The sequence below is a fragment of the Stegodyphus dumicola genome, chromosome 11 (genome assembly GCF_044657685.1).
Source record: "Stegodyphus dumicola isolate Sdum_Otavi_A_Nest chromosome 11, ASM4465768v1".
Classification (NCBI taxonomy): Eukaryota; Metazoa; Arthropoda; class Arachnida; order Araneae; family Eresidae; genus Stegodyphus; species Stegodyphus dumicola.
The window spans coordinates 49,923,799-49,995,887 of NC_140778.1; the positions used below are offsets into that span (position 1 = coordinate 49,923,799).

Below are 72,089 nucleotides of genomic sequence, written 5' to 3' on the forward strand. Positions count from 1 at the left end.
ATTGCAAGCTACAGCATACATATGGTGATGAAATATTTAAGTATTCTTCAGCATTTCAGAGCAACAAGAATGGGAAGGTGGTAAGTGAAAAGCAACTTGATTTATCGGATAAAACTGTTACAGATAGGAACAATTACATGCGTAAATTATGTGTCTTGGGTATGGAGAATAAACCAAACAAAAAGGTAGGTAGACCAGATTGCATTGTGAAAATTGAAAGTTTCTTTACTAAGCGTAAAAATAATTGCGATCGAGTATTCCCCGAACAGTGTGTGTTTGGTGGCATATGCAGAGAAACAAGATTCGTTTGTTGTCACTGTTCCTAATAGAACTGGCTCTATTCATAATAAAATTATTGAAAACATTGCAGATGGTAGCACAATTTATTCTGACAGTTGGAAAGGTCACCAAACAAATAGAATAGAAAAAGGAAGATTCCTACATGCTAAAGTTAATCATAAATACAATTTTATTGATTCTGATACAGGAGTTCATACACAAACAATTGACAGAATGTGGGGCATCATCAGAATTTGAGGACAGCATCAGGTCACAGAAAATAGAAACTGTTTTGAATCTATGTTAAACTCTATATCGGTCCATTTTCTACTGAAATCCGATTGACTACTTTGATTTTAAATAAAGTGTTTTGATTTTTGAAAGTGTTTTAATTTATGATTTGTCGCAAAAATTTTAGGTGTAGATTGGCGGCACTTAAAAACCGCAAAGTCTGCAGGGTGGTGGCGTTAATATGCAAGTACCACACCTTCTTCAAATCTCTCTGTTATAAGTTTACACTTTTCTCTTTCTGAAATACAGAGCTATCTGTTTTTCCCAAAACAAATAGGAGAATTGGGTTCATTCAGCACTCTGTTAATCAGAAAAAGCATTTCCTCATTGTTCCATTTACAAAATTTTCATCAAAATTCTGTGATCTTGCAGAAATTTTATTGCAGAATTGTGGAAAAATTGCTTGCACATTCTACAAGGCCAAACAAATTTTACAACCAAGGCAAAAAATATCATATGTTTATAAAAACAGACTTTGAAATACAACAAAAAAGAATGCATATAAAATGGCAGAAGTACTTAATGGATTATTATAAGCATTATTATTCACAATGCTGCCAGAGTTTGGCATATACTGTAAATATGGCAACTTGTATTAAGCAGGCTGCATCAACACATAAATACCACAAAATGAAACCTTACTTAAGCATGAAATTTCGATTTCTTTCAGAGAAACTACAAGGTGCATAGTGGCATCAAGAAAATAGTTCACAAATCATTTTTTAAACATTTGACACTGAACACATAAGCTTGAAGAAAAACCTAAATTCTAAGCATACGCAATATTAAAAAAGCTAATGAGGAGAAAAATACTTAAATCCTACAGCACTAAAGCTACCACAAAGGAATATATTTCATATTTTGTATGTTTTTAGAAAAATGTATTGAAAAGTTGATTACAGAACAAGATATGAATGAAATTTCTATTCAAACGAAAATATTCAAGATTACAAGCTGTCAAACAATTCACCTGAAAGGGAGGAATGCGACATCAATAAAATTATCTTATTCAGAACAGTATAATCAGTGTCTAACTTTTCATTGTTCGAATATGCTGTTTTAAACTTTTATTACTCATGGATATAAGAAAATATTGCTTTAAATCAGGAGCAGTGTAAAATGACTTATCTAACATTCATCTGGTTTTCCTCTTGTAGGAACAAATAAATGATTTATTAAGAATTGAAATGAACTAACAAGCTGAACACACCTTATACAAAGACATTTCTTTATAGCATGGACAGGTCTTTATTGCACACATAAAAAAAGGTTCTTATTAATTTAACTTTTCCACAAAAAACATTAGCCTTCTTATTATATGTTGACATGAGATTTCCAATTTTCTATAAGCCACGTGATTTGTTACACATCTACCTTATGGAGTTTCTCTCCGGTGTAAATTTAGTAGATGTTTTTTTAAACTAGAATTTTGAGTAAATGACTTATTACATATCTCACAAACATGATGTTTCTCTCCTGTATGAAGAAGCATATGGCTGTTTAAATTACTTTTCAAAGAAAATGACTTTTTACATACCTCACACACATGAGTTTTCTCTCCTGTGTGAAGAAGCATATGCTTGTTTAAAGTACCAGTCTGAGTAAATGATTTATTGCAGAACTTGCACACATGAGGTCTCTCTCCCGTGTGAAGAAGCATATGCATGTTTAAATGAGTTTTCTGAGTAAATGACTTGTTACATACCTCACACACATGAGGTTTCTCTCCTGTGTGAAGAAGCATATGGTTGTTTAAATGATCTTTGCGAGTAAATGACTTGTTACATATCTCACACACATGAGGTTTCTCTCCTGTATGATAAAATATATGCTTCTTTAAATCAGATTTTTGAATAAATGACTTTGCACATACCTCACACACATAAGGTTTCTTTGCTGTGTGAATAAGTATATGTCTGTCTAAATCACATTTTTGAGCAAATAACTTGTTGCATACAGCACACACATGAGGTCTAACTCCTGTGTGAAGAAGTATATGCTCAGTTAAATGAGCTTTCCGAGTAAATGACTTCTTACATACCTCACACACATGAGGTTTCTCTAATGTGTGAAGAAGCATATGCCTGTTTAAATGACCTTTCACAGTAAATGACTTGTTACAGACCTCACAAACATGAGGTTTCTCTCCTGTATGATAAAGTATATGCTTTTTTAAATCAGAGTTTTGAGTAAATGACTTTGCACATATCTCACACACATAAGGTTTCTTTTCTGTATGAGTAAGTATATGTCTGTCTAAATCATATTTTTGAGTATATGCCTTGTTACATAACTCACACACATGAGGTCTCTTTCCTGTGTGAAGAAGCATATGCCTGTTTAAATTACTTTTCAAAGTAAATGACTTGTTACATACCTCACACACATGAGGTCTCTCTCTTGTGTGAAGTAGCATATGCTATGCTTGTTTAAAAGACTTTTTTGAGCAAATGACTTGTTACATACCTCTCACACATGAGGTCTCTCTCTTGTGTGAAGGAGCATGTGCTTCTTTAAATTACCTTTTAGAGCAAATGACTTATTACATACCACACACATAAGGTTTCTTTCCTGCATGTACATAGTCCAAATGAATTCTTACATGCCTTACACACACGTTTCTTCTCTTGTATGTATATGCAGATGTTTGTCTAAAAAACCATACTGTCTAAATGACTTCTTGCATACCTGACACACGAGGTTTGTTTTCTGTACCAATAACTATATGTAATTGTTTAAATAATTCTTTCGTCTAAATGACTTGTTACACACGGCATACAGAAGATAAATACACAGAATATTTGTCAAGCATATGGACTTTGAAACTGGAGTTGTAAGTAAATGATTTATTGCACACCTCACATTACGATTACATGACATCACGCAGTAAAAAGCAAATGCAGATTTATTTCATGCTTCTGTCTAAACGACGTTCACATACCTTGTAGCATGATTTCGAGAGTATCAGTACTAGAGCTGGAGCAAACCGCATGTATTCGTTACTGAGTAACGGGTACATCGGTTGACTCGAAGTACCGATTCGGTACTCACAAATTCATTTCGTTACTCGCATCTGTTCGTTACCTGCATCTGTCGTACGATGCGGTTTGTTCGAGTACGAATGATGCGGTTTCTATGCGAATACGAATGATGCGGTTTCTATGCGAATACGAATGCGGTTGCTGTTCGAATACGAATGATACGGTTGCGTCACAATGCGCTCATATTTTTCATAGATAATTTTGAATTTTTTTGGACATAGGGCAAACTCTTTTTTACATTATGTGTTTTAGTTGAAATACTATTTAGTTGTTGATATTTAAGAAAATGAGCAATTTGGATAGCGTGAAGCGTTATTTTGTAGTTGCTTTTTACTATTGCTATTTATGTTTGTAATTTAAAAATTTAGATGATTCATCTTTTTTTTTTTTTCCTTGAGCGTGCCATAGTCAGATTTTATTGATTTGAAATATTTATATACTGCACTTAGGTATTGTTTATATAAGAATATGTAGGTAATATAGGTTCTTTACTTCCTTGTATCAAATAAAATGGTAGTAATTATTGATTTCGAGAAAACTTTTGGGTATCATATTTTAACGGAAATATCCATTTTTGACGATTACGGAATCCATGTGAATTATTTCTTGGGGTGACGTCTGTACGTACGAACACACTGAAGGACTCTTTTTTTTTTTTTCAAAAAAACTTATTGTTAAATGTAATCCCATTTACTCTAAACTGAAACTTATGATTATGACTCTCTAAGTTGATACTTGAAAGGGATTTTTTTTCGTGATTTGTAAGTACGTATATATGCATTTTACATAACTCAAAAACGATTAGTTATAGAACGTTGAAATTTTGTATATGAGTCCGTTATAACATCTAGATGTGCACCTCCCTTTTTATTGCAATCGGTAATACTACCAAACGTATATATGTGTATATATATCAAATAAATTATAATTAAATGTAAAGTACATATATATATGTTCTTATAATTAAATGTAAAGTACACACACACACACACACACACACACCAACACACACACAATAAAAGCCAAGTAAGGCGAAAATAAAAGCTTTGGCTTTTATTTTATTTTATTATCACTAAATAAGTTACTTGACTTTTATTTTCGCAATCATTGGTTGTAGTCAGGACTTAATTTTTAAAATTAGAAGTGCTGGAGCTCTATGGAAGGCCATCAGGAAAGATGAATAAATAAATAAATAAATAAAAATAAATAAAATAACTATTACAATAATAAAATAATTAGCAACTAGTATATTAAAGGATTATTATTATAATTCAATAGTTCAATAAAAATTTAAAGACAAATGAAAATTTAATTCTTAAATTAAAGATGAATAACTAAGTAATGAAATAAAATACCAAACATCGTCTTGTTTGGGGGCTGTGGCTAAAATTGCAATTTAAGAACTAAGCCGAGCATTAGCTAAATTTAGGCTGTTGATGAGCAAATAATGTACTGTTTACCAGAGTATAGATAGAAATTTGGTTATGTAGCCCATTCTTCTAAAACGACGTTTCGTAGCTGCCTTCGTTCCACCACCAATTCCCATTTTTTTTTTCGGTTTATTCGGTTACAGCAAAGCACACTAGGGCTATTGCCTACGGGGAGGGAGGCCTTCGTGTAGGATTTTTTAAAGGGAACTGACTCATACGTAAGTTACATACGGGAATAACAATGAAAACGCCCGTGAAGCTAGCCGTTAGCCGGGAATTGAACCCCAGACCGAACTATTAGTGCTCAGCGACTTTACCGCTCGAGCTTTGGTGGGCTCTTTTTTTCTTTTCATTCGCTGTGTGAAAAACGGGTGTTCACTTTACGATAAAGTAATCACCTGTTTACTTCAATTAAAATGGGTTAGACGATGTGACTCTTCCTACTTTAATCTCACTTAGCTTTTGATTTCTAATATCGATTCAAAGTTTTCTGTAGACAAAGTATTCTGGTTAGAATAATAGATTTCAAACATGTTCAAAAGGTGTGTATCTGAATATAATTAGGTTTTTATAACATAGGGCCCATTTTATTAGTTTCACATAATTATAAAGCAATTGAACCACAGCATCGCTGTTTTGAAAGAAAGTAAAAATGTCAGAAATGTATAATGAACATTAATATACAAGCTTTATTAAAAGTAGTCAGCCTTTTAAAACGTGACCGTCTATGCTTTTAGAGGATTTTTGGAGCTCTGTGCATTTGCTCTGGCATCTTAAAAAAGTCATGTTCAATATCAACGTATGTTTATGTTCTAAAAATACAGGTTTCTTTCAGAAAGCGACCTCTTAGAAGTCGTCAATAAATGATTCAGTATAATTATTTTCTAATAGACCATAGAATAAATTTATTTTAACGTCAATTTAAAAATGGCTGCTTGTACAGTCGGTCACAAAAGTATTCGAACACCGGTACCCTATCAGAAAATGACAAGATGGCGTTTTTTTCCCTCTTTCTCTCTGTGTGTCGTGTTATTCCATCCTAGGTTTTCTTCTCCCCCCCATCTTGGAAAAAACTGGAAAAAATTGGTCACGATCTCTTTTTGAATGGGGAGATGCCATTTTGAGAAAAAGCTGACGACCCTATATTGGAGAATGAACATCACCGCTCTACACACCCTTTCTCTCTCTCTCTCTTTGAATTGGGAAGCCATTTTGGGAAAATGCAGACGACCCTATCTTGGAGAATGGAAATGAACGGCTCTCCCTCTGTCTTTGAAATGGGAAGCCATTTTGGGACCCTCTATTCTTGGGGAGGGAGAAAACTGAAGTCTGCACTTCGCTGTCTCTGAAAAGCGGACCCTCTTCTTCTGATCTTGAAGAACTGGAAATGAACGCTCTACACGATCTCTCTTTGAATTCAGAAGGTATTTTGGGACCTTCTAATGTTGGAAAACTGAAATGAACGCTCTACGCATTTTCTCTCTCTCTCTCTTTGACATGAGTAGCCATTTTGGAGGATTCTCCACCACCATCCTAACCTTGGAAAACTGAAATGAACGCTCTACACCTTCTCTCTCTCTGTGTCTCTCTCTCTTTCTCTGAAATGGGTAGTCATTTGAAAACTCCCTAACTTTGGAAAAAACAGAAATGAACGCTCTACACCATCTCTCTTTGAAAATGGGGGGGGGTGTCATTTTGAGACCTCCCTCCCCTAAACTTGGGAAAAAAAACTGAAATGAACGCTCTACACTTTCTCTCTTTGGACATGGGTAGCCCTTTGGGGACCCTCTCCTCTTGGTAGGAAAAAAAAAAAAAAACTGAAGTGAAGGCTCTACACAATCTCTCTTGGAATGGGATCCATATTTCGGGAAACGTGGATCACCTCATGCTGGAAAACTGAAGAGAACCACCAAGATTGGACTCTATATAATATCTTTTTTTAAAAAATTGACATCATGACTCTCCTCCAATTTGTTATTAAAATTTTTTTTTTGTTTTGGTTTTTATCCCATTTCCGATGTGATTTCAGAAATGCAATTCCATAACAGTTCAATTTCATTCGAGGTTAAATGATCTAAACAGTCTTTGACCCACCCATCCGTATGATTATTTTCTTCTCCTTCCTGTTGCACCAAATTTTGTAAGTCCATATAATCATTCCATACGGGAAGGGCTGGATCCTCACAAGGCTGTCTTGAAACACTTGGAGTCTCTTTGGGATGAGTGGAGGGATCTAGGATGTCTGGACCCGGCTGCAATTCTACCTCCATGATTTCTGGACCCGTTGGAACTTGTTTACCCGGCTGAAATTCTACCTCCATGATTTCTGGACCCGTTGGAACTTGTGAACCCGGCTGTGATTCTGCCTCCCTGATTTCTGGACCTGTTGGAACTTGTGGACCCGGCTGACATTCTACCTCTACGATGTCGGGACTTTTTGAAGCTTGTGGACCCGTCTGACATTCTACCTCTACGATGTCGGGACAGGTTGGAGAAGAAGAAGAAGAAGAACAAGAGGATACTGGAAGAGGTTCTGTCTGTGAGGAGTCCGAAAGAGGTTGCCTGTTTGAACAAGTCGGGGAAGAAGAAGAAGAAGAAGAAGAAGCTTCTGGATTCTGAAGCGGATCTTGCACGCCAGGTAGGTTCCGGTAAGTCGACCGTTTTTTAAGAGGTAATTTTTTTTCTTCCTCCTCATCTTCAATTGTGATGACTTCAATTTCATTCCGTTGCCGGGTCGATTTTGTTTCGGGAAATAACGGTTTGGTCCAGCTCCTCTTATCATCTAAGGAAGGGATGGGTAAAGGTGGCGGAGGGTTTTCTTCTTCTTTTTCTTGAAACATCATCGGCGATTGGAAAGAAATCTCCTCTTTCAATTGTTTCCAAAGCGAGTACGAGCACCGATCGACGAGAAAGAGACTCTTCTGGGTTGTGACGATGAGATATTGCGTTTTCGGGGGAACGACATAGTTTTGAAAAGGTCTTAGAATATATTTCTTATATTTCATCCTGTCGCTGACTTTAAAACTTCTTTCCTTCAGATTGGGGGACGATGATTCGTAATAGGCGAGAGGAGCGGCTGTGGTTTGAACAATATGAACTTCGTCCTCAGCCGTCGTTCTCACTCCAAACGTAAAATATCGTTTCGTGAGAAAAATATTGTTCCACCGAAAACTCGTGCGCGGATCTGTATATAGCCGGTCTGTTTGAATGGGCCGTCTCAAAGCTCGATCCATCCGATTCCAAGAGAAGGGAGATTCCTCTTTCGTTTGTTGCGATTCGAATAAATTTCTGTATATATTCTGAACGAGCAGGTTGGAGGATTCGACATCTTGGTTGAAAGAAACGATCGCTTGATGAGGTGGCAAATGCGGAATAAATGTCGCACAATGACACGCCAAAAAAATTTTCAAGTTGGAGATTTGCTTTAGCGTCTTCAAATCCTCCCCGTTCGAAATCCGTTGAGTTGGAAAAACGTCTAATAGCGACATGGCTCCCAATGGAAAAGAAATGATCTCGCCCAGTACTCTCGTCTTTTTATATATCTATATAGACACACACAGACACACATAGAGGCTCTATGACGTCCGTTTTATTTGTTTTTTTTTGTTTCTCTCTCTCTTCTTTCCAAGAAATTTTATCTCCATGACCTCTTTTTCTTTTCTTAAAAAGATGAATGTGTGTGGGAATGAGGAAGTGAAAGTAATAATTTAATAAACAAAAAATTATCCAACCATGACCTTCTTTTTTTTTTTCAAAGTCACCCTTTCCAATCGAAGGACGTCCAGAGATAGAGGAAGCAGGGAGAGAGGAGGAGGAGGGAAGGGAAGGTCACACTCTCTTTCTCTCTATAAATAAAAGGGGAGTGCCCCAAAGTCGTATTTTTGTCCAAGTGGATCATGAGGAGGCATCCCCAGCTCACTACGTGTATTCCTTTCAAATATAAATATGTTGATCTTTCCTTTTATATCATCCAAGGAGTCGTTTACCTGAAAGCCTCCGATTTTTCAAAATGTGCGGGTTATTATACCGTGGGGAGTTATCAAAAGATGCGGGACGAATTTTTGTCCGACGAAAACGTGTTGATGGCTCGTGACATTCCACCTTTGGATGCACAAATTTTGTTAATGAAACGAGCCAAATATTTTTACACGTCCCACTTTCTAACCGTCTCGCAAATGAATAGGATTATGGATCGTCTTGAGAAGACAAAAGGGATTCTCGTTCATTTTAGTGAATGGTTGCATAAATGTTTGCACGAACCTCTCTCGATCGAGAAGACTGGGAAGAATACCTATTATATTCTTCTCGAGGACTCTCCTCCTTCGTCTCATCATAGAGAGGCCACGACTTTTGAAAAAATCCTCGAGCAAGAAAAAATAGAATGGTGGAACAACTACCCCATCCCTCTCCCCGAGCATCAAGAGGAGCCTGTTCAGAAGAAAAAGAAAAAACCTTTCCAAAAGCCTATCCTCATCCTCCTCGATAATGATGGGGATGAGGAGAAGCCTGTTCAGATTCCTCTCCGTTTGTCAAAACCCGTCGAGGATGAAAAACCTCTCCCTTCCTCAAAACCCCTTGAGGAAGAGAGACCCCTCGAGAAGGAGAAATCTCTCCCATTGTCAAACCTCCTCGAAGATGAAAAACCTCTCCATTTATCAAGACCCCTCGAGAAGGAGGGACCTCTTCCTATATCAAACCCCCTCGAAGGTGAAAAACCTCTCCATTTATCAAGACCCCTCGAAAATGAGAGACCTCTCGATTTGTCAAAACCCCTCGAGGATAAGGGAACCAAAACTTCTCTCTCTTTCGAAGAGGAGGGACCTCTCAATTTGTCAAGACCCCTCAAGAATAAGGGAACCGAAAATCCTCTCCCTTTCTCAAGACTTCTCGAGGAGGAGGAGGAGGAGGAGAGACCGCTCCATGTCTCAAGACAGGACCCCCCTCTATCTCTTGAGGATCCGAGGGAAACGATTCCTATTGAAAAACCATCTATCGACGATCCCCAGAAAAGGTTTTCGGAGGAGATTAGACTTCCATGTAGAAAACGAATCTGCCACAATCATCATCATCATCATAATAATAATAATAATAATATACCCCCTTCTCAACAACAGAATCCTATAACATTTGCAGATAAATGCATTCAAACCAATCCCTTTATAGTAACCCTTTTGATTGGAGAACCCGTGCATTAGCCTCGAAAAATAAAATGAGATTCTAGACTGTTTCTATGACCAGAATGTTAAGCCAATAGATAGGTCTAGCTCAGAATTTTTCTTTTTAAAAGAAAATAAATAAATAATCCAAAGACTATTCGTAAATATAAATGGTAAAGTCTTGAGTCGGCTGGAAAAAAAGTTTCAGAGCTGAGAAAAATTCTACAACTCAAAAAAAAAAAAACTTTTTGTTAATTTTTATCATGTCTTAGACATGTTAATTTTTATCATTAATTTCGTTAATTTTTATCATGTCTTAGACATGATAAAAATTAACGACCCCCTTCCCTTTTCGTCTGGGAATGTTGTCTCACTCTTTTGAAAAACAAATCGTGATTCATTCATGGAATGATTGCCATTAGAGAAAGGATGAGTCATGGTCTATTTTTAGAAAGGGTGAGACATCCTTCCCAGACATAAAGGGAGGGTCATTAATTTTTATCATGTCTAAGACATGATAAAAATTAACCAAAAGTTTTTTTTTTTTTTTTTTCATTATCGAATTTTTATCTCACCTCTGAGAAATTTTTTTTCTCCCAGCCGATTCGAAACTTTACCATTTGCTTTTAACAATGATTTCTCTCTGATCTATTATTTCAAAATTCCAAGTTTCACTTCAGAACCATCTATGCTGTTGAAGAAGTAACGTGATATATGTATTTTTTTTTTAATGAGTTCTGTCAAGATTGAATTGTGCAGGATCGACCTTGCGAATTTCTTCTCTGTGTCTTTAAATAATAATGATACCGAACTGCTTTTTCTAGAGCGCAATGGAAAAAACCTTTTGTATGGTTAGGACAATTCATGTGTTCAATCCCATTGTATTTGAGAATCTCTTGCGTCGATCCCGAAATGCAATAAATGGATCTTTGCAACCATTTCTCTAAAAACCGCCGTTTCATTTCTCCTCGCACCCAAATCATGCAAAAAGTTTCCGTCAACATCGTTAACACCCATGGAAAATAACTGTACGGAATTTCTCCTTCGTAACACGACAAGCCGTGATAATAATCACTCGCCCACACAGCGGTTCGTCTTTCTTTCTCGGTGAGCATTTGCCATGGAAACGGGGGTTGAAAACAAATGCCCCTCGAGAAGTACCGTCCAATGTGACGTAAGCCAATTCTTTCACAATAAAGGCTCCTTGAGAATCGTAGGAACCTTCAAAGTCGAGCACGAGTTCCATGTTTTTTATTTCTTTTTCTTTCCAATGTGACCTTTATTATTATTATTATGATGGATGTGTATTGAGATACGCACGATATTATTCAAAAAACAAATATATATATACGAATGTGACCTTTCCCAGAATTCATACGACCTGTCACGTGCAACCCTCTCTCTCTATATATATAAAAGAGGAGACGGCGAGAGAACGCTATCCATTTTTTCCTTCAGGACACACAGCGAGAGAGAGAATTTTGTTTTCTTTTTTTCCTCAATTGAAGAAGATGGACATTTTGAGTGCCAAACCTCTCAAAGATTCCTACATTGTTCTGGACATGGAATACTTTCACTGTTATGATCCAAAGACGGGAGATATATGTTTCATCTTGAAAGAACTGGGCTACATCACTTGCGATTTAACCTTATGCGGATCCATGATTTTTCTCCCTCCTGTCTATTACGATGACTTATCGTCCCGCAATCAAGCTGTGGTCAACCAGACTACAAATAACCGACACGGCTGCAATGGACCGAGGGTCGTCTTTCCTACGAGCATCTTCCTACAATCCTGAAAATACTGACCGAAAATGTGGAGGTGATCTACGTCAATGGATACGATAAAGCCGAATTTTTCAGCAAGCTCAGCCAGCGATCCGTTTATGAGTTTTACATCCCAGGGAAAACCGAGTGGCGGAACAAGTCGAAATGCACGCGACACCAATATTTCCAAAAGATGATTCATTGTGCCGAGAACAAGGTGAGAAATTTTCGATACCATTTGATGGAGGGTAGTTACGTTTTCCGGAAATTACATTGTTACCCCTCCGAGAGCAAAGCTGTCGAAGACGAAGAGGAGGCGGAAGAATCTCCCCAGGAGAACTCGTGCGACGATGAGGAGGAGGAGGAGGAGGAGGAGGATGAACTTTCTAATAATAATAATAAATGTCTAAGTTGGGATGCTTTAGAGACCCAAGAATATTGGTCTCAACCCTTATCTCACCTAGACCTAAAAGAGGATCCTCAAGTGTACTCTTTGTGGTCCTCTTCTAAAATTTGGTCTTGGAGAGAACCCTTGAATGTTCATGAATGAAACGGTATGTAAATCCCTAGAGAAAAACAAAATAGAAAAAAAAAGTTCCTTTTTTTGTAATATGTTGATTTCTTTCCAATCCCATTTCTTTTCTATAACTCCACCCCAATCGACGAGAAGAAGACGAATTTTCCAAGTTACACAAGACGTAGAAATATTTCACAAGGATTTATAAATTACACGCTCCCACATGATATATGTATAGAGAGAAAAAAACCCTCTGTTCTCTAGCCAATACGTCAAGACTTCCCTAAACTAAGAGAGATCATGAGTACCGAGGAAACCTTAGCAGAGCAAGTGGAAAGACTTTCAAAGAGATTAGAAGAGTTAAGACGGGATAGATTTACAGTTCCGCCGACTAAAGAGGAAACTATCATCGATTTCAACAAACCGCTGTACTTTCATCCCCTACCCCAAAGAATGAGACGAATGGACTCGCCGTTGAACAGTTCCAATAAGAAACAAAATGTCACTTATTTGAATAGCCAATTTCAACACATGAATATTTCATAAGTAATTTTTTGTTTTTTTCCCTAAAGCGTAGGGAGATCGGATCAGTAGTTTTTCCCTTTTCATCGTCGAAAAAGATTGGGAGGAAAAATCTTTCTCAGCTCTCTCAGAAAAATTTTTAAGCCTTAAAAAAAAAAAAAAAACTTTTTGTTAATTTTTATCATGTCTTAGACATGATAAAAATTAACTCTACCCCCCCTTTTGTCTGGGAATGTTGTCTCACACTTTCTAAACATAGACCATCACTCCTCCTTTCCTAAAGAATAGAATTCCAAGAATGGGATTTGGTCTATTTTTAGAAACGGTGAGACCCTATTCCCAGACAAAAGGTGGGAAGTGTTAATTTTTATCATGTCTAAAGTTCAGGGTCCATCCATCTTCTTATGTGAAACGGTGACCCTGACAAGATCGAGATAAACAAGTCCTGTGAGTTGTTTTGTTATCTTGACGCGATCCAAGAAAGACTTTTTATTATTATTTTTTTTTCAAATAGGCGGGGGGCTGGGGAGAGAAAATATTCTCACGACCCTCAGATATCTTTTCATAAATATATTTTTTATCAAAGTGTTTCTTTCATTCCGATCCTTTTAAGAGGTTGGAATGACCCTGACATTTAGATGGGGTCGCGATCCCGACAGATGTCGCGCGAGTATAAAAGTTTGTATCCTCCGCGAGATTTCTTCAGAGAACAGAAGAAGACGTGAACTGAGCTGGTAAGTCCCTTTGGTCCTATGAATATGGTTTAATCATAACTTCATTTAAAAAGACCTTTGAAACTTTGAAACTCCTTAACCCTTTGAAAAGAAAAATGTCTCTTTCAAGACGACGACTCTAAAACGTTTTATTGTTTTTTTTCCCTTTCTAGATCTTCCCTGTTATACATATATACCTTTTCGATTCTCTTTTTTGCTCCTGTTTGTGGAAGACATCACCGTATTCATCGCCATGGCGTGTTCAGAAAACTTTATCGTGCTCGATCTAGAGGGTTTCCAGTCCTACAACCACAAGAAGGGTGAATTTACCTACGTTTTAAAAGAATTGGGCTATGCGACAAAAGATTTTTTGACCATGGGATCGTTGACGTTTGCTCCTCCTCACCCCTTCCACCAACTGAATGAAAAAAACCAAAAGACGAATGCCTGGCTGACGAGAAACCGGCACGGACTTCGTTGGAACGAGGGTCATCTTCCCAACCACCATTTAGGACGCATTCTCCAATCGCTCACTCACAGCTTCTCCACGATTTATGTGGTGGGATGTCAGAAAGCTAAATTCTTTGCTTTCTGACTTTTTTTGTCCCCTTCGATTATCAAAAACCCGTGACGGAAATTTATGTTCCAGATGGAATCATTTGGAAGTATCGGGAAAAATGTGCCCGACATCATCAAAGGATGAAATATTTCCATTGTGCCGAAAACAAAGTGCGCAACTATCGATGGCATATTACGGAAGGAGATTTTCATATCAATCACGTCTATCCAGACGGAACGGAGAAAGAGGAGAGGATTCAGGAGGAAGCAGACATTCCTCTGCAAGCTTTTGATAAGGCCTACGATCAGTTAGAGAAGGATCCGTCCCCAAAAGCGTACGATAACCTCATCCAGAAATGGGATAATCTGTCCTGTTTCCAAGTGATGGAACATCCGGATGAGCATACGCCTTTAAACTTGATGGGCTCTTCTTCTTTGTCGTCAACTTCCTCCAATAACTCGAGGAAGACGGAGGGTTGGGGAGACATACCTGAAAATATTCCCCATTACGATCCAGCAGCCTGTTGGGACGAACCTTCCAAAGAATCTCATGAGACCCCCAAAATATCTTCAGAGGATCCAAAGACAAAATCCACTGAGTGTTGGGACAATGAACGGACGACTCATGCTCCAAAATCCACTGAGACTATATCCACTGAGTGTTGGAACAATGAACGGACGACTCATGCTCCAAAATCTACTGAGACTATGTCCACTGAATGTTGGGACAATGAACGGACGACCCATGCTCCAAAATCGACTGAGACTATGTCCACTGAGTGTTGGGACAATGAAACCGAAAAGACGACAGAGAATTGGGATGACCGTTCTCAAAAGTATTTGAATTGATATATACATAAACTCAGGAGAAAAAAAAATAAACAAAAGATTTTTTAGAAATAAGTAGAGAAAGGTTCTCCGCTTTCCCTATATTTATGGAAATGGACTGAGAAGAGAGAGAGAGAGACGAATCAGGAGACCAAAAAAAATGGGTCTTGGAAGGAATGAGTGCAAATGCATTCGATTCCTTCCGAGACCCATTTTTTTTGGGTCCCTCTCTCATCCAATCTTGGAAAAGAACTTTGTCCTATTTTTCAAGGTCCATTCAAAATGAAATGAATCTATCCATAAATTTTCTTAAAAGAAAAAAAAACAAAAAGATCCTTTACCTCATGACGGTCCAAAGTCGAGAATCTTGGAAAAAGTTATCCACTCTCTCCATCCAGTCAAGCTTCTCTGTAGAAAATCTAGTAGGTGCACCTGCATTCTCGAACACCCGGCAGTTATTATTGGACGCGAAACGTCGAATGTTGAAATAGTTAACAGTGAGCCCATTCTTAAAGAAACGGAGATGTTTTATTCATCCAGTCGAGTGCGGAAAAATTTCTGAGAGCCGGAGAAAAATTTCTCTGACTGAAAAAAAAAAAAAAAAAAAAAAAAAAAAAAAAAAAAAAAACCTTTTAGTCTGAAAATTGATGTCTTCAATTTTTCGAAAATTGAAGACATCAATTTTCAAATTTTCAGACTAAAAAGGGGGGTAATTTATTTTTCAGAAACTTTTCCCAGCCGACTCGATGTGAATAAAACTTTACTGTTTGTTAAGAATGTTATTTAATGAATCGATTTCAACCTATCGAGTTTCGCTTGAGTTCCGGCCGTGCTGTGGGCCCACCTGGATACAAGTTTTCCCCTTTTGGAATAGAATAAAACTTTACTGTTTTTTAAGAATGTTATTTAATGGATCGATTTCAACCTATCGAGTTTCGCTTGAGTTTTAGATGTGAATAAAACTTTACTGTTTTTTAAGAATGTTATTTAATGGATCGATTTCAACCTATCGAGTTTCGCTTGAGTTCCGGCCGTGCTGTGGGCCCACCTGGATACAAGTTTTCCCCTTTTGGAATAGAATTTCCGTCAAGGTAGGCTACTTTTCCTCTTTTTGCATTTTTCATGTCATTTCATTTGTATTACAATATACTGAATACGGGCGTTCGAACTGATTTCTAGGCTATTTCTATACAAATGGAGCTCGATCCAAGAAAGAAATGATGTCTTTTTTTTTTATTTTGTGGACTGCCAATTTGTATTGGAATATACTGAAAACGGGTGTTTGAGTCGGTTTTCAGTATATTTCAATACAAATAGAGCTCGATCCAAGAAAGAAATGATGTCTTTTTTTTTTTATTTTGTGGACTGCCAATTTGTATTGGAATATACTGAAAACGGGTGTTTGAGTCGGTTTTCAGTATATTTCAATACAAATAGAGCTCGATCCAAGAAAGAAATGATGTCTTTTTTTTTATTTTGTGGACTGCCAATTTGTATTGGAATATACTGAAAACGGGTGTTTGAGTCGGTTTTCAGTATATTTCAATACAAATAGAGCTCGATCCAACAAAGAAATGATGTCTTTTTTTTATTTTGTGGACTGCCAATTTGTATTGGAATATACTGAAAACGGGTGTTTGAGTCGGTTTTCAGTATATTTCAATACAAGTGGAGCTCGATCCAAGAAAAAAATGATGTCCTTTTTTTTATTTTGTGGACTGCCAATTTTGTATTGGAATATACTGAAAACGGGCGTTCACGTCGATTTTCAGTATATTTCAATACAAATGGAGCTGGATCCAAGAAAAAAATGATGTCTTTTTTTTATGTTGTGGACAGCCAATTTTGTATTGGGATATACTGAAAACGGGCGTTCACGTTGGTTTTCAGTATATTCCAATACAAATGGAGCTGGATCCAAGAAAAAAATGATGTCTTTTTTTTATTTTTTGTGGACAGCCAATTTTGTATTGGAATATACTGAAAACGGGCATTCACGTTGTTTTCAGTATATTTCAATACAAATGGAGCTCCATCCAAGAAAAAAATGATGTCTTTTTTTTATTTTGTGGACAGCCAATTTTGTATTGGAATATACTGAAAACGGGCGTTCACGTTGGTTTTCAGTATATTTCAATACAAATGGAGCTGGATCCAAGAAAAAAATGATGTCTTTTTTTTATGTTGTGGACAGCCAATTTTGTATTAGAATATACTGAAAACGGGCGTTCACGTTGGTTTTCAGTATATTCCAATACAAATGGAGCTGGATCCAAGAAAAAAATGATGTCTTTTTTTTATTTTTTGTGGACAGCCAATTTTGTATTGGAATATACTGAAAACGGGCATTCACGTTGTTTTCAGTATATTTCAATACAAATGGAGCTCCATCCAAGAAAAAAATGATGTCTTTTTTTTATTTTGTGGACAGCCAATTTTGTATTGGAATATACTGAAAACGGGCGTTCACGTTGGTTTTCAGTATATTCCAATACACATGGAGCTCCATCCAAGAAAAGAAATGATGTCTTTTTTATGTTGTGGACAGCCAATTTTGTATTGGAATATACTGAAAACGGACGTTCGAGTCGGTTTTCAGTATATTCTAATACAAATGGAGCTCCATCCAAGAAAAAAATGATGTCTTTTTTATGTTGTGGACAATCAATTTTGTATTGGAATATACTGAAAACGGGCGTTCGAGTCCTTTTTCCGACTATTTCTATACACATTCCACTATATTAAAATGACGTCATGGTTGAGTCCAAACAGAATGGTCCCCGGATAGAGTCGTCTCCGGACAAAGTCGTCCCCGGACAATTTTATACCGAATTTGTATAGAAATATACTTAAAATGGGCTTGGAGGGGGGGCGGAGTCCAAACAAAGTCGTCCCCGGACCATCTTGATGACCAGACATATTGCCTTTTCAACAGCCCGTATTATTCTGAACAAAAACGTGGAATACTTTTATAGAAAAGAGAAGAATTGAAAGTGAAAGTCAAAAAGCAAAATGGGATCGGCTGGGAAAAATTTCTGAGAGCCGAGAAAAAATTCTGAGTCAGAAAAAAAAAGAAAAAATATATAATAGATATATTATATAATATATATATTATATAATATATATTATATAATATATATTATAAATACTTTTTGTTAATTTTTATCATGTCTTCTAGACATGATAAAAATTAACTCATCCCCCTTTTGTCTGGGTATGTTGTCTCACCGTTTCTAAAAATAGACCAGAACGCAGTCTTTTCTTGGAATTTAAAAGGATGAGTCATGGTCTATTTTTAGAAAGTGGGAGACAACATTCCCAGACAAAAGGGGGGTGAGTTAATTTTTATCATGTCTAGAAGACATGATAAAAATTAACAAAAAGTTTTTTTTTTTTTTTTTTTACATCTCAGAATTTTTTTCTGAGCTCTGAGAAATTTTTCCTAGCCGATCCCATTTCGTTTTTCGACTTTCACTTTCAACTCTTCACATTTCCTATCCACTGACGTTGGAATTGTGTTCACTGGAGGCTATTTCTTTTTTTGCAATCTCGCTTTTAGTTTTCCCTGAGATTCTTTAGAAATGGCTATACAAATTTCACCAACTATATAGAGATGATGTCCAAACAAAGTCGTCCCCGGACCATGTTGATGACCGAATATGTATAGAAATAGTCTGAAAATGCGCTTGAGGGCCGGTTTCTGGACGATTCCTCTACAAATTCGGCCGCATCCAGAAAAACAAAAATACATAGTTTCTTTTTTGGGTGGACAGGAGATGATAAATTTCTTTTCTCTCTCTCTCTCTCTCCCAATATTGGAGGAGAGAGTGGCCCAAAAAAATGGGTCTCGGAAGGAATCGAATGCATTTTGAAATGCACTCATTCCTTCCAAGACTCATTTTTTTGGTCTCCTGATTCAACTCTCCAGTCTATGGAATAGGGAAAGGTGAGAACGTTTCCCCTTCTTTAAGCGACTGGAGACCATATCGCATCATCATCATCATCATCACCATCACCATCGTCCTCTTTCTGATACTTTTCAACGAAGGCTTGATGTCTCTGGATGATTTTGGGGAGATGATGGATCCCGAATTCAGTGATGAAAAAGAGAGGACTCTTTTTCCTTTTTTGTTCGTCTTGCACAGTCTCTCGGAGGGTGATATACGTTTCCCCGTCCTCCTCAATTTTCGTCAGAGGTCTCATGAATATTTTACACATCCAAGGGAAGAGCGACTTGTTATGCAGGGATTTCGAAGCGACGAAGGCCGCTTCATTCGAAGTGAGGACAATCTGGTTCGGTTGATCCCATTCTTTGGAGTAGTTGTCCAAATCGCCTAGTCGAAGAAAATGGTGTCGATTAGGAAAAAGACTTGGAAAACACTCGTCGTATGCGAGACGTTCGTAGGCAAGAGAGTCAAGATATCTTTGGCATTCCAGTACAGGAATCCTAGATCCACATACGCGTGCACGTAATAGTCATCGTTATATTCCAGTTTGAGCAGCATGGCTTTTGTATTTTTTTTCCGTTCTCAAGGCGAAACACTCGTCTGATATGAACAAGAGCTCGCTGGCGATCCGTTTATATAGACTCCTCAGAGAGAGAGAGGGAGAGGGGAGGAGGAGGAACAAGGTTGATGAATTCTAAAATAAAAAAAATGATAACGAAATGAGATCGGCTGGCAAAATATTTTCAGAGCTCAGAAAAAAATTCTGAGATGTAAAAAAAAAAAAAAAAAAAAAAAAAAAAAAATTTTTAATATATATTATAAATACTTTTTGTTAATTTTTATCATGTCTTCTAGACATGATAAAAATTAACTCACCCCCCTTTTGTCTGGGTATGTTGTCTCACCGTTTCTAAAAATAGACCAGAACCCAGTCTTTTCTTGGATTCTATTCTTTAAAAGGATGAGTCATGGTCTATTTTTAGAAAGTGGGAGACAACATTCCCAGACAAAAAGGGGGGTGAGTTAATTTTTATCATGTCTAGAAGACATGATAAAAATTAACAAAATGTTTTTTTTTTTTCTTTTTTTTTTTACATTTCAGAATTTTTTTCTGAGCTCTGAGAAATTTTTCCTAGCCGATCTCATTTCGTTTTTCGACTTTCACTTTCAACTCTTCACTTTTCTATAAAAGCATTCCACGTTTCTGTTCAGAACAGTGTCTCTCTCTACCCAAATCTGAAACCCTAGTCACGAGAGAATATGAGACTAGAAAAATAGTTTAGCTTATTGATCTAAAAAATGTCCCATGCTAGAACTCAGAATTATAATCAGAGCGGGGCTTTCCAGTATCCACTTCCAAGATTTTAGATTTGTCATGGGTGACATGTTCCCAAATTCATAAATTCTTCAATTATAGTCCCTTTCTTTGACAAATGGCTAAGAAATTCTTAAAGAATATCATGATAAAGATTTAGCTATCTATATATAACATTATGTTTTCTTTTCAAAAAAAAATCCAGTCTTGATCGAAATGGACTTTACGCACAATTTATTGTATCCCCACCTTTCCAAGATTGGTTTGAAGAAGTGATCAAAAAAAATGGGTCTGGAAGGAAAAGGGTGCATTTCGAGAAAAGAAAAGAGGACCCTCTTTTTCTCGCAATGCACCCGTTTCCTTCCAGACCCATTTCTTTTGCCTCCTCAGAACTCTCTTTCTTTTCTCCTCCCTCTCTCTCTTAAGAGGGATTCAAAGAAAGAGGCTAGATGGAAAAGTTTCTTTTTTTTTTCTTTCGAGAAGATAAAAAAAAATTTGGAGGAGGAGCAAATTTTTTTTGGGTGGTGGTGGTTGTTTTTTTTAGAAGGTGATAACTTTAGTGACATTTAAAGAGACCACCAGAGGATCCGTTTGAGTCTCGACGACCTTTTCTTGACGGGGGTCTGTCTGGCAATAAGCGCTGGCATATTGTTTAGGGTAAGTAGAAGAATCCGTCATGCCTGGATGAGGCGGTATGTAGCGCACTCCCAGATTAAAGAGGGTGATGAAGGGAAATTTCTCCCCCGGATAGAGCAGTCGGTAAACGGATTGATTGGGTACAACTCGAACCAGCGGCTGAGTTAAAATGCTATACACCCAGGCCAGAAGCTGATTATTTTTAGGATTATTTTCGGCCAGATGTAACATTTCTTTGCTGGAGAGGACATATCCCTCTTGAGAACTGCCGAGACTCTCAAGATCTTTTATTTTCCTGAAGACGTGGTGTTCGTCGAAAAACACGGAGAGAATGTCCCAGGTTCTTTTACTGGAAGTATGAATCAGAGGGAAAATGTCCGTAGCGTTCCAAAACAATCTTCCGTCATCCACATAACAGCGAATGCTCACAAACTCATTATATAAGACGCGGATCATCATCTTGAGTAGAAATATGGATACGCACAGCAGTCTCTCTCTCTGAGAAATAGAGTCTGTCTTCCACTCGCCTCTCTATATATACGAGAAGACCATGTGATGGGCGACGTGACGGTTGACTTATAGAAAAAAAAATCAACTTTGTCTACCTCTCTCTCTCTATAACCTTCTATTTTTTTCCTAAAGAACACCCCGTCACCTTTTCAAAGGTCATGGGATTGAGAGGAACGAAAGAAAAAAAAAACAACCATCCTTTGTATACTACCTATGACCTTCTCCTAGAGACATCAACCTTGTTCGCTTCGAAATCCCTGCATAACAAGTCGCTCTTCCCTTGGATGTGTAAAATATTCATGAGACCTCTGACGAAAATTGAGGAGGATCATTTTCTGTCATTTTCTTCTCGAGAGCTACGTGATGAAAGCTTTTTTTTATTCTAAAGTTTATCAACTTTGCAGACACATGACCCCGTCACCTTCTCAAAGGCCATGTCGTATGGAATGGGACCCTTTTGGTTTTTTCTTTTGAGAAAATAAAAAATAAAACAACTCTATAATCATCTCTCTATGACCTTCACAAACACTCATGTTTTATCATTTTTTTATTTTAGAATTCATCAACCTTGTTCCTCCTCCTCCCCTCTCCCTCTCTCTCTCTGAGGAGTCTATATAAACGGATCGCCAGCGAGCTCTTGTTCATATCAGACGAGTGTTTCGCCTTGAGAACGGAAAAAAAAATACAAAAGCCATGCTGCTCAAACTGGAATATAACGATGACTATTACGTGCACGCGTATGTGGATCTAGGATTCCTGTACTGGAATGCCAAAGATATCTTGACTCTCTTGCCTACGAACGTCTCGCATACGACGAGTGTTCTCCAAGTTTTTTTCCTAATCGACACCATTTTCTTCGACTAGGCGATTTGGACAACTACTCCAAAGAATGAGGTCAACCGAACCAGATTAACCTCACTTCGAATGAAGCGGCCTTCGTCGCTTCGAAATCCCTGCATAACAAGTCGCTCTTCCCTTGGATGTGTAAAATATTCATGAGACCTCTGACGAAAATTGAGGAGGACGGGGAAACGTATATCACACTCCGAGAGACTGTGCAAGACGAACAAGAAAGATGAACATCAATGATGATGATGCGATATGGTCTCCAGTCGCTTAAAGAACGGGAAACGTTCTCCGCTTTCCCTATTCCATAGACTGGAGAGTTGAAACAGGAGACCAAAAAAATGGGTCTTGGAAGGAATGAGTGCATTTCAAAATGCATTCGATTCCTTCCGAGACCCTTTTTTTTGGGCCACTCTCTCCTCCAATATTGGGAGAGAGAGAGAGAGAGAAAAGAAATTTATCATCTCCTGTCCACCCAAAAAAGAAACTATTTATTTTTGTTTTTCTGGATGCGGCCGAATTTGTAGAGGAATCGTCCAGAAACCGGCCCTCAAGCCCATTTTCAGACTATTTCTATACATATTCGGTCATCAAGATGGTCCGGAGACGACTTTGTTTGGACATTATCTCTATATAGATGGTGAAATTTGTATAGCCATTTCTAAAGAATCTCAGAGAAAACTAAAAGCGAGATTGCAAAAAAAGAAATAGCCTCCAGTGAACACAATTCCGACGACAGTGGATAGGAAAAGTGAAGAGTTGAAAGTGAAAGTCGAAAAACGAAATGGTGTCGGCTAGGAAAAATTTCTCAGAGCTCAGAAAAAAATTCTGAGATGTAAAAAAAAAAAAAAAAAACTTTTTGTTAATTTTTATCATGTCTTCTAGACATGATAAAAATTAACTCACCCCCCTTTTGTCTGGGAATGTTGTCTCCCACTTTCTAAAAATAGACCATGACTCATCCTTTTAAATTCCAAGAAAAGACTGGGTTCTGGTCTATTTTTAGAAACGGTGAGACAACATACCCAGACAAAAGGGGGGTGAGTTAATTTTTATCATGTCTAGAAGACATGATAAAAATTAACAAAAAGTATTTATAATATATATATATTTTTTTTTTTTTTCTGACTCAGAATTTTTTCTCCGCTTTCAGAAATTTTTGCCAGCCGATCCCATTTTGCTTTTTGACTTTCACTTTCAATTCTTCTCTTTTCTATAAAAGTATTCCACGTTTTTGTTCAGAATAATACGGGCTGTTGAAAAGGCAATATGTCTGGTCATCAAGATGGTCCAGGGACGACTTTGTTTGGACTCCGCCCCCCCCTCCAAGCCCATTTTAAGTATATTTCTATACAAATTCGGTATAAAATTGTCTGGGGACGACTTTGTCCGGAGACGACTCTATCCGGGGACGACTCTGTTTGGACTCAACCATGACTTCATTTTAATATAGTGGAATGTGTATAGAAATAGTCGGAAAAAGGACTCGAACGCCCGTTTTCAGTATATTCCAATACAAAATTGATTGTCCACAACATAAAAAAAAGACATCATTTTTTTTCTTGGATGGAGCTCCATTTGTATTAGAATATACTGAAAACCGACTCGAACGCCCGTTTTCAGTATATTCCAATACAAAATTGGCTGTCCACAACATAAAAAAAAAGACATCATTTTTTTTCTTGGATGGAGCTCCATTTGTATTGGAATATACTGAAAACCAACGTGAACGCCCGTTTTCAGTATATTCCAATACAAAATTGGCTGTCCACAAAATAAAAAAAAAGACATCATTTTTTTCTTGGATGGAGCTCCATTTGTATTGAAATATACTGAAAACAACGTGAATGCCCGTTTTCAGTATATTCCAATAAAAAATTGGCTGTCCACAAAAAATAAAAAAAAAGACATCATTTTTTTCTTGGATCCAGCTCCATTTGTATTGGAATATACTGAAAACCAACGTGAACGCCCGTTTTCAGTATATTCCAATACAAAATTGGCTGTCCACAACATAAAAAAAAGACATCATTTTTTTCTTGGATCCAGCTCCACTTGTATTGTAATATACTGAAAACCAACGTGAACGCCCGTTTTCAGTATATTCCAATACAAAATTGGCTGTCCACAACATAAAAAAAAGACATCATTTTTTTCTTGGATCCAGTTCCACTTGTATTGTAATATACTGAAAACCAACGTGAACGCCCGTTTTCAGTATATTCCAATACAAAATTGGCTGCCCACAACATAAAAAAAAGACATCATTTTTTTCTTGGATCCAGCTCCATTTGTATTGAAATATACTGAAAACCGACGTGAATGCCCGTTTTCAGTATATTCCAATACAAAATTGGCTGTCCACAACATAAAAAAAGACATCATTTTTTTCTTGGATCGAGCTCCACTTGTATTGAAATATACTGAAAACCGACTCAAACACCCGTTTTCAGTATATTCCAATACAAATTGGCAGTCCACAAAATAAAAAAAAGACATCATTTCTTTCTTGGATCGAGCTCTATTTGTATTGAAATATAGTGAAAACCGACTCAAACACCCGTTTTCAGTATATTCCAATACAAATTGGCAGTCCACAAAATAAAAAAAAAAAAGACATCATTTCTTTCTTGGATCGAGCTCTATTTGTATTGAAATATACTGAAAACCGACTCAAACACCCGTTTTCAGTATATTCCAATACAAATTGGCAGTCCACAAAATAAAAAAAAAGACATCATTTCTTTCTTGGATCGAGCTCCATTTGTATAGAAATAGCCTAGAAATCAGTTCGAACGCCCGTATTCAGTATATTGTAATACAAATGAAATGACATGAAAAATGCAAAAAGAGGAAAAGTAGCCTACCTTGACGGAAATTCTATTCCAAAAGGGGAAACCTTGTATCCAGGTGGGCCCACAGCACGGCCGGAACTCAAGCGAAACTCGATAGGTTGAAATCGATCCATTAAATAACATTCTTGAAAAACAGTAAAGTTTTATTCACATCTAAAACTCAAGCGAAACTCGATAGGTTGAAATCGATCCATTAAATAACATTCTTAAAAAACAGTAAAGTTTTATTCTATTCCAAAAGGGGAAAACTTGTATCCAGGTGGGCCCACAGCACGGCCGGAACTCAAGCGAAACTCGATAGGTTGAAATCGATTCATTAAATAACATTCTTAACAAACAGTAAAGTTTTATTCACATCGAGTCGGCTGGGAAAAGTTTCTGAAAAATAAATTACCCCCCTTTTTAGTCTGAAAATTTGAAAATTGATGTCTTCAATTTTCGAAAAATTGAAGACATCAATTTTCAGACTAAAAGGGGGGTATTTTTTTTTTTTTTTTTTTTTCAGTCAGAGAAATTTTTCTCCGGCTCTCAGAAATTTTTCCGCACTCGACTGGATGAATAAAACATCCCCGTTTCTTTAAGAATGGGCTCACTGTTAACTATTTCAGCATTCGACGTTTCGCGTCCAATAATAACTGCCGGGTGTTCGAGAATGCAGATGCACCTACTAGATTTTCTACAGAGAAGCTTGACTGGATGGAGAGAGTGGATAACTTTTTCCAAGATTCTCGACTTTGGACCGTCATGAGGTAAAGGATCTTTTTGTTTTTTTTTCTTTTAAGAAAATTTATGGATAGATTCATTTCTTTTTGAATGGACCTAGAAAAATAGGACAAAGTTCTTTTCCAAGATTGGATGAGAGAGGGACCCAAAAAAATGGGTCTCGGAAGGAATCGAATGCATTTGCACTCATTCCTTCCAAGACCCATTTTTTTTTGGTCTCCTGATTCGTCTCTCTCTCTCTCTTCTCAGTCCCATAAATATAGGGAAAGCGGAGAACCTTTCTCTACTTATTTCTAAAAAATCTTTTGTTTATTTTTTTTTCTCCTGAGTTTATGTATATATCAATTCAAATACTTTTGAGAACGGTCATCCCAATTCTCTGTCGTCTTTTCGGTTTCATTGTCCCAACACTCAGTGGAAATAGTCTCAGTCGATTTTGGAGCATGGGTCGTCCGTTCATTGTCCCAACATTCAGTGGACATAGTCTCAGTAGATTTTGGAGCATGAGTCGTCCGTTCATAGTCGCAATACTCAGTGGATATAGTCTCAGTGGATTTTGGATTTTGGAGCATGAGTCGTCCGTTCATTGTCGCAACACTCAGTGGATTTTGTCTTTGGATCCTCTGAAGATATTTTGGGGGTCTCATGAGATTCTTTGGAAGGTTCGTCCCGACAGGCTGCTGGATCGTAATGGGGAATATTTTCAGGTATGTCTCCCCAACCCTCCGTCTTCCTCGAGTTATTGGAGGAAGTTGACGACAAAGAAGAAGAGCCCATCAAGTTTAAAGGCGTATGCTCATCCGGATGTTCCATCACTTGAAAACAGGACAGATTATCCCATTTCTGGATGAGGTTATCGTACGCTTTTGGGGACGGATCCTTCTCTAACTGATCGTAGGCCTTATCAAAAGCTTGCAGAGGATTGTCTGCTTCCTCCTGAATCCTCTCCTCTTTCTCCGTTCCGTCTGGATAGACGTGATTGATATGAAAATCTCCTTCCGTAATATGCCATCGATAGTTGCGCACTTTGTTTTCGGCACAATGGAAATATTTCATCCTTTGATGATGTCGGGCACATTTTTCCCGATACTTCCAAATGATTCCATCTGGAACATAAATTTCCGTCACGGGTTTTTGATAATCCAAGGCTTTAGCAAAGAATTTAGCTTTCTGACATCCCAGCACATAAATCGTGGAGAAGCTGTGAGTGAGCGATTGGAGAATGCGTCCTAAATGGTTGTAGGGAATATGACCCTCGTTCCAACGAAGTCCGTGCCGGTTTCTCGTCAGCCAGGCATTCGTCTTTTGGTTTTTTTCATTCAGTTGGTGGAAGGGGTGAGGAGGAGCAAACGTCAACGATCCCACGGTCAAAAAATCTTTTGTCGCATAGCCCAATTCTTTTAAAACGTAGGTAAATTCACCCTTCTTGTGGTTGTAGGACTGGAAACCCTCTAGATCGAGCACGATAAAGTTTTCTGAACACGCCATGGCGATGAATACGGTGATGTCTTCCACAAACAGGAGCAAAAACGAGAATCGAAAAGGTATATATGTATAACAGGGAAGATCTAGAAAGGGAAAAAAAAACAATAAAACGTTTTAGAGTCGTCGTCTTGAAAGAGACATTTTTCTTTTCAAAGGGTTAAGAAGTTTCAAAGTTTCAAAGGTCTTTTTAAATGAAGTTATGATTAAACCATATTCATAGGACCAAAGGGACTTACCAGCTCAGTTCACGTCTTCTTCTGTTCTCTGAAGAAATCTCGCGGAGGATACAAACTTTTATACTCGCGCGACATCTGTCGGGATCGCGACCCCATCTAAATGTCAGGGTCATTCCAACCTCTTAAAAGGATCGGAATGAAAGAAACACTTTGATAAAAAATATATTTATGAAAAGATATCTGAGGGTCGTGAGAATATTTTCTCTCCCGACTCCCCGCCTATTTCAAAAAAAAATAATAAAAAGTCGTTCTTGGATCGCGTCAAGATTACAAAACAACTCACAGGACTTGTTTATCTCGATCTTGTCAGGGTCACCGTTTCACATAAGAAGATGGAGGGACCCTGAACTTTAGACATGATAAAAATTAACTCTACCCGCCTTTTGTCTGGGAATAGGGTCTCACCGTTTCTAAAAATAGACCAAATCCCATTCTTGGAATTCTATTCTTTAGGAAAGGAGGAGTGATGGTCTATTTTTAGAAAGTGTGAGACAACATTCCCAGACAAAAGGGGGGGGGTAGAGTTAATTTTTATCATGTCTAAGACATGATAAAAATTAACAAAAAGTTTTTTTTTTTTTAAGGCTTAAAAATTTTTCTGAGAGAGCTGAGAAAGATTTTTCCTCCCAATCTTTTTCGACGATGAAAAGGGAAAAACTACTGATCCGATCTCCCTACGCTTTAGGGAAAGAAAAGAAAAAAAATACTTATGAAATATTCATGTGTTGAAATTGGCTATTCAAATAAGTGACATTTTGTTTCTCATTGGAACTGTTCAACGGCGAGTGCATTCGTCTCATTCTTTGGGGTAGGGGATGAAAGTACAGCGGTTTGTTGAAATCGATGATAGTTTCCTCTTTAGTCGGCGGAACTGTAAATCTATCCCGTCTTAACTCTTCTAATCTCTTTGAAAGTCTTTCCACTTGCTCTGCTAAGGTTTCCTCGGTACTCATGATCTCTCTTAGTTTAGGGAAGTCTTGACGTATTGGCTAGAGAACAGATGGTTTTTTTCTCTCTATACATATATCATGTGGGAGCGTGTAATTTATAAATCCTTGTGAAATATTTCTACGTCTTGTGTAACTTGGAAAATTCGTCTTCTTCTCGTCGATTGGGGTGGAGTTATAGAAAAGAAATGGGATTGGAAAGAAATCAACATATTACAAAAAAAAGGAACTTTTTTTTCTATTTTTTTCTGTAGGGATTTACATACCATTTCATTCATGAACATTCAAGGGTTCTCTCCAAGACCAAATTTTAGAAGAGGACCACAAAGAGTACACTTGAGGATCCTCTTTCAGGTCTAGGTGATATAAGGGTTGAGACCAATATTCTTGGGTCTCTAGAGCATCCCAACTTAGACATTTATTATTATTATTAGAATGTTCATCCTCCTCCTCCTCCTCCTCATCGTCGCACGAGTTCTCCTGGGGAGATTCTTCCGCCTCCTCTTCGTCTTCGACAGCTTTGCTCTCGGAGGGGTAACAATGTAATTTCCGGAAAACGTAACTACCCTCCATCAAATGGTATCGAAAATTTCTCACCTTGTTCTCGGCACAATGAATCATCTTTTGGAAATATTGGTGTCGCGTGCATTTCGACTTGTTCCGCCACTCGGTTTTCCCTGGGATGTAAAACTCATAAACGGATCGCTGGCAGAGCTTGCTGAAAAATTCGGCTTTATCGTATCCATTGACGTAGATCACCTCCACATTTTTGGTCAGTATTTTCAGGATTGTAGGTAGATGCTCCTAGGAAAGACGACCCTCGGTCCATTGCAGGCCGTGTCGGTTATTTGTAGTCTGGTTGACCACAGCTTGATTGCGGGACGATAAGTCATCGTAATGGACAGGAGGGAGAAAAATCATGGATCCGCATAAGGTTAAATCGCAAGTGATGTAGCCCAGTTCTTTCAAGATGAAACATATATCTCCCGTCTTTGGATCATAACAGTGAAAGTATTCCATGTCCAGAACAATGTAGGAATCTTTGAGAGGTTTGGCACTCAAAATGTCCATCTTCTTCAATTGAGGAAAAAAAGAAAACAAAATTCTCTCTCTCGCTGTGTGTCCTGAAGGAAAAAATGGATAGCGTTCTCTCGCCGTCTCCTCTTTTATATATATATAGAGAGAAAGTTGCACGTGACAGGTCGTATGAATTCTGGGAAAGGTCACATTCGTATATATATATTTGTTTTTTGAATAATATCGTGCGTATCTCAATACACATCCATCATAATAATAATAAAGGTGACATTGGAAAGAAAAAGAAATAAAAAACATGGAACTCGTGCTCGACTTTGAAGGTTTCTACGATTCTCAAGGAGCCTTTATTGTGAAAGAATTGGCTTACGTCACATTGGACGGTACTTCTCGAGGGGTATTTGTTTTCAAACCCCCGTTTCCATGGCAAATGCTCACCGAGAAAGAAAAACGAACCGCTGTGTGGGCGAGTGATTATTATCACGGCTTGTCGTGGTACGAAGGAGAAATTCCGTACAGTTATTTTCCATGGGTGTTAACGATGTTGACGGAACTTTTTCCATGATTTGGGTGCGAGGAGAAATGAAACGGCGGTTTTTAGAGAAATGGTTGCAAAGATCCATTTATTGCATTTCGGGATCGACGCAAGAGATTCTCAAATACAATGGGATTGAACACATGAATTGTCCTAACCATACAAAAGGTTTTTTCCATTGCGCTCTACAAAAAGCAGTTCGGTATCATTATTATTTAAAGACACAGAGAAGAAATTCGCAAGGTCGATCCTGCACAATTCAATCTTGACAGAACTCATAAAAAAAATATATATCACGTTACTTCTTCAACAGTACAGATGGTTCTGAAGCGAAAGTTGGAATTCTGAAATAATAGATCAGGGATAAATCATTCTTAAAAAATTCGAATCGGCTGGGATAAAAAAAATTTCTCAGAGCTGAGGTAAAATTCTCCAACTCAAAAAAAAAACTTTTTGTTAAATTTTATCATGTCTTTTAGACATGATAAAAATTAATGACCCTCCCTTTTTGTCTGGGAAGGATGTCTCACCCTTTCTAAAAATACACCATGTCTCATCCTTTCTAATGGCAATCATTCCAAGAATGAATCACGATTTGTTTTTCAAAAGAGTGAGACAACCTTCCCAGACGAAAAGGGGAGGGGTCGTTAATTTTTATCATGTCTAAGACATGATAAAAATTAACCAAAAGATTTTTTTTTTTCGAGGCTAATGCACGGGTTCTCCAATCAAAAGGGTTACTATAAAGGGATTGGTTTGAATGCATTTATCTGCAAATGTTGTAGAATTCTGTTGTTGAGAAGGGGGTATATTATTATTATTATTATTATTATGATGATGATGATTGTGGCAGATTCGTTTTCTACATGGAAGTCTAATCTCCTCCGAAGACCTTTTCTGGGGATCGTCGATAGATGGTTTTTCAATAGGAATCGTTTCCCTCGGTTCCTCAAGAGATAGAGGGGGGTCCTGTCTTGAGACATGGAGCGGTCTCTCCTCCTCCTCCTCGAGAAGTCTTGAGAAAGGGAGAGGATTTTCGATTCCCTTATTCTTGAGGGGTCTTGACAAATTGAGAGGTCCCTTCTCTTCGAAAGAGAGAGAAGTTTTGGTTCCCTTATCCTCGAGGGGTTTTGACAAATCGAGAGGTCCCTCATTTTCGAGGGGTCTTGATAAATGGAGAGGTTTTTCATCTTCGAGGAGGTTTGACAATGGGAGAGATTTCTCCTTCTCGAGGGGTCTCTCTTCCTCAAGGGGTTTTGAGGAAGGGAGAGGTTTTTCATCCTCGACGGGTTTTGACAAACTGTGAGGAATCTGAGCAGGTTTCTCCTCATCCCCATCATTATCGAGGAGGATGAGGATAGGCTTTTGGAAAGGTTTTTTCTTTTTCTTCTGAACAGGCTCCTCTTGATGCTCGGGGAGAGGGACGGGGTAGTTGTTCCACCATTCTATTTTTTTTTGCTCGAGGATTTTTTCAAAAGTCGTGGCCTCTCTATGATGAGACGAAGGAGGAGAGTCCTCGAGAAGAATATAATAGGTATTCTTCCCAGTCTTCTCGATCGAGAGAGGTTCGTGCAAACATTTATGCAACCATTCACTAAAATGAACGAGAATCCCTTTTGTCTTCTCAAGACGATCCATAATCCTATTCATTTGCGAGACGGTTAGAAAGTGGGACGTGTAAAAATATTTGGCTCGTTTCATTAACAAAATTTGTGCATCCAAAGGTGGAATGTCACGAGCCATCAACACGTTTTCGTCGGATAAAAATTCGTCCCGCATCTTTTGATAACTCCCCACGGTATAATAACCCGCACATTTTGAAAAATCGGAGGCTTTCAGGTAAACGACTCCTTGGATGATATAAAAGGAAAGATCAACATATTTATATTTGAAAGGAATACACGTAGTGAGCTGGGGATGCCTCCTCATGATCCACTTGGACAAAAATACGACTTTGGGGCTCTCCCCTTTTATTTATAGAGAGAAAGAGAGTGTGACCTTCCCTTCCCTTCTCCTCCTCTCTCCCTGCTTCCTCTATCTCTGGACGTCCTTGGATTGGAAAGGTTGACTTTGAAAAAAAAAGAAGGTCATGGTTGGATAATTTTTTGTTTATTAAATTATTACTTTCACTTCCTCATCCCCACACACATTCATTTTTTTAAGAAAAAAAAAGAGGTCATGGAGATAAGATTTCTTGGAAAGAAGAGAGAGAGAAACAAAAAAAAACAAATAAAACGGACGTCATAGAGCCTCTATGTGTGTCTGTGTGTGTCTATATAGATATATAAAAAGACGAGAGTACTGGGCGAGATCATATCTTTTCCATTGGGAGCCATGTCGCTATTAGACGTTTTTCCAACTCAACGGATTTCGAACGGGGAGGATTTGAAGACGCTAAAGCAAATCTCCAACTTGAAAATTTTTTTGGCGTGTCAGTGTGCGACATTTATTCCGCATTTACCACCTCATCAAGCGATCGTTTCTTTCAACCAAGATGTCGAATCCTCCAACCTGCTCGTTCAGAATATATACAGAAATTTATTCGAATCGCAACAAACGAAAGAGGAATCTCCCTTCTCTTGGAATCGGATGGATCGAGCTTTGAGACGGCCCATTCAAACAGACCGGCTATATACAGATCCGCGCACGAGTTTTCGGTGGAAGAATATTTTTCTCACGAAACGATATTTTACGTTTGGAGTGAGAACGACGGCTGAGGACGAAGTTCATATTGTTCAAACCACAGCCGCTCCTCTCGCCTATTACGAATCATCGTCCCCCAATCTGAAGGAAAGAAGTTTTAAAGTCAGCGACAGGATGAAATATAAGAAATATATTCTAAGACCTTTTCAAAACTATGTCGTCCCCCGAAAACGCAATATCTCATCGTCACAACCCAGAAGAGTCTCTTTCTCGTCGATCGGTGCTCGTAGTCGCTTTGGAAACAATTGAAAGAGGAGATTTCTTTCCAATCGCCGATGATGTTTCAAGAAAAAGAAGAAGAAAACCCTCCGCCACCTTTACCCATCCCTTCCTTAGATGATAAGAGGAGCTGGACCAAACCGTTATTTCCCGAAACAAAATCGACCCGGCAACGGAATGAAATTGAAGTCATCACAATTGAAGATGAGGAGGAAGAAAAAAATTACCTCTTAAAAAACGGTCGACTTACCGGAACCTACCTGGCGTGCAAGATCCGCTTCAGAATCTAGAAGCTTCTTCTTCTTCTTCTTACTTCTTCCCCGACTTGTTCAAACAGGCAACCTCTTTCGCACTCCTAACAGACAGAACCTCTTCCAGTATCTTCTTCTTCTTCTTCTTCTCCAACCTGTCCCGACATCGTAGAGGTAGAATGTCAGACGGGTCCACAAGCTTCAAAAAGTCCCGACATCGTAGTGGTAGAATGTCAGCCGGGTCCACAAGTTCCAACAGGTCCAGAAATCAGGGAGGCAGAATCACAGGCGGGTACACAAGTTCCAACGGGTCCAGAAATCATGGAGGTAGAATTTCAGCCGGGTAAACAAGTTCCAACGGGTCCAGAAATCATGGAGGTAGAATTGCAGCCGAGTCCAGACATCCTAGATCCCTCCACTCATCCCAAAGAGACTCCAAGTGTTTCAAGACAGCCTTGTGAGGATCCAGCCCTTCCCGTATGGAATGATTATTTGGACTTACAAAATTTGGTGCAACAGGAAGGAGAAGAAAATAATCATACGGATGGGTGGGTCAAAGACTGTTTAGATCATTTAACCTCGAATGAAATTGAACTGTTATGGAATTGCATTTCTGAAATCACATCGGAAATGGGATAAAAACCAAAAAAAAAAACAATTTTTTTAATAACAAATTGGAGGAGGGTCATGATGTCAATTTAAAAAAAATATTATATAGAGTCCAATCTTGGTGGTTCACTTCAGTTTTCCAGCATGAGGTGATCCACGTTTCCCGAAATATGGATCCCATTCCAAGAGAGATTGTGTAAAGCCTTCACTTCAGTTCTTTTTTTTTCCTACCAAGAGGAGAGGGTCCCCAAAGGGCTACCCATGTCCAAAGAGAGAAAGTGTAGAGCGTTCATTTCAGTTTTTTCCCCAAGTTTAGGGGAGGGAGGTCTCAAAATGACACCCCCCCATTTTCAAAGAAAGATGGTGTAGAGCGTTCATTTCTGTTTTTTTCCAAAGTTAGGGAGTTTTCAAATGACTACCCATTTCAGAGAAAGAGAGAGAGACACAGAGAGAGAGAAGGTGTAGAGCGTTCATTTCAGTTTTCCAAGGTTAGGATGGTGGTGGAGAATCCTCCAAAATGGCTACTCATGTCAAAGAGAGAGAGAGAGAGAGAGAGAAAATGCGTAGAGCGTTCATTTCAGTTTTCCAACATTAGAAGGTCCCAAAATACCTTCTGAATTCAAAGAGAGATCGTGTAGAGCGTTCATTTCCAGTTCTTCAAGATCAGAAGAAGAGGGTCCGCTTTTCAGACACAGCGAAGTGCAGACTTCAGTTTTCTCCCTCCCCAAGAATAGAGGGTCCCAAAATGGCTTCCCATTTCAAAGAGAGAGGGAGAGGCGTTCATTTCCATTCTCCAAGATAGGGTCGTCTGCATTTTCCCAAAATGGCTTCCCAATTCAAAGAGAGAGAGAGAGAAAGGGTGTGTAGAGCGGTGATGTTCATTCTCCAATATAGGGTCGTCAGCTTTTTCTCAAAATGGCATCTCCCCATTCAAAAAGAGATCGTGACCAATTTTTTCCAGTTTTTTCCAAGATGGGGGGGAGAAGAAAACCTAGGATGGAATAACACGACACACAGAGAGAAAGAGGGAAAAAAAACGCCATCTTGTCATTTTCTGATAGGGTACCGGTGTTCGAATACTTTTGTGACCGACCGTCTGATTATACTGGGAGAACCATAAAATCGGAAAAGCGATTGGTTTCACAGTTAACGAGGCAATCGAAGACAGACTGGGAAAGAGAGATCCTTTTTTTTTTAGCTGAGAAGCAGATTACCCTGGAAATCCGTGACTCTGACCATATAATTTCTCCATAGACTCTTTGAACGGTATTCAGGAGACATCCTCCATGAGGGAAAAAAAATTTCCCCTTCCCCTTCTAAATCGACTGGAAAGCGAATGAGGTGGAAGAGATCCATCCACGAGACATCATACTCTTGAACGTCAGACAAATATGAAGTCGAATAGCTTAAACAAAAAGTGCTTGAAAAGTCATCGAGTCTCGAAAATCTAGGTCTCTCTCTCTCTCTGAAGGAAATGAGAAAATGGGAATCTGCGTTTTTCTTCCTAAACGGCTAACATTCATCTGAAGTCACACTCGAAATGCTTAAATAGATAAACGAGAGTCCATTCTTAAAAAAAAAATGGCGCTATGTCGTCAATTGGAGAATCGAGTCGGCTGGGAAAATATTTTGAGAGCCAGGAAAAAAAAATTTTTCTAACTTAAAAAAAAAAAAAAAAAAAAAACTTTTTGTTAATTTTTATCATGTCTTTAGACATGATAAATTTTACTACCTTCCCCTTTTGTCTGGGAATGGGAATGTTGTCTCACCGTTTCTAAAAATAGACCATCACTCATCCTTTCTAAAAAGAATAAAATTCCAAGAATGGGTTCTGGTCTATTTTTAGAAATGGAGAGACAACATTCCCAGACAAAAGGAGGGTATAGTTAATTTTTATCATGTCTAGAAGACATGATAAAAATTAACCAAAAGTTTTTTTTTTTTTTTTTTTTTTTTTTTTAGAGTTAGAGAATTTTTTTTCCCGGCTCTCAAAATTTTTTCCCAGCCGACTCGATTCTCCATTGACAAGACAGCGCCATTTTTTTAAGAATAAACTCTCGCTTATCTATTTAAGCATTCCCAGTTTGGCTTTAGATGAGTGTCAGCCGTTGAAGAAGAAGCATCCTGTCACTTGGGAGAGACATATTTTGAGGAGTCAACATGTTGTGTGGACCGTTGAGATCGATTTTTCTCTTCCCGTTGTGTGGACATTGTTGAGCGTTTCGTGAAGCTTTGAAAGAATGGAGGGGTTTTGATGGAGAATATTTCTTTTTATTGAATTTTTAAAAAAAGATTTAAGATTGACATTTTATAACAGGTTTTACATGGAAAGAAGGTTTTTCTTCTAGTTTGACGACTTCTTTTTCTTGGGAGATGTTTCTATTGGAAAGATGGAAGGAAAGACGATTCCCACATTGAAGAAGGTTCATGAGAAACTCGTACGGATCTTGGTTCTCTTCTCGAGCCGATATATCATACGGAATCCGGGACATGTTTTGCAATCGTTCCAGTTCCTCCTCGTATTTTTGCTTGCTCGCCAATTTCATGCGGGGACGAAACTGGTCCAGAATATACAATCCCTGGGGTTGAGTCACTCGAGAAAAAGCGACATATTGCTGAAATCGATTAAAAGGTCCGTGCATGTAAATTGCGATCGACGGAAAGGTGGCTCCTTGGGCTTTATGAGCCGTGATCGCTTCGGCTAACATCAAAGGAAACTGTTCGCGATAAAATGCGAGTGTTTTCGTCGAACAGGTGTCAATACGAATGGAGACGCGATCGATAGGAGCTAGACTATTCGAAAATTGCAGCCAGACACGCGTCACAACTCCGTCTTCATCCTGGTCTATTTGGTGTAGTGTTCCAATCGCTCCATTCATCCATCCTTTGGATCTGTCGAGCGTTTTAGTCAATTGATATCGCGCTCCTCTTTGTAAATGGAGGACGGATTCGAGATTCGGCATCTGAGATCGATGTAAATGTTGACTCCGTTTCATCATCCTCTTCCGCAATTTTTCGCTCTCGGAATAAATCACGTCTCGAGCCAGACACGAACAGTACGTCCCTCGGGATTGGAGACGTTTCATATTATATTTCTCTGCATCCTTGCTCGAAAAACAGAGAATAATAGCTTCGCGAGGAATTTCGTCGAAACTGCGAACGCGGGACTGGAAAAATGCCACATCGTCCGGTTCTAAAAAGTGATTTCTCGTTAAACGATCGAGTCTCTCCTCGTAATCCAGAGAGAATCGCATACATTCGACTAGTTCATAGTAGAGCGTGGATTGAGGCGTCCACCACCCTTCAGAATAAAAAATGGGCGTGTCGCGAATCGGTTGGAGCTGCTGCAAATCTCCGAATTTAATCATATGCACATTCCCAAACGGTTTATCCGGCACATGACACAATTGTCGAAGTTGCTGGTCGAGGCGCGAAAATAAATTGGATCCGATGGTGGAAACGTCATCCAAAATCACCATCCGTAAAGGAGCATACAGGGGTCTGTAATAGTCTAAAGTCTCTTGGGTCAGAGGTCGAACAAAAGTCCCGTTCATTTGAAGACGCAGGGCATGATGCAAAGTATCTCCCGTAATGTAAACCGCTCCTTGAGCACTAAGTGCGAGTTTGAGAACCGAGCACGCTTCGCTAAAAAGAGGCGTTCGAATCAGAGTTTGGTATAAAGCTTGGATCAGGAAAGATTTACCCGTTCCGGCAGATCCTTGCACAATAATATCCAGAAGAGGGGGACGTTTCGATTCAGGTAACGCGTAATAGGTGTACAAACGGACGAGAACGTAGATCAGGAAATTGTATTGCTCTTTATTACATTGTCGAATACATTTTTGATAGGCTTCTTCGGACCACATATCCTTATACTGCAAATTCGTATAGCTTTCCCACTGCTTGGGAGGAAGATGTTTCTTTCGCGGTCGGGAGTTCTTTTTAAGAACAGCATAACGTTCCCTTTGAAGTATTCGTTCTCGCTCTCGATTAGCTGAATTGCTTCGCCAGCGTCGTTTCTGTTCACGCATTCTTTCCCTAAGACGTTCTCTACTGGATAGGCTCATCGTGACACCACTCAAAAAGGTGAAGTGTGTGTATAGAAAACCACTTCCTTTAATTTATATACATATACTTTTTGAGGAGGGGGGATGTGAAATGACCTCGTCTCGAAACGAACCAATAGCACTTCGAGAAATTTGGAACGAGATAGGTTTCTTAGAGAGAGAGAGGGACACAAAAAAATATATATAAAAAATCAGAATGATTTATCCGTCGACCTCTAGGCTAAAAGTAAACAAACAAAATTTGAAAAGGTCAAGGTGAACTCACTGAATTCATCTTAGAAATCAGATAGGAAAAAAAAATGAGGGTACCCATGTTTCCTCTTCAACAACATAGACTCATCTAAAACGAAACTCGGAATGCTTACACAAATAAACAAGAATCCATTCTTAAATAAAAAATGGAGACGTCTTGTCGATCGAGTGGGCTGGAAAAAATTTCTGTAACTCTGAAAAAAAAAAACTTTTTGTTAATTTTTATCATGTTGTCTCACCGTTTCTAAAAATAGACCATCACTCATCCTTTCTAAAAAGAATAAAATTCCAAGAATGGGTTCTGGTCTATTTTTAGAAACGGAGAGACAACATTCCCAGACAAAAAGAGGGGACAGTTAATTTTTATCATGTCTATAAGACATGATAAAAATTAACCAAAAGTTTTTTTTTTTAACTCAGAAATTTTTTTCCCAGTCAATTTGGCTGGACAAGACATCTCCGGATTCTTTCTGGAATGGACTCTATGATCTATTTAAACATTTCGAGTTCCGAGTTTCGCTTCAGTTGAGTGTGAGCCGTTCTAGAAGAAGAAACCATCCTGTGACTGGATAGAGAGAACTATTCCTTTTTTCCATTCACCCGTTGTGTTGAACCGTTCAGATATTTGCTTTTATTAATATATTTTTTCCTAACCCACCCGTCTTTAAACAATGGAATAGTTTGAAAGGGTCAACCCATTTTATAGATATCAACCTCATACCTTCATCTCAACGGGTCTTGAGTGGGAGGAAGGAAGGAGCAGGCGACGAGAACTAAGCATGTCTGTTTATCGAGTAGACGCATCGGGGAAAGAACGATACCCAACCGACCCCCAACATCCTCACTACGAATTATACGTTACGGATCCTGAAGGAAATCCTATCTTGGCTCGAGACAAAAACGGTCATGAGTATTACGCGGTAGATTTAAACGGAAACCAATACATTTTAGCTCCTCGACGGTATGCCCGAACGGCTTTTGGACGAGAATACTACCCGAAATTTCAAAATGGGGACGAGTATTCGCTTTATACGTCTGTTTTATTCCCTTATGCCAAAGACGAATCGGGGCATGAAATGTATCCTAAAAAGGCGGATGGAGTCGAATATTGTTTAACGGCCGGCGATCGAATTCGTTATGCTCGCGATGCTTGGGGAAACGAGTTTTATCCTCGAAGAGCGGATCAGCAAACGGAATACCTCTGTGAAGAAGTGGGGTATGCGAAAAGAGCCGACGGATCCGAAACGTATCCTAAATTTTATATCTACACTTCTGGTTAAGATCTCTCTCTCTCTTTATCGAAAGAGAAGAAAATAATAAAGAGTGTGTTACTGCAATGGAGCATTCTGACGCGGAAACTGTTTCGTATTCCATTTGGTGTGTGAAATGCCGAACCAAGACCGATACGGTCGACGTCCACTATCGCATGTCCAAAAATCGACGGCCGATGGTCACGGGAAAATGTCAGGCGTGTGGAACCAAGAAACAACAGTTTATTACAAATGCTTCCGTTCCACCTGGAATTCAGTTCCTGGATGAGGAGGAAGAAAAAGGAAAATTTTCCGAGTAAGAAGAAACAAGTATATTCAAATCAAAAATTGGAAAAAGATGGATCTTACTATTATCTGCTCTCCTAAAGCGGGTGGTTCACCTTTACAGTTTGGCATACAGACGGATTCGCATAATCCGGTTCCAAGACTCGTGAATTTTCCTCAACCGGCAACTCCACCCTTAGATACTTCTTCTTTGAATGAGTTTTCTAGCATTCTGAAAGAATATCTAAACGTCGTGAGAGAATTGATTCTTCCCCTGCATCGAAATGTTGAAGAAAAGAGCTCTGAAGGTGGAAGCAAGGACACGGATCCAAAGCCAAATTCGGAGGGTTGAAAGGGATAGGTGAAAATCCATTATTAAAAAAAAAGAAACAATGGTCTTGTCATGTCTTGTCGATCGAGTCGGCTAGAAAAAATTCTCTAGATAAGATTAAAAAAAAAAAAAAAAAAAAAAACTTTTCGTTAATTTTTATCATGTCTTAAGACATGATAAAAATTAACTCTCTCTTCTTTTTTGTCTGGGAAGGATGTCTCACCCTTTCTAAAAATAGACCATCACTCACCCTTTCTCAAGGCAATTATTCCAAGAATGAGTCATGAACTATTTTTAGAAACGGTGAGACAACCTTCCTTGACAAAAAGGAGGGACAGTTAATTTTTATCATGTCTAGAAGACATGATAAAAATTAACCAAAAGTTTTTTTTTTTTTTTTTTTTTGGAGCTCTGAGAATTTTTTTTTTCCAGTCAACTCGATGATCCAAACAACAAGACATCCAAAATTGTTTCTAGAAGGAACTCTCGCTTCTCTATTTAAACCCCTCGCGTTTCCAACTTCAGATCCGTGTGTGCTGTGCATTCAACCTGGAATTGCGCTTCTCCTCCCTCCTGGAAAGAGCCTTTTTTTTTCCTGAGCTCTTAGCATTTTTTCTCAGCTTCATTTCCATTCTCCAGGTTTCTGTCTCCTCCTTTCCGTTAACACTGCAAAATTTCTAAATTTCTCATCACTCGGAGCTTGGAAATCTGTCATAAAAAACATGACATAGCTCTGCTTTCAAGGAGTCGGTTTAGATTCGTCAGGATCATGGCTGATTTTCCATGACGGCTCTCCAACCTCAATATTAGAGTTTGAAAGGAATAAGGTAAAAAAGTTCGTCCTAGATATCCAACGAAACGTAAAAAGAGCGACGAGGATCTAAAAAAGCTACGACCCTTTCCAGAAGGGGAGGGGGCAATGGATATTCAGGTGAGTCCACAGCATGGACTGCACGAAAATGAAACGGCTTCCGCAGATAACAGAATGTTCGAGATGTCTCTCGTCGATCAAGTCAGCTGGTAAAATTTTTCTAAGAGCTGAGAAAAATGTTCGCATACCTTCACAGAAATTCTTTCCAGGAGGTGAGAAGTGTGTATCCAGGTCGAATTCACAGCACAGACTGAACTGAAGTTGGAAACATGAGTGGTTTAAATAGAGAAGGGAGAGTTCCTTCTAGAAACAATTTGGATCTGTCTTGTTTGGATCATTGAGTCATTTTTATCATGTCTTCTAGACATGATAAAAATTAACTCTCTCTTCTTTTTGTCTGGGAAGGATGTCTCACCGTTTCGAAAAACAAACCGTGACTCATTCTTGGAATAATTGCCATGAGAAGGATGAGTTTTGGTTTCGTTTTCGAAACGGTGAGACATCCTTCCTTGACAAAAAGAGGGGACAGTTAATTTTTATCATGTCTATAAGACATGATAAAAACTAACAAAAAGTTTTTTTTTTTCATTACTCAGAAATTTTTTCTCCCCCTCCAACCAACTCAATGGACTAGACGATGAGTTTTTAAGAATGGACGTTTTGTTATTTATGCAGATATTCCGAGTTTCGCGTCAGGTAAATGCGCGCTCACCTTAGATTGGATTCTGTTCAGACAGGTCTAGAGATTGGATAACCCATCAAGAATTCTTCAACAGGTTTTTGGAAAAAAGAAATCATCAAGAAGTGAGTATTGATTTTGATATTTTCTTTTCAACCTTGGGTCAGTTTCTAGTACATTCCTATACTAATTCCATTGTATTTAAAAAAAATAATGTCAGCACGGACTGATCTGACCCGAAACGCTTGCCCATCCAGTTGGCTGCTGGAGGGAGGGAAAAAAAAAAGAAATTTGTTTTGAAGGATATGTCAATTCTTTTCTAAAAATAGATTTCTAAGAAAAGAATGAACCTTTGTTGGAAATCTATTTTTAGAAACATGTTTAGACAACATGTTGACAAGAAAAAAATTCTTTTTTTGTTCCTGAGAGTGAAATGATTTTTTTCTTTCCACCCACTTTTCTTATTCTTTGGGAGGAAGGAAGAACTTCCCTTCCCCCCGCCTTTTTTCCGCTAGTATTTATATAGATCCGAGTTTTTCTGCCTACAGGGTTCATTCTCGTTCTTCCTTCTCAACCGAGCAAAACTAAAATGTCGACCGATGCCGTTGCAGTTCTACCTACCCTGGTGGAAATCACGCCCGTCTGTCATCTCGAAGTAGCTGATCAATGGGAACCTCTCTCCCGTTTCGAAGAATGGTTTCGGGACCCGGAGCGTATGGAACAAATCGTCCAAGAAACCATGTGCTATTTATCCTGTTACGATGGAAAAATTCTGCATTATTTTTCGTCCATCGAAGTTTTCAAGCATTTTGCTTTCCAATCGATGATGGAGGCAGGAACCTTTCGCTTACACGCTTATCTGCGATGGGAAAATGTGATCGCCGTCGATGCTGGAACCTTTTTAAAACTGTTTTACGTTTCACCCGAGTGGGTTCATATTCTTCAAACCGGAGAAGCTTCTATCCGTCTTTATGGATGGGAAATGGAATCAGAAGCCGACGGGTATCGTATGATTCCCTATCGACTGCGAGCTCGCTCCGTGTACATTATTCACGGACCTCTTTACTACCAACTCCAATTTCATGACAAGACGGTGTTTGCCGTAGACGCCCTCTCCAGGAAGAAAATGGAGTCTTTACGAGCGTTGCATCCTGAACAGCATTTTCAATTCCCTGCTCGCGAGGAAGAGAGGAGAAGGAAAAGATCCAGAAGGAGGAGACACCTAAAGAGGTACTAAAAAGAAGTCGGAAGGTAGAAGCATATTTGTTTTTCATTAACGGAAAAAAAAAACTGTGGATCATTCTTTGTATATTTCTTGGAAAAAAAAGAAAAGACTAATAGTCATAATAGAGGGAGTTAGGAGAGACCCTATCTATATATAACTCTCTATATAAATCGGAAGCGTCAACAGGACGGTCCACCGAAAACAATCTACCTTATCTTTCTCAGAGCAGAGTGGAAGAAAGGCGAAGATGCGTGGACTCATTGGAAGCAAAAAAATTCGAGTGGTTTAAATAGATAAATGAGAAAAGATTTTGAGAGCTGTTGTTTTATGGATGGAGCTGGCTGGGAAAAAAAATTGGCAAAGCTCAGAGAAAAATTTCCTGAATTAAAAAAAAAAAAAAAAAAAAAAAAAACTTTTTGTTAATTTTTATCATGTCTTATAGACATGATAAAAATTAACTCTCTCTTCTTTTTGTCTGGGAATGATGTCTCACCGTTTCGAAAAATAGACCATCACTCATCATCCTTTCTAAAATAATAGAATTTCAAGAATGGGATATGTTCTATTTTTCGAAATGGTGAGACATCATTCCCAGACAAAAAGAAGAGAGAGTTAATTTTTATCATGTCTATAGGACATGATAAAAATTAACCAAAAGTTTTTTTTTTTTTAACTCAAAATTTTTTTCCACAGCGCTGAGAAATTTTTCCCAGTCGACTCACTCATCCAAACAAGACAACTAAAATTGTTTCTAGAAGGAGCTCTCATTTTTTTCTATTTAAGGAACTTGAGTTTCGGCTTCCCATCAGTCTGTACTCTGCATTCAACCTGGATACCCATTCTTTGGAGATAGGGGGGAAACTTTCGCAGTTTTTTTTTCCTGAAACCCTCTACGGATCAGAGAATCTCACACATATCCTCCTCCGTGGATCGAAATGGACTGACCGCCATATCTGTTTTAGATAATAGTTTTGAATTTTCCACCTCCTCCACAAGATTGGACTATCTCAATATTTTTTTAAAGAAAAACAAAATTATTTTTTATGATCATTCTACAATTTTTAGGTTTTCTTCCCCCCCACTCCTCTTTAAGTAGAATAAAAGCATAAAGCACTTTGAAACAGTTCCGATAAATTTTGAAACTGAAAGTCCATCACCTTGTTCTCCACGGGACTAAAATAAGTTTCCCCGGTCTGAAAATCTTCTTGGATTTGAAGAGGTTCTCTCATCACACTCTGAAGCCAGGTCGAAAAGAGGAGAGCGTCTGGACCCAAATCGTTGAGCAGTTTTTCCAGGGAATCGAAGGTGATAAAAGGGGTATAGCGGAGAATCCGGCTAGGGCGGTCCGACGTATCGATCCAGAGATCCGTCGTTAAGGATCGGTAAGGGCGAAAAGGGGTTCGAGAGATCCATTGCTGAATAGTCCGTTGACCTTTCGAACTCATCCAAGTCCCTTGCTGGGAAAGGCAAGTTACGAGTTCCGATCCTCGAAAATAGAGCGTGCCCGACCCTAAGTAAAACGTGAGGGGAATTGTTTTGGCGAAACGGAAACGAATCGCGAGGGAAAAAGACTCTCGCCGTAACCACTCCATGGCATTTGATTTTCTCTCTCTCTCTTTCTCCTGAGGATGAGATGGAAAAAAAAAAGAAAAGACAACTTTTCTCTCGGTTTCTTTTATATATAGGAAGAGAGAGGGGAAGGAGTGTTCTCGAAAAGACTCATGGGAAATTTCCTCTTCCTCTTCTTTTTGGGGTAGGTGGGAGGAACTCGTTTTTTTTTTGGCGGAGAGAATGCATCGGATGACATCCCGAGACATTAAAAAAAAGAATAGATAGGATGGATTCTTCAAGTGGGAAATGCGGGGTGGTTAAGGGATCTTATTCCATTTTTTTTTTACTTTTCTAAATAACAAATAGAATCGGGTGGATTCCATTTATCTCCTTCTAAAAAATATAGCAACACTTGATCCTTTCCGTCCTTTTTCATTTCCTGTTGACGTGTTAGATACTTTAGAGCCTCTTCGATTTTAATTAAGTAACCCCGATAGACCATCCGATCATCAATACTCCCGATATTGCGTTCGAGAGCCATTCTATAAGCAGCTTGAGATTGGAAAGGAGAATAATTATCAAAGTAGATATTACGGCGTAAATGTTTAGGATGTTCGACTATAAAAAAATATTGTGTATAAATGCATTGATCTAATCCCGTAAATTCTAGTTTGATTAAGGGATACTGAGCCACGTCCGAGGGTTGGTAGGCGAATCGGTAGCCGGACTCTTCTTCAAATTCCTGATACGCGACTCTGAACCATTTGAATCGAGGGTCGTCGTCTTTCTTGAAGCGTCTTTTATCCATTTGTCCATGCGGGAAATCCCATTCATCTTCATAAGCTAATTTAGCCTTGTACCGATCATAATCGTCTTGTAAATTGGGTTGGAGAGTCGGATAAATATGGTTTTCAAATTCATCTTGAAGCACCGATATTTTTTCCAAATCGAAGGGTGGTTCGATACGTTTATTTTTTAAAAGCTGAATTAAATAATTTTGAAAACAGTATGGCATTTTTCGATGAATCATCACCACCTGTCCTGATGAGGTCTTTACCACTAAACCATATGAAGTAGAGTATTTGTTTCTCTGGATCATCTGAAAAAAGGAAAAAGAGAGAAAAATTCCTTGATTACCTATCCACTCAATGAATACATTTATGAACAGCAAATTTCACTAATTGTTGGAGCGCTAGCATGGCCATAAATCGATGACAAGATTTCGATCGACAAGATGGACATTGCTGTGGCTGACGATGTTGAGGTTTGTAAATAACAGTCCATAAAAACTTGAGATGTACATTTTGATGAATTTTTTCTCGAGTGGGTTCATTCGCCACGTACAGGTTTTCAATATGAAGTCGTTCCAGATCCGCATTCAATTGCTGAATAAATTCCTTCGTATGTGTTTTCAGGTCTCTGGCTATAAACCGGACGCAGTTCGTAAGAGTATATCCATCAGAGGTGACAGCCAACACACCAACAATTTTTTGGTGGAGCTTGGTCTGTGAGGACTTCTTCTTTCTAGAGCGCTGATGAGTGGATGACGAGGGAGGAGAAAACAGTATTTCCAAAGAATGAGTTGGAGAAGGAGAAGACGTTTTCGGTACTCTAAAAACGGGTGAAAATGGTCCATAAAAAGTGGGTTCCGTATCTGGAATATCCTCAAAGGGATCTTCTTCACATGAAATGACTAATTTATCCGCTGCAATGTGTTCGCTATCTTTTTACGAAACAGAATGAACCCCGATTTCTTTTTCAACCATTTATATACTAAGAGAAGGGGGAATAAAATAGGTAGAGGTATCGAGATATCGTTGAAAAATATTTTTAAGAACTAGGAGAAAAAATTCTTCAGTAAAAAAAAAAAAAAAAAAAAAAAAAAAAAACTTTTTGTTAATTTTTATCATGTCTTTTAGACATGATAAAAATTAACTCTACCCTTCTTTTCGTTTTGAATGATTTCAACATGTCTAGACATGTTTGTAAACAATAGACTTCCAAGAAAAACATGATCATTCTTAGAAATCTATTTTTAGGAAAGGTGAGACATGATTCAAAACAAAAAGGAGGGTAGAGTTAATTTTTATCATGTCTAAAGACATGATAAAAATTAACAAAAAGTTTTTTTTTTTTTTTTTTTTTTTTTTTTTTTTTTTTTTTAGCCAAGAATTTTTTCTACCCGATTCGATTGACAAGACATCCCAGTTTTTTTTAAGAATGGAATTTCTGTTCTATATATTTCAACATTTCAACTGTTGCTTCAGATCCCTCTGTGCTGTTGAAAAAGCCTGCACTTCAACTCTCCTGGAAACAGTTTAAGCCATGTCTTCTCTCAAGATTCTCTTTAGATCCAGCAAAGATGTGGATTGAGTCTCGTGAAAACAGTTCATTGTTCAAGAAATTCATGGAAAGATGGGGAGGTCTTTTTAAATGTACTATTTCTTTTTATTAACTCTTTTCTTATGTTTACGACCTTGACAACTTGTTGCTTTCTCAACTTCAGGTTCTTTGGTCGGCTGTCTAAAATCAGCTCTTACCTCAGTGGACGATGCATCAAATTCCATTGTACTGAATTCTCCATTTCCCGAAAAGACTTCTTTCAACATGTGAATGGCTTCTTTGGTCAATTCTAATGTTTTATCTATCGTTTTATTCTTTTCATTTTCTCTACGTTGGAGGATAGCGGGAGTTAAAAAAGGATTTTGACAACAGGGTTCAAATTCTTTCGTTTTGTCTTTGCGATCATGACGATGTATTTCTATAATCTTGTCATCCGTATCATCGGGGTTTATCCATATTTCCAAATCTAACTCTTTACCTTCAGAATTTTTGGGAGATAGATGAATAAGTACAGGATCCATCGCCATGGTTAAATTATTGCTTCTTCCTTTTTTATTACTCTTCTCCCTCTTCATTTTTTTTTCAAAGTTTTTTTTATATAATCCACTCTTCAAGTCCCATATTCAACGAATATATTTCTGGCTTTCTTTAAAAGCTTGCAATAGCCACTGAAATCGGTATCGTATCAAGTAGGCCAAAGCTCCAAAGTAAAATAATAGAATTAAACAGACGACATAATAATGAATCTTCAATACGTTGCCCAGTAAAGCAAAAAGAATCGTAGGACCCGCTGTTACCAGTAGTAAATGAATGGCGAACGTTTGTCTCTTCGACCATCCTTCCTCTTTGGGGCTTTCGTCTTCCTTTTCAAACCGACTCAATTCTTGGTCCGTTTGAAAGTTTTTCTCGATTCGTTTGAAATGAGATGTCATTCTTGACCTCTGGAAATTTTAGGAACACTTGTTCCATGTACAATGACATAATCGTACGCTGTGTTGCCTCGCAAGACCCGTTTTGTGAACCGTAAAACCGACTGATTCTCTGGACAATAAATCGGTCGGAATTCAACAGATTGGTCGGTCATACATTCTCGTTTTCCCGTTAATCTATGCTTTTCGTCTATGTGTGTATATTCCAAAACACAGGGGGAAGATAGATCGCCCAGAACTCGATGCACGTAGGGTCCACATTCACAGACGTGTCGTTCGGCGTCCCATCCTAGTCCGGGCACGTTCCACAAATCTCGAACGCAGTAATCGACAGAACAGACCCACGGAGATGTTTGAATCATTCGATTACCTCGTCGATCTAAAGAATGGCATTGACATTGGTATCGGAACGATCCATCTTCTAACGTTTCGTAATAATCGGCTACTTCTTGAGCGGGTTGTTGGGTTCGATGATCTATTAAAACATTGAGAGAAGGATCACGGGCTTCTGGATGTTGACAGGGATGGGTGAAAGAGGAACGAGGAGCACAGAGCCATCCCGAGGCCGAAAAAATGGGAATTTCTGAGGAAGAAAGACAAGCGGTCCGGATTCCTTGGGGAATACAATAAGTACCCGGTTCGAGATGATTCCATGTTTTATCAGAAAGCGTGAGTTTTTCGTAAAACGTGGGATTTGTTTCACAGAGCTGAGAACAATCGCAATGGCTATCGGGACACTGAAAGATTTGGAAAGGGCAATACGTCTCGGTTGAAATTTCTGGTAAGGCTAATGATGATGAGGGAGGAATAGAAGGCATCCGGAGATTGGGTTTATAAAAAAGATTCAAGAGAGTCACTAGAAATACAATGCATAGAATAATCGCGCTCGGGTGTATCATTTTTCTTTCTTTCCTCCTTTATAAATTAGAACCGGTTCCAATCCCTACGAGTTCTCATTATACTGTGATTCGACACTTTTCCAAGGACAAGTCGCTTCTGCAACTGTTTCCTCAAGATGTTTACGTGTTCGTCGATCAAGGTATTTGTTATTTGTACGAGAAAACCAAAGAAGAAAAAACCTATATTTCAGCTATCCGGCTCGATACGCTGAAGCGGCACGATCTTTTACATTATAAATACATGCTAAAATGGCCTCATACGATTGAAATCGTGTCGTATCCGAATCATCTCACCCATCCGATGGATATTTTAAATTACAGAGCTTGAGGTTCGGTTTTGATGAAAGGAGCCGTATTCTTCACGGCAATATCGTTTTTATTCTCCGTAGTATACCAATGAGCATCGACCTCCCAAATATTTTGAAAAGCCTTGCGTTGTGTTTCATAGACGGGATCGTCGAGCGATTTGAGAGGTAATAACGCGTTCGGTTGTAACCGTTGTTCGGCATTCAAACCTTGGTGAACGATCCGTTTCAACATAAACGTAAGAAACAAGTGACGTTTTCCAAAGAAGACCAGCGACTCTTCTGTATGGGTATCCATACCCGGATGAAAAAGTGTGAAATGGCGTCCTTTTTGGGGATCCATCACGTATTGGATGACGATATGATGATACCAATCGCGTTGCCGCATTTGCGAGAGGAAGTGAAGCCGTTGCAATTGACGAAAATAACCTCGGGTTAGACGATACGAATCCATTCTGACTTACTTTTTTATCGCGCCAAGATCTTTCTTTTTTGTTGACAGGATAAACATTCACGATACAGAGCCGGCATTTCATCCAACGCGCGATCTTGTTTTAAAAAATGTCGATAATTCGGTTTGGAACAACACGCTGCTGCGTCCTTTTTCGGAATTTTTTGCTCTTTCCATAATTGGCACATCTCGTTTATGAATAAAGGCTGGATGCTCGCCATACTTTTATTCGTTTTGGGTTTATACTACTGCTACTTGTATTTCTATAATTTTTCGGTCCCGTCCCCGAAAGTTCCTTCTTCTCCTCGGACGACAACGACGCGTTTCCAATATCAGATCGAGACCTCAAACGACAACGAGGTTTCGTTTCACACCTCCACGGGAAAAACATGGACGTTTCCTCTCCCACCCGAATATTATTTCGCGGAAGGAAGGATTTGGGAAAAAGATGAATGTTTTGGACAGCCCGATGATACTCAGCTCCCCGCAACGGGGAAAAACCTCTACCTGTTTTTATTACGATCGCAGAGTTTTGTACCTCGCGAAAAGTCCATGATGTATTATTATTATCGATGTCGGCACGGTCGTGTTCTAGACGTGCTCATGTGTCAAGAAGAACATTCTCCTTCTACCTGCATTCCTGTCAATCCCTGCATCGATCAGCATGACGGATCGGTTTTACCTGATCCAACCAATCGACGTTTTTATTACGAATGCCAGAACGAACAACCGATTCGAATCGCATGTCCGCCCAAGACATTTTTCTACTACGACGCTTGCACTTCGCGAAAACATTTCGTATCTTACTGTGAAGACGGTCAACATTTTCCGATTGACGAGGTGACGTATATCGAGTGTCATGGCCATCGACCGAAAATGATTCGATGTTCGCCCGGAGAAAAATATTCGACACATTATCGGCAATGCGTGTCTGATCTCTGCGACGGATTTCCGGATAATACGCAACGACCTCTCCCCATCGTCCAAAAAGGATCTTTTCTGTACTCTCCGGGTTACGCGATTTGTGAAAACGGAATGGTTCGAGACACTATATCCTGTCCTCTTTCCTGGGACACATGGATCGGCGATGCCTTATTCCATTTACCGATGGTGTACGACGAAACGTCCCAAACATGTCAACCGCCTGTTTTCTGTGAAAATGTTCAACCGAGCTCAAAAGAAACTGTCGTTCCCGCTCACGAGTATACGAAACATCTCCCGTCCTATCCATTTTCAACATCTTTGGATCGAGCTGTAGCTTACACGTGTGATCCAACCCGAAAACGTATGGTTCTAGAACCAGGCTATCGAGTGTCGGATCAATATACGGTTGAATGGGCTTGTGAGGATAAGTTGTCATCGTCGAAACTCGCGATAGGCGATACGAGCGATCAATATTTTGATTGCGCTCGGAGGGAAATTCAAACGTGTCCTCCTCAAACATTTTTTGACGGAAATGAATGTCGACCGCGCATCTCCGGCGCGTTTCAGTATCGGCATCTCGATGTGTTTAAATTCGATCATTTATCGATCGTTCCGAATTGGATTCGGCCCTGGACGACTCTTGATCATGAACCTCGTGCCTCTTGTGACGAAACCAACGAAGAAGTTTATATTCCCGGCTATAATATTTGTTCTCATCCCGACTGCACGCCGTACCCATTCCTCAAACAATTGAAAACGGCTATTTATTTACCCCTTTCTCCTCACATGTGTCTTTTCGAAAAGGGAAAAATTCGAAAGAAACGCGTTCGACGGCAAGGTTTGAAATTTTGGTCGCAGCGATTCGTGAAACAGGCTTCGACTTATAGTGTTCCCGAAACGTGTCGTGAAGGCCATCGCATACGATCGGGACGATTTATTCCCGATTCCGTATTATACGCCACTTGTAATTGGCGTCAACCTTTTGTCTTTTGTCCTTCTTCCTCCACAGAAGGAATTCGAGCCACTCCGTACGGGTATCACGTATGCGTACCCAAAGAAGAAGCCTATGAAGGGATTTTACCGGCTGGATTAACCCTTCGACTTGAAGTTCAAGAGCTGAGTCGTATTATACCGGAACATGGAGCGCGATATAAAATAGATGGACGAGAAGCTGTTTTTGATGCGACGCAGCATCCCGAAGGTATCCCCCTCCTCACTTCAGTCTATGAAATTTGGACCGAGCGCGACATGAAATTGTTTTTTAGAATTCTCGTCACGCATCCGCGTTCAGCTTACTGGGAAGACCGAAAATTAAAAGCCCTCCCCGATCCTGACATGACGTTGTTGTACACAGGTGAAATGACCGAAAAGCCCGTCACGACCGATGACTATCCGGTCTCGGCTGACTCGTTGATTCAAATGGAATAAAGTAGAAAAAAAATGGATCGTTATTTAGGTCAAGGCATATTGTTTTACTCTACGGTTTATATCAGCATCATCCTAGTTGCAGTCACCCTCTTAACGAACCGGCTCATCTTTTTATTTTTATTAGTCCTCACGTTTGGTCTAGCTGCTTACATGGCTTATTTGACCGTTCATAATTCCGAACATCTCAAAACGACGGGCCAATCGATTGAAGACTGGATTCGAAAGATGTATCAAAAGATAACTGGATAATCGGAGGTGACTCATGTAAATATCAAGATCGGTAAAGGAAAAAAACATGGTTTCGGTTTACACCATAGATGAATTTGGAAAAGAATGATATCCAAATGATCCTAAAAAACCTAAACAGGAGCTATATTATTTCGATAATGACAATCGACCTATTTTTGCCAAAGACGAGCATGGAAATGAATATTACGCTGTGGAATATCGGGGTCATGAATATATAGCGCTTCCTCGTCGGTACGCCAAATCCAATTCCGGAGACGAGTTTTATCCTAAATTAAACAATGGAGGAGAATACCCGTTAAATTCATTGGATGTAAATGTGAAAACGTATGCTGTCAATGCGAGGGGAGGAGAGATTTATCCTAAATCCAGCATTGGAAAAGAATATTATATACAGGATAGAATTCGGGAAAAGCCAGAGACGAATTACATCCGATATGCACGAGACGAAAATGGAAATGAGTATTACCCGAAAGATCATAAAAACGAGGAATTTCTCTATATCTATCTAAGTTATGCTAAAAAAGCGAATGGTGATGAATTTTATCCGAGAAAGTGGTATTATTGAAAGATCTTCAGGAGAACAGTATCCGCAGCACGGGCTCATCTGAAACGAAACTTGGAAAGCTTAAATAGATAAACGAGAGTCCATTATTAAAAAATGGTATCTTGTCCATCGAGTCGGCTGGGAAAAAATTTTTTACAGCTAAAAAAAAAAAAAAAAAAAAAAAAAAAAAAAAAAATTTTTGTTAATTTTTATTATGTCTTATAGACATGATAAAAATTAACTGTCCCCTCTGTTTGTCTGGGAAGGATGTCTCACCCATTCGAAAAAACAAACCAGGACTCATTCTTGGAATTCTATTCTTTAGAAAGGAGTGATGGTCTATTTTTAGAAAGTGTGAGACAACATTCCCAGACAAAAGGGGCAGGTAGTTAATTTTTATCATGTCTAAAGACATGATAAAAATTAACAAAATTTTTTTTTTTTTTTTTTTTTTTTTTTTTAAATTTAGAAATTTTTTTTCAGCTCTTACAGTTTTCCCCAACCGACTTGATCCACAAAACCAGACATGTCAAAATTGTTTCTGGAAGGGATTCTTGCTTATCTATTTAAACTCCAAGTTTCACTTCAGATCACTCTGTACTGTGAAAGAAGAAACATCTTATAATTTGTAAGTACTAACTGATTTTTAGTTTATTCACTGGTTAGTTACTCCCCCTCCAAGTCATTCGTTTTTTTTCCCCTCCAAAAATCTTCAGCTTTCATTTAGAATGACGATAAAAATAAAACACAAATAGGAAAAAGATGGTCACGCATAAGTAATGCATGTAGGGTTGAAATAGGAAGGTGAATCCTGTTAACAAATAAACAATTATCGTGAAATAAATCCAATTTTTCGGGGTTCTTTCGTCTATTCGTGATTTTTGGAGAAATGACATTCGCGTTTGGGGTCGATCGGTCATGGGCACTTTATGGATAGCATCTAAATATTCTTGCACTTTCTCGGCAAAGAAGAGGTATCGATTGCTCGCATCTTCTTCTAACACGTCCCATAGAAGATCGGGTGTGATTTCTAGAACATGGTCAGTTTCCGATTGATAAAACTGAACGTCTAATCGCCAGTCGATATCGTAAAGAGTTCGAGCGGTCAGCACTTTATTGAAATGAAACGGATCCAATATATCGAGTACGGCGGACAGAATACTTATACCCGTCAGCACATTGGAAGTAACCGAGAATTCTGTCGCGGCCATTCTGGAAAGTGTTGCGAGCGTACTTAATTGGGTCCGAACGACGGCTTGAAGGATGGCCGATTGAATGGGAAGAGACTGCATACTCAATTTGGTTAAGAGTTTAGGCATTCGTTTTTCAAGGATTTTTTGCGCGGCTTCTAATCCAATATCGATCCCTACATCAATCGCCAATTCATGAACCAAGGACCGTTTCACATGTTTCTTGGGCCAATTTTGTACAAAGTCGGGAAGATGAGGAGGATATGGTGGTAACGTATGATTTTTTTGCAGAGTGGAAATAGATCGATAGATACTGCTTCCCAAGAAAAATTCGCCAATATCTTGCCCCGTCGTCGTCACACAATCAGACCCGTTGAAAACAAGACCGTACGCTTCACAATAAGGCTGGTTGAGTCGTAAATGACCCTCGACGAGATTGAGGCCGGCATGATGACGAGGAAGAGAAGGATGATTCGATTGAAAGAAAACTTGTTCGGGCAAGAGAGCTAATAATTTCTTGGCGAGATTTACGGCTACACATTTTCCATTTCGATATTCCGTGTCCATACTCTGCTGCGTGTTGGAATATAAACGATCGCAGGCGGGTTGGCAAGCTAAACTGAAACCCGTTCCGAGTCGAATCCATCGCGGTTCATCTTCCAGGGAACACGATTCTAAATTTTCTTGGAAAGGGAAGCAGGCAATCATGTCACATCCCGTTTGCGTAAATACAAATTTTTCGACGACGTGACATTGTTCCGGATCGAGGGTTTTAGGAATGTAGTAATCCCGTTTGGAGTCGGCTTTTCTTATTTGGAAGGTGGTATGTTTAAAAATAAAAGCGTACCGACTTTGAAGAGCTTGTTCGTAAATATAGAGTTGAGTCGCTTCTTGAGCATACCGAATAGCGTGATCGAGATCGTAAGAAGTGACAGTATATTCATTTCTATTTTGAAACGAATCCCATTTCATCTTGGAGGAGGGCTTTGTTCCTATATATCGAAAAAAAGTTCGATGTTGTTGCTTTTTTTAACAACAAAAATAAAAGGATTCTTTTTTTTATATAGTAACAAGTATAAAATGAGATTCAATTCAGTATTTACAGTTGCGTATGGAACATATACAAAAACCAGTTCCAAAAAAAATTTTTTTTAATTAAAAAATAAATTGTCTCAACTATAAAATCCTATAAATTTTAGTTTTTACAGTTGCGTATGGAATAGCGATAATAACCAGTTCTCAAAAATTTTTTTTAATGAACTATCTTATCTATAAAATCTTGTCAAAATCAGTTTTTACAGTTGAGGATGGAACCTGATGAAAAAATATTTTGGAAAGGATGCTATTCAAAAACATTTTATCATGGTTAGTAGTTCTTCTTGTAAAGGACAAAAACAAGTTCATTTCGTCTAATATTTGTGCATCTAAAGTATTTAAATCTATTCCAAAAAATATATATATAGTCTCCCACATACCTTCAATATATTATTGGACTGTCCACTCTTTATATTCCATTAAAGAGCCATGGAAAAAATGTTCCGAGTCTCTAGGGGTTCATTTTGCCTTGTTCACTACTTGTAGTTTCTACATTTTCGTCTTCACACTCTAGTCTTTCGAAGGAAGCTTCTACAGGATCTTCTCCTCCCCTTTCCGATGGAGGTGGACTCTCGGGAGAAATAGGATCTTCTTCCCCCTTTTCCGATGGAGGTGGACTGTTGGGAGAAGGATAACTAACAGGTTGCAAATCGACAATCGAAGGGTCGAAATAATCACTCGAAGCTAAAGTAGGGTCCGACATATTATTTCTGTTTTTCTTCTTGATTCTAGGATCCTCTCTCACATTCTTTCTCTTTTGAGAATTATTTTCTTGTTGATTCTTTTTCGCCTGGTATTGTTCCAATTCTTTCGTCTTCCAGACTTTAATTTCGTAAAATATATTTGAAAATAGATCCTCTCCAAGATACTTTAAATACAATGCACCCCATTCGCTTACTTCATCACTGGTAGAAGGTGTAGTGTTTATTATTTCTTCTATAGTACGTCGAATCACATCCACGTAGAGAAGAGATTCCGATCGTTTGGAAACTTCGTGATATAAACAACGGACGATTCGAGCATGAACTGCTTTAAAATCTAGAACTTCTTGTTCGTTTAAAGGTGTTTTTTCATATCCTCCGTACTGTAGATTAAAAACATACTTTTGCAGATCCTCGCCCAGCAATCCGTCTACGGCAAATAATTTATACACTTCTATCTTAGGTATTTCCTGTCGTTTGAATAAGATGTTGGAAAGTCTTATTAGATCGGTCGATCTAGAATAGTCTTTAGATAAAACTTTCTCGATCATATTCCATTCATCTGGCGTGGAGATGGTTTTATTTTGTACCAACTGCTGTTGCACATCCATCCATAAACGCCAAATGGTATTTAAACAGTATCGATGGACGGGTACAAGAGGTTTCAAATCTTGAATCAAGGTCCACGGAAACATCATCATATTAGCTATTCTTTTTAAAACTCTCAACTGAACGGTGGTTTTAGTCGTAAACAAATTAGATTGATTAAATTCTTCCAGCACGACTTCATCCAACACGTACTTGAGACGATCCTTCAAGGGTAATGTCAGAGGCTCCAGGGTTACAGTGTTTTCCTGATCCATCTTGTCCTCAGTATGAAATGAGAAAATCGTCTCAGCTCCAGCTGTTTATATACTGTGAAACGAAAGGGGGGGAGGTAAAAAGGAGAAGCAAAAGTTGGGTAGTAGGAAAAAATTTAGCTTCGGGAAAAAAAAAAAAAAAACTTTTTGTTAATTTTAATCATGTCTTCAGACATGATTAAAATTAACTATCCCCCTTTTGTTCAAATGATGTTAATCTGTTGTCTCGATATGTTTCTAAAAATAGAACATGACTCATTTCTATCTTGGAAATTTATTTTTAGAAATATGTTCGAAAAGATGAGACATCATTCCCAGACAAAAAGAAGAGAGAGTTATTTTTATCATGTCTAAAGACATGATAAAAATTAACAAAAAGTTTTTTTCTTTTCTTTTCTTTTTTTTTTTTTAATACGGCTCTGGAAATTTTTCCCAGTTGGTTCGATCGATAAAACCAGAAAAAGGATTTCCACTTAACTATTTAAATTACTCGAGTTTCGGTTTCAGATCAGTTTGTGCTTTGGATACCAGCCTCGAAAGATCTTCAGTTAAAGTCTATTATATACACATTTTGGTAAGTGAACTTTATTATTTTGTTGAATTGTTTCTTGGCTTTTGTGAATTGCTTGGATATTGTTTCTTTTTCAACTCGTTGTGTTTAAGCTCTTTTCTTTCTCAAAACAATACGAGCTTGTCGTGGCAATCGATCTCGAGCTGTTGGATGCCGTCGTGAGCAATGACTTAATAGATATCGACAAGCTTTATTGGGAATTTTCTTATTTCGTATGTGGGCCCCACCTTCGGTCACAAACGTAATGGAATGGTTACCATATTTATGAAGCAATCGATTAGGACCCACACGAACGGTTCGAGATCCAAGAACGTATCCTCGACGTTTTCTCATAGGTCTTCTACGAATGGGTCTTTGTGTTCCTCTACGATTGATATTGGAAGGAGAAGAAGAAGAAGATGCAGACGATGAAAAGGAAGCCGAACGACTTCTTCTTACAGGACTTCTTCTTCTAGAATGACGTATTTCTAAACTACGACTACGATTTCTCTGACTTTTTCTTCTTCTTGGACTTGGACTTCTGCTCCTGCTTAGACTTGGACTTCTGCTCCTTCTTGGACTCGGACTGCGTTTTCTTGGACTTCTTCTTGAACTTGGACTCGAACTTCGAGAAGAAGGAGAAACGGACGGTCGAATAATGTAAGGGCTAGTGGTTACATCGGATTTGGCATACGTGTGGAGAGGAAATTGAAGTTCGAAATCGTCGGGAAGGTCGACTTGGTTTTGAATTTGTGAAGGTAGAATATCGTCATAATAAATAACTTCGGGTGTTCCAAGAGGTGGAATTTCCTTCGAAACATCATCCTCGTTAGGATCATTCATTCTGACTTTATTTCAATCGAAACACGGATCCGACGACAGGATCTAAGTTATATCGCATAGAAGCTCGATACGCATCTTGAACCGATGTGCAAAGAATGTATTCCAAAGGTCCGAATCGTTTCTTTTCTAAAATAATGGGAAGATCGACCGTCCCTGCTCGATAAAAAGGCGTGAGGGAGAGAATTTCATTCAATTGTAACACGTTCCCGTGCTGGAATTCCCTACAACAGAGATAATCGATCCATTTCTGAACGAGTTTCTTATAAGCACGAGCTTCCGCGGACGTTTTAAAACACAATTGCCAGCCTTCAATGCGATCGATATGATTCTGCATGTAATCAAAAGCTGTCCAAAAATGAAATAACAGTGACGACGTATTCCGGAAGGACGTGAGATCGATTAAAATCCATGACATGTTTTCTAAGGGAGTCGGATCGGGATTCTCGGGACTGATCCATCGATCCAGGGTAGGACTAGGACCGATCGAAAGAGCTTTCTTGGACTCTTTAACTTCGGGTAGATCCGTTTTGTAAAGGAACGTCTGTTCCAAATCCATCAGCTGTTTGGTTTTTTCCATATACCTTTCTAAACTTCCCGGGAAATGAAAATAGGATAAATAGGAACACGTATGGTATCGATCGATAAAAATCATGTGGCTCGTTAAAATGACGAGGTGTTGAGCCGTTTTAATTTCGTGGTGTGAAACGGCATGCGGAAAAGGTTCAATGTAGAATAATAAATCGCACGTGTTCGTGCTCAATTCTTCCGGTTTAATTACACGCACATGAGGGGAAGACGGGTACGTATAAAAGGGACAAATGACAAAAATGGTGAGGTGGGATAAATGTTTGGAAATGTAATCGTTGATCACATAGGGTAATTGACTCAGGTTCCCAAACACAATTGTTTTCTTGTGTTGGAGAAGGTACTGAAACAATTCGTCTAAATGATTCATTCTTTGCTCTTCTTTTTCTTTTTCTGAAAAAAATGAAAAAAAAATATTTAAAAATAAGGAACCATGAATTCAGAAACGATTATGAAACAAACTGTAGCTTGCATTTCTTGGTTTTTGAATGAAACGTTCGGTCCCTCAATTGCCGATCGGTTCAACCAAGAAATTCAATGTTGGCCCGAGACGTGGAACCGGTTACGCGAATGGTTAGTTCATACGCCGATGCAGAATCCCAAAGACTGTATTTTATCGTTTGCTCAAACTCTGCCTCAGTACGATACGTTCCAGGCCTCTTTAGAAAATTCGCTCGCTATTCACGAAGAATTTTGGAATAAAGTATTTACTAACTTGAGCGTTGCCCAGTCGCTTTTAGGATCCCCATGAATATTTCGAAGCTAGAACCGTTCGGTATCTTTGCTTTAGCGGGCGGATTACTCTATTCCATTTGCGTGTTGATTGTGCATGAGGAAGAAACTCACTTTAAATTTCATTTCACGGTTTTAACGCTCGTCATTTTTCTAGCGCTCATGGCCATCACATCTTTCAAATATTTAAAATACCGCTATCAATGTGAGAGAATGGAACATATAATGTCCGCTTTGAAAATTCAATAATAATAATAAGAAGAAAAAAGCACTTCCATCATGAATTTTGTCGAACAGTTATACGAAATGACGTTGGATGAAATGGCCACTTATTTAAGTGAGAAAGATCCTATTTTCCGGAAATTGTTCACTGAATATGTGGAGTATGCCAATTTATTACCCGAAGAACAAACTCAAGCCGAAACGCTTTACCGACAATATTTTCCAGAATCGGAGGATACTCTCGACGCGTTTATTGACAATTGGCGACGGTTTAAATTACAGTATCGTTCCGACAATGGCCGACAGGTCGAAGAAGATGTCGAACCGGACGAGGTGGAAGTTCGTTCTCAAAAAGGTGGACCTTGTCCGGGTTTCGTCTTTGATCCGAAGGGGAAACGACTTTACAGTCCGAGAGTCCTGAAACCGTTCAAATCAGATCGCCGGCCAAATGAATTTGATGTGTTCAAGTTTCTCATGGACAAAGCACGCAATCATGAAGTGTATCACCTAAATATTGAACCGAACGCCAATGAGCTATATTTAGATATGTCTTATGAAGATAGACGCAACATGGACACTCGAGCAGATCAAGCGCTACGGAAAATGGCGAAAATGGTGACCATCTTAAATCAAAATTGCCATTATAAAATATTGGATCTCTATAGCGAAAGACGAATCACATAAACTAAACGCGAAAAGCCAAAGAAACAAAAAATATATTATTAATATACCTGAACAGAAGCTTGTATTCAAGCACAAACTGATTTGAAGTGAAACTGGGATGGTTTAAATAAATAAGTGAAAGTTCATTATTGTAAGAAAATGGTGATGTCTGGTCAATCGAGTTGGCTGGGAAAATTTCTGAGAGCTGAGAAAAATATTTTCTAGTAGTGAAAAAAAAAAAAAAAAAAAAAAAAAAAAAACTTTTTGTTAATTTTTATCATGTCTTCTAGACATGATAAAAATTAACTCTACCCTCCTTTTCGTTTTGAATGATGTCAACATGTGTCTAAAAATAGATTTCCAAGAAAAGTATGATTCATTCTTAGAGATCTATTTTTAGAAACATGTTGACATCATTCAAAACGAAAAGGAGGGTAGAGTGAATTTTTATCATGTCTAGAAGACATGATAAAAATTAACAAAAAGTTTTTTTTTTTTTTTTTTTCCAGCTTTTGGGAAATTTTTCTAGCTGACTCTGATCATTCTTGTTCTTCCTTCTTGAGTGGGCAAGATGTCAATAAAAGCAGTTGTTGGTATATTTCTTCTTGGATTGAAGTTACGCCCGTCCATCACCTTGAACGTGTTTATGAATACGAGTGACTCATCGTTATCTATGAAAGTATTTCTCTGAAAGATTTTGGATTCATCTTGGGTAGGTCTTGTCATATTTGTTTGAATTAAATCATTACTTTTTCATAAAAATGCCTCCACCTAGCATCAGAGCAATAATATGTAGCATTATATTTCCGTAAAACATCCAGTTGCGTTGATTAAAATGTTCGGCTCCTGTTTTGGGTGTCGCATCACTGTAAATAGCTGTTGCCAGGTAGCCGAAATTGAGTAACGAGACAAATACAATTCCTAATAAGATAATTACCATGATAGCCTTTGTATCCATCGTGATGTATTTTTGAATCTAGTCTTTATTCTCTTTTCGGTTACACGTAAAGTAATAAACCGACCATTAGTATATTGATCACATTGACAACCGTTGGAGCAATGAGCAACATTTTATTGTTGGCCCAGAAATCGCTCGCTGTCGTTCCTTTGGTCGTGACTTTATTCGGATCGGCAGCATCGTAAACGAAAGCCACACTGCCGTAAGAGAGACGATATACGATGAGGGCCATGATGACCAGTGTTGTCACCAGACATATTAAAATGGTTATGGCGAGAGTCGAACGAAGATTAAAACCAAACATTGTTTTATCCACTAATGATTCCTTTATTATGTGATTTCTTGATGGACTTGTCGATACCATTGAAGAAGATTGAAATGTAAAGGGATCGATTGTCCCGAATAATAGACGAGTAAATTTCGGTACATGAAGCATTGGAATAGGTAAAGAAGGAAAAAACGGAGTACATGAAATAATATCATGATGGAAACGATTCTTGATCGTTCATCAGCTTGGATTCCTTATCAGGAAGAATTTCTAAGAAGTCAATTGTTATTGACGTATCCCAAAAATATTATTTTTACAGCTCAACTCTTAGACGCGCATTTACGATATGTAACGGAACATGTTTATCCCAATTACCCCTCGGCAGAAAAATTCAACGTGGATTCTTTAAATGAGGTGGATTGGGCTCATTCCGTGATTCTGGTGAATCAAGACAGACAATTATTAATCGCTCCTGAACCGGTTAAACAGCTCGTCAACCTTGATCGGCGTTTACGGTATCATGAGGCGGCCGAAACTATATTTCATGGATTTCATTTCTTTCCTAAACTCTTCTATATATTTCAGTTTCGATGGATCGTGTTTCTGGTGTTGGTTGCGTGGTTTATCGAATGGAGAATAGACATTCAAAAAAAGAAATTCTTTTAAGAATATGGACCCAAATAAGAAGGTTTTTTCCTATGATGGAGTATAAGCTTGGATCCAGTCCACAGCACTAACTGACGATTTAAATAGTTAAGTGAAAGTTTATTCTGGTTAAAAAAGGGTAACTTCTTGTCCACATCGAATTGACTATAAAAAAAAAAAAAAAAAAAAAAAAAAAAAAAAAAAAAAACTTTTTGTTAATTTTTATCATGTCTTTAGACATGATAAAAATTAACTTTACTACCCCTCACCCCTTATTTTGCTTTGAATCAGGTGTCAACATGTTTCTAAAATAAATTTCCAAGAACGATATGACTCATTCTTTTGCTTAGAAATCTAGTTTTAGAAAGTGTGAGACATCATTCACAACAAAAAAGAAAAAGGGGGTAGAGTTAATTTTTGTCATGTCTAAAGACATGATAAAAATTAACAAAAAGGTGTTTTTTTTTTTTTTTTTTTTTTTTTTTTTTTTTTTTAAAGTTGTAAATTTTTCTTGACAGATTTTTTTCCAGCCAGATTTTCAACCGACCTTTTCCCAATCATCATTTTTTAAAACTGGCTTACTATTGGTTTGTTTAAAAATGACGTCATTGCTTCAAGAACTATATACACATAACTTTCTCGTACTCACTTCTCTATACGGAATGGGGTTCCCAGCTGACATAGCAAAAACCCTATCTCGCTTCATCTACAACTCTCGTTGATGATCTATACAAAATTGGGTAATTTTTTCCACGACTTTATACAGTTCTTGATCACGGGGATCTATTTGCTTGTACGGCTTCACGTGAATTCTTAAATCATAGCGCTCGTCCATATTTTCATTGACGTTATCATCGACCCCAATTAAAAGAATGTCGTAATCGTACAAGACTCTGATATGTTCCGAACATTTTGAAATATTATACTTTCGACACGACTTTTCACATTGTGTGCGGCCAAATATCCGATACGCATATCGTGCAATATCGTGCAATGAACTGTTGATCACTCGCTCGACATAATCATCCGAACCTTTACTCCACAAAATGATATCGATATTGCAAAGACGTAAAAACTGGATCAGGAAATTGGTTTTGGGTCGAATTTGAAATGTTTCTCCTTCAAAGTATCCAAGCGTCTCATCCATATCTAAGACACAGACCACCACCATCTTTCTTTTTTAAAGAAAGAAGAAGATGACTCGATCCACCACTCATACTATTATTGAACACGTGAAAGAAATTGTTTATTATGCTCCTTCCAAATGTCCTTGGCATTTTGATTATTCCTGTTTCCTCATTTTAAATAATTTCAATCAAACACGATTCCACTGCCTGTTTACTTCCCACTCGATGCAATGGAGATCTTACAGTGCCAGCAGCTCTTGTGACTTGCCCGAACATTTTTTCGATTTGATCCTTCTTCATCGACAATTGAGTTCGGGGTATGTGTTGCCTTTTGCAACACATTTCCGAGAACGTTCGGGATATACAATAGGTCTCTTTGAAATGAATCCTGGACTTTATAGTGCTCGCATTCTTCAACCGGAATATTTAGCAGAAACGTTTTACACGTTCATTGTTTTCTTGTATAGTATTTGTTATCGACTCGGAGGAACGGCTCCCGTTTTAAAATTATGTTCTTTTGTGTACACGGACCATCATCCCGTGCTCGTGGATATTGGAGCTCTGAATGTGGAAAAGAGAGAACGCATCGGTCATCGAGAATTTTTAAACGAGAAGAAATGGCATCGGTTCTTGAAACGACGAACGACTCGAGACATTATTCGGTACGTGAAACTCATGCATCCGGATTATTTTAAGAAGAAATGTCGTGGTCAATGCATTCTCTCCGAGAAAGTCGTCTTCAACGATGTAACGCATGAACTGATTTGTAAAAGTCGACAACGCTGTCTGGTCGAGGTTTTAGATACTTTTCAAGAACTCATGCCCCATGAGTCTATTCGTCAACTCATTCGAACGTGGCTTTCTGCGAGATAAACAAGAAGATGGATTATAAACAACTCGTCCTCGATTTATTGAAACAGAAAAAATATCCCATTTTAGTGGATTATGTGGTCATGGATATTTATTACAAAGAGGTTTATAAATCAGACGGGAAAGTAAAACGATTTGACTCCCCATGTTTCGAGTTGAATCAAAGATATTTAGAAGAACCCAATCCATATAAACTGGAATTTATCACTTCGGACGAGAGTAGTAAATTGGTTATTCGACGACAAATCGATCCTAAAGATTTTAATATAAATCAATATCCGGAAAAATGTTTTCGTGTTAAACTGTCCAGTCACCATCTTGCTGAATTTGATATGTTTAAATACAAGATGTTCGAAGAACAAATTTATAATTTCATAATGTATCTGAATAGTAACATTCCTGCCATTCGAGAATTTTTGAACTTAACTCACGACGAAAGTACTCGATATTTACCCCAGTCCATACGACTATGGGTGTATAACTATAAAACGGCCAAGATCACTCATCAAATTATGGATCCCGAATATTTTGGACCTCGTTCATCTCTTTTACTGGAAACACGCATGATTCAAGGTTTATTGTCACCGTGCACTTCTAAATCAGTATTATTGTCCCTTCGAGATGATTATGCTTGGAAGAATCATACCGATAAAGCCATTTTACCGTCTTATGTATATGATTACGATCCTTATAATTTATATTATTCGGATCACTGGAAGGCTCTTGTCCCGCTAGCTTTTAATCCGTTAGGAAATCCCATCATTTGTTAATATTCCAGTTGCAGCACGTACTCATCGTCTTCACTCCCGTCACGAACAAAATTGATGTAACGTTTCGTTTGAGGATCCTTGTAGCGACAGACTTGGCGGATACCCCGACAAATAGATCCCGGCAAATTTAAATCTCGATCCATTCCTCGAGTCGGTTTTAGAATCAGACCTGATTCGTTTGTCTCGAGGCTTTTATAAACTTTTGATCGTAGCCAACACGAGCTTTGAGTTTGGACTTTCTCTTTCTCCCTCTTTTTTTGGGTAGAGGAGCCAAGTAATGCCGAATGGGTATATCTATACTCGAAGAGCGACTTCGGGATCGATTTCTGACTCTTGTTGGACTTGGAGATCGACTTCGGACTCTTGTTGGACTTTGAGATCGTGTTCGGACTCTCGTTGGACTTTGAGATCGACTTCTCGATCGACTTCTAGAACGTTGACGTTGAGATCGACGCCGCATATTTGGATTTATTTCTACTTTATTACGGTTTAAGAAACGTTTTACATAGTCTTGGACACGAGGTTCTTCACTCATAGCGTCATACCAGTAATTTCCCGGAATGATTATAAATTTATCGTCTCGAAACTTTATAAACTCTTCTGGACTATAGCGGTGAAAAAATTTTTGTAAATGAGACAAGTCGAATAAAACGTGCCCCAACGAACATGTCCCTGTCAATTCAGAACGACGCACGTTTCGATTTAATTTCTCTTCTAACACTTTTTGAACATACTCAATAGGAACTTTGGAAGGATAAGACATTTTTTTTTTGCTTTATATTCCCCAAATGACTTGTCCATAGAAATATAATCGGAAGAAAACTGAATCTCGAACGTGCTGGTGTGTATCATAGTAAGCGTGATCGTATAAATCAAACACATCTAAATGAGCCAAGGCATGTAAAGTAAAAATGAATAATAATTGCCATGTCGTTTCATTACGATAAAATCGAGTTTGATCTACATTGACCTGATTAGCATAATAGGTGTTCATATTGATCGTGCCCCTGTTTTGATCTACCAGCATCTTGTTCGAAGTGGAATAGTTTAAGCAGTAATTGCGATGAATTTTAATAAACTCGAAAAGATTAAAAATAACGTAGACGGGAATTTTTCCTTCCTCGGTTTCGGTTTCATTAATATATAACTGAATAATCTCTTTGGGTCCTCCTGGCTCTTCACAATAATACATGGACATTTCGTAACGGTCCAATCGACGAATTGGATTTTCCAAGATACGATTGAGAATCGAGACCCATCGTTCAAATATGAAAGGGAATTTTTTAAAATCGATCGTGGCCCAATCATCCATGATTTTAAAGCATGCCGTACAAGCATCTCGCCAAGTATTAATTTTAGACTGAAGAGCCGTTTGACGACAAGATCGACGTTCTTCGTGTTGATCAACTCGTCTTTCCATATTCTTATCCTTTGTTTTTTGTCCAAAGAAAAAAAAAAGATGGCTGAAATGTATATATTCTTGATGATGTTTGGTCTCTTTCTATTTTTCTTTCCTACTTCTGTCATAGAATCGGATTCCATCTCCATGAACGAATCTATACCGCTTAAAGATTGTCGAGGAGAAAAAGTCCGGTGTGTGGATACATGTGATTTTCTTTGCACAAACGGGGAAGAAATGCAATGTGTTCGAGGACTCTGTATGCCCAAACTGAATCCTTACCCGTGTCAAACTGAAAAAGGAGGTATGTTTATTCTTACCGAAAAAAATGGATTCTATCAGTGGTCGTGTACTGTACGGATCCAGCTTTTTACAATGGACCGGATTGTGGAGAATTGGCGAAAGACGTTTGTCAAAATGGTACATTTATCTATAGGGGGTTCAATCAGCATGAATGCATGTGTCAATTTCCACAAGTAAAGGCTATGATTCAAGGAAACCCTCAGTGTGTGCATAGGAATATAGCTCGGTTTTATCGGGATCCGTAATGAACTGGATCATTAAAAAATGTACGTCTGAAAATGTCTCAAATTTTTTGAAAAAACAAACCGTGACTCTATCTTACATTGGGTGCAATTAGAAATTACCCCTCTTTTCGTCCGAAAATGATGTCTCACAATTTCGAAAAATTGAAGACATCAATTTCGGACGAAAAGAGAGAATTTTTTTTTTTCCAATTCAATCTACTTGATCCTTATGGTTTTTTAATTATCCAGACTCTCACTTATCTATTTAAACAATCCGACATTCCCTACAGATCAGTCTGTACTGCTGAAGAGGTAACATCTTTCAACGCAGCTTCTACGTTACGACAAATGCTTCAATAAAGGTAAGAGATTTTTCCTTCTTAATTATTTTTCGTTTCACTAGAAAGAAATGATTATCCTATTTTTTTTAACCTATCTAAGTGTTTTGAGTTCTACTTCAGATTACGAAGTGCTTTTGAAGATCCAATCTGGTTATCTTTTTCAATCCATAAAAGCAATGATCCCTATATTTTTTGAAAGTTTTTTAAAGAATAGACTCTTGTGTTACTGATTCCATCTCCTTTTTAGCTTCTTGTATATATTTACGATATTTTGCAATTTTCATGGAACGTTTAATGATGGTATAGGAAGGATTAAAGGGTCGATACGGAAAATACTTTCGAAAGAATCGTTTTAATTTTCTTAAGCAACCATCTAATGATCGAGGGAAAAGTGGGCCGGCAATAACCCAAGCCAAAAATTCATACAAAAACCGATTACGTTGATCCTATATATTGGACGATGCCAATTTCTTTTCTGCATAATGTCGTCGAAGATCTGTTTCGTTCAGAAGTTTTAAAATTTCGTTTGCTTTTAAGTCAGTTTCAAGAATGACAAGAATAAATAAAGCCATCTCTTCATATTCATAGCGATCTATAACTATTTTTCTAAGTTTTTTGAGATCATTTAATGTAAGAAGAGTACCTTGACATCTTTTAATATGAATTTGGTTCGAGCGCTCCCTTTTTTCACCGAGCAAACGGTATAAAAACACGATTTTATTTTTTATTTTATTATACGATTTCCTCTTTTCTTCAGTCAGATACGTTTCATATATCTCTAGTGCTCTTTTATAATGATATTTTATACCGTCACCATGTTTTTGATACCAATTATAGAATTCATTAAAATAAAATTCATACTTAGCTCGTGTTCCTTCCGAAATATTCATACGTTTAATAATATTTTGACATTCCTCCATCGACGGACATTGTTTGAATACTGTATTGTCAGGCTTATGTCTATGTTTAGGAAGAGCGTTATCCCAACATTTCCATCGTCTCATTCGTTGGTATTCTTTTTCTTTGAATCGAACGTTTGGATCTTTTCGCCTTTCTCGTTTTCTCCATCGATTTGCTTCTTTTACTCGTCCCAGTGACCAATAATGTTTCAAATATGCTTTTCTTTTTCTTTTCCTTTCAGATAAAGTTGTAGGTTCCTCAGTATCCATCTTGATTCCTACCCTTCATTATTAATTATTATCTATTATTTTTCACTTCGTCTTATATTTTTTAATCTAATCCTTTTTTGGTACCTAAAAAGTAAATTGATTAAAAAAAATATAAGGATTCCATAAAACTTTTAAATTTTCCTTGACCGTAAAATAACAAAGATCCTAAAATCCTTACCTTTTAAATGTAGTGTGTCCCATAGGACAAACCGGTTTGTCCTATGGGACACACTAGATTTAAAAGGTAAGGATTTTAGGATCTTTGTTATTTTAGTAAAAATTTGATAAAAAGGTTTATACTAGAAGGTTTCAAAATTTTATTAATGATATTAAATTATTATTAATGATTTTTTGAATGGGTGCCAGGATCTGACGCTATTGATAAAGAAATAACTTAATCCATAATATATATGTCTGAAAAACAAATACCATGAAGGGGGAACATAGTTTTCCTAATATTTATCTTGCTGTGTTTCATAAATCATGTAGATGGTCAGACAAATTACTAATGTAATGACAAATAAACAGTAAAGCTGAATAGTATGAATAAAAGGCATAAATGTCTTATAATTAGATCCAAAAACGGATCGGAGAAATGATTCATAACTCATTTTATCTTGTTCATTCCTTTCTCTCTAATTACATACAAGTTCTATCAATATCCTTAATGGATCCAAGATTCTACTTCAACTATAAAATTGACTCATCGTAAGATTTTTTACTTGCAGATACTCAAGGCAGTTTGGTCTGTTTATTAGAATTCCAAATACATTTCCCGCATCTGTTCTAACCAATGGATTCTGGATTTATAACGAGCGGTTTTTATCAGAAGCATAAAAGACTTTCCCATCTATTCTCTAGCCATGGATTTTAGATTTTATTAGACCCCTTAGCGAATGTCAGTTCGGATACTACGCCAACTATAAAATCGGCTCATCGTAAGCTTTTCCACTTGCGGATACTTTCTCAGATGTCTATTTTCTTCTTTTTTTAATCCGACCCTCTCAAAAACAAAGGATAATGAATATTCATAAATACGCTACACTTTACAGCCAATTTCATGGCTTGCATTTAGGAGGATTCAATGTGATTCAAGATACGATTTTTTTTCCCTTAGCCCATATGCGGCTTCAACCTTCTGTGATTCGAAAACTCGCTCATTTCGATAAAGTCGTCCCGAGTCAGAAACCACTCGTTCTCGCCCTAGCCGCCTATTGTAAAATGTCAGACTTGTCGTGTACCGTTTTTCTTCAACGCAATGCGTCATGGATCCTTCTTTTAGAAAACGAACGGGTCATTTTCCCCACGATCCCGAATTCATCGGAATCCTCCCACAATCTTTTCAAACTTTTCGCCACACCATTTTTTGTGAAAGATCGAACGGTATTTACAAAATCCCGTGTTCGAAAAGGTGTACCGCTCCCAAAATAATCATACAATTCTATATTTAGACGAATGGGATATACCGTATCCAGGAGGACATTACTTTGATGATGATAACGGGCCCAGATTACATTTACCAGAAGATGACGGAGGGAAAAGGTATCGTCTTTGTTTTTTGTCCAACCAGGTCCATCACGAGAATGACCTCGTCCATAATTTCATCAACGAATGGAAAGATCGACTGGACGTTTATTACGATCCTCTGAAAACGCGAACGGCTTTTCCGTCTTCCTTTATTGAATTTTTACCGTCCGTGAATCCTGAGAAACCCATCCCATTTCCCATTGAGTACAATAAGAGTACGGCGCTCATTCAAAAACAATGGACGTATCAGCACCATCCTCAATATATTGTCCAAGATATTTTGAATACGTACGATCAGAGAAATTCGCTTGAGAAGGTCGGACTCTTGATCGAATACCCGTTTCAAATCGGGTTCGAAAATGCTACTCGATCGAATCCTAACGGGAAATGCATTGGACTCGTCGTCAACGGTTCTGAACCGGAAACGATTTTATATGTTCGATCACCGTATCAGCGGTACATGGAATATCAAGCCATCCCCACGACCGTGCACTGGATTCCTATTCTTTACGAACCAGAAACCACGTATCCACTTCAACCGGTCGTACTCTGTTCGACGATCATCGGGTTTGAATACAAAAAGGCTTTCTTATGTTTAAGTTATGTCATGCTCGAATCTCATCCAAAACAACCTGCTAATAGAAACACAGCGTGTCTGTTCCATCCCGTCACAGATGTGAGCGAATTGACGTTTCTCGAGAGTTACGAATACGATTGTCAGCATGCGCTTCACCGAGTTCGATATGCTTCCATTCCTCATGATTTATGGTGTCTGACCAAAATCGAAGAAGAAAAACCAGTTCCACTTGCTAAACCCTATGCTCATCTACCTTACCTGGTTCAATCATGGCTGGAGTTTTATCATCAGAATCGTTCCACGGATCCAGAAATCAGGTACGGCAATCTGAAACTCTTTCAATTGGCTCTAACTTTGGCTCGACATAAAATATGCTTTTCGGCCGAAACGGTCGAAACCGAAGAAGAAGAAGGTATCATTGTACCAAGAAATTCATCGTCCCCGATCGTCATTCGCCTAAGTCGGGAAGCTCGAAAATTTCTCGATATTGTCCGGTTAAGAATTGAATTTATGGAACGACCAGTTTCCTCTCCATGTGTTCTGTTGTAAAGAGAAAAAAAAACGAAACAAATATCTGTAGATTGAGAAATGGTGATTCCCTTAGCTCAGCTAGGAACTCAACTCACAAGAAGTGCGAAAGTTATCCACTGATATACACAATTCTTGAAACGATGACGTCATCTTGAAATGTCTTGTGAATCGAGTCGGCTGGAAAAAATTTCTGAGAGCTTAAAAAAAAAAAAAAAAAAAAAAAAAACTTTTTGTTAATTTTTATCATGTTTTTAAGACATGATAAAAATTAACTCTTTCTTCTTTTTGGCTGGGAAGGATGTCTCACCGTTTCGAAAAACAAACCGTGACTCATTCTTGCAATGATTGCCATGAGAAAGGATGAGTTATGGTTTGTTTTTTCAAACGGTGAGACATCCTTCCCAGACAAAAAGAAGAGAGAGTTAATTTTTATCATGTCTTAAGACATGATAAAAATTAACAAAAAGGTTTTTTTTTTTTTTTTTTTTTTCATTAACAGAAATTTTTCCTAGCCGACTCGATTGGCAAGACATCTCAAAATTCTTTCTAGAATGGGCTCTCGCTTATCTATTTAAACATTTCAAGTTTTACTTCAGATCGCTCAGGAGGGTTGAAGAAGAAGCATTTCGTAACTTGGAGATCATATTGTATTCTTTTCCATTTCGGAATTGGTCAAGATTCGATTAGGAGCAGCAATCAAGTAATCATACATCTGATTACATCGTAGCAAATAATCGACCGTGATCCAATTGAGTTGAATATTCACAATCAACACTAAAAAATAGAGTATTTCAACGCGAGTTATTTCGTACGTCATATCTCCCCGTTGAGTGAACTGGTCGGCTATATGATCTATTTCCGTAATGATAGTAAAAAAGTTCAGTGGATCCACGACCAATTCTGTATTCCATTGAATTGTAAATGGAAGTACGAGGTTTTGTTCACTCAAAAAATACAAATAGCCGTATTTCTCTTTTTCTCGAAACAGCGTTTGAATATAGTCTCGCACCGCTTCCCGTACTTCTGGATCGCGCACCAGTTCGAGCGTGACGAGGCTCGTGAAGGGCGGAAATTTATGAAATTTGATATATTGAGGTACCACGGTATTCAGTCGAGGACGATATTTATGATGAAGAAGGTGATCGATAGGAGTCTTTAAGGATTGAAGTGTAACGATATCCATCTTTTCTTATACGAATTTCCAAATAATAAGGCCGATGATGACAAGAACGATTCCCAACAAGATTGGTTTTAGGTACGGTATATTACCCAAAACATCTAAAATACCACTCGTGATGGAACCCGTCACGTCTTGACTGAAATGCGTTAAAGCTTCTCCGATCGTGGGTCGACGGCATTTCAATTCTTGCGTCGGTGTACAATCGTGATATTGACAATCACA

The 72,089-nt window shown here is 38.2% G+C and overlaps 1 protein-coding gene across 1 annotated transcript; it reads right to left on the reverse strand.

The window, feature by feature from the left end:
* Positions 1–364: 364 nt before the first annotated feature.
* LOC118203238 (uncharacterized) lies at positions 365–3,698 on the reverse strand. Its single transcript, XM_085826671.1, has one exon. It carries the CDS (start codon positions 2,984–2,986, stop codon positions 1,946–1,948), a length of 1,041 nt encoding a protein of 346 aa, XP_085682797.1. The 5' UTR covers positions 2,987–3,698; the 3' UTR covers positions 365–1,945.
* Positions 3,699–72,089: the final 68,391 nt, after the last annotated feature.

What these genes read in the sequence shown, in the direction of transcription:
- LOC118203238 (XM_085826671.1), bottom strand. Translation starts at nt 2,986, where the DNA reads ATGCTACTTCACACAAGAGAGAGACCTCATGTGTGTGAGGTATGTAAC.